We start from the raw sequence: 72,089 nt of genomic DNA on the forward strand, positions 1-72,089 counted from the left end.
CCACAAGGTGATTTCAGTTCTCGATGCCAGGAAACCTCTCTGCTGATCAAAACACAGCTGCACAGGCTCACTGCATCTATTCATGGGTGCCACACGACTGGGCTACGTCTGTCTATACCTGGGAAAATAGATGTAATTAATATAACAGATATAATACATGCATGCAAATCCAGATGCTAAAAATGACTTATGGTAAGAGAAGGTTTTCATTTGCCAAACCATATCAAAGTAATCATTTAAGCAATATATAGACTACTGCTGCTGCACTGACATTGGCACCCTCTTAGTCCATTTTTTTTCCAATTGAACTTGTTTTTAAGTGAAAGTTCCTAAGGAATGCAATTTTAATACATTCTTTAATTAGGTTTTTGCAGGCTGTCACCTCTCTGCAGCATTTAAAAAGCTCTTTCCATCATTTCCCACAAGTTGATTGGACCTAGGATGTCAGATCATAAGACTACACAAATTGCTATTCACTGGACACTGATCTCATGATTGGAACAATGAAGGAGCATTTCTCTATACATTTGATATAAAATTTCTTCAGTGTAAGCAAGAGAACAGAATAGTTTCTTATGGATAATCTTTTTTTCATTACAGAAATAGTAACAAATAACATGCAGTTTCTTCAGAATGCTTTATTAATAGATTTTGTATTACAATTTTACCTTCTTCATTTTGACATTTATTTCTCTTTTAATGAGTCAAAATGCCTAGCCAAGAGCTCTTGGCTTTAAGTATGTTCTTAACATCAGCATATTAACTGCCACATTCAGGCTAATAAGCTTAATTTACCTCTTTGAGATCTTTGTGGAAAAAGAAGCAAACACCCAAATTTTAAAAAATTGATCTAAATGGAAACTTCAAGTTTAGTGGCATTGGAAGACAATGATGCTTCTTCATCATCATCATCTGAAGATTCAGTATTATGGTTTTACTGCCAAATATCCCAAATATCTGTGATAAGTGCCTCTTCTTGTAATAAAAGATACTGAACAAAAAGCAGTTTAACTCAGATTTTGAAGTCTTGATTTGCAACAGTCCATTCTGAGCCCTTCATTTTATTTCCTTTTGTATTGTGCAGGCAAACAATAGTAGTAGCTTTCGTCATGAGCTCAAGCAGTACATTTCAGCAGACTGAGCTTAAGCACATGCAGATGGGTGTAACATCAGTTTTTTAAAGGATATTATAAATCCATCTGTAAGCAAATTAATGTAAGAACAAAAGAGCATTTTTTCATAATTGTGGGTAATTCTGAACAAAGTTTCAATGGTTCCTCCCAGAAATCTAGATGAAGCAATTGCAGATTTTGATTATTTTTTAATTCTGACTCTTAAATCACACCAGTATGAGTCCCATTATCAGTGCAAGACAAAAACAACTGCAATAGATTTTCTGTAAATACCCTGGTTTTATCTGCTAGCAGAAGGGTCCCTACACAGGTTATCTGTGGATTTTCTCTTTGCTCATTGGTGACTGAAGGGCCATTTCTGCCTTTCTCAGTGACACAGGGCCAAAGCTCACAGCTCACCTGAGTGTGCCTTGCTGGCTCACAGGTACCTGTGTCAGAGAAACTGAATGCACCCCTGAAGACTGGGTCCACCAAAGTAAAATGTTTCTTTATTCAAGATGTCTTTTAGTGGTTTTGGTATTTCTGACTTTTTTTTTTTTTCTTGTGAAACCAGTAGATAGCATTAACTTGCTTCCCTGTTTGCCTGTATGAGGAAGTAAGTGAAAAAATGATAAATTTGTTTAAGAGCAAATGAAATAATTCCATCTGCCTGCCTGATTTGACATTTCAACTCAATTTCTCAGTTTCTCTCATGAATGACCCAGCTCTTCCCAGGAACATGCACTGCTTAAATGGTGGACATATGCTACAATAATAACAATTACAAATAATTACTCTAGTGGGGTGAATGAGTAACGCCAATTAGTTGATGTGATGATGTTTCCATGACAAACTCCAGCTGTATAGAGTTGTTCATTTTAAAGTCTAACAGCTTTCTGATATCCTTTGTCAGGCAACAGTGTGATTTTACCACCTTAATTCATAAATCTGTCCTGATAGATGCACAAAGCCATGGACTGTGCTCCTACTTAAATCAAAATTTCAACCAACCCCTAATGCAGAACTAAGTTTAGGTTAAACTGTAAAGACATCGTCAAAGCAGATTTTCTGGTGAATACTTATTAAATAATTTCATTGCCTATTTCCTGAGGAAACCTTAAAATAGAAATGTTGGTGTGCACATGTACTTTGTTACACATTGTCAAATCAAACTCTGGTTCAGGACAACACTTCAGCCTGTTGTTAACCTCATTAACTTCAGACATCAAACACAATGGACTTGCAGACCTATCCGAATTTAAACTTCACTATCATTCAGAATAGAAATGTTTTACTGAATTGAGGGTTAAAATGGAGGCATGCTCTTAATCCACAGAGGACAGAGCTTCTTGCTGAAGTAATATGTACATGATATTGTGTGCATGAGACTAAAAGATTTGGTGTCATAATGCTACTCTTGGAATTAGATATCTGCAAACCTAATTATTAATGCTCTTAGACCAGACACTTTGTTTTTTAAATTTTGCATTTGATTTTCTTTCTTTCTGCAACATGACTGTAGAGAGAAAGGAATTCAAGAACCATGCAGCAGACCAGTAGTACACTTTTCAAGTCTGCTGACAAAAAAAATCAAAAGGCCCACTAAAATAGAAGGCACCAACAAGTTTGTGATGATTCACATACATCTGTACCATATTCTGTTAGGAGGCATGGATGATTTTTATCCACTGTGGTATAAAGACACAGAAATATTAAATCTGGTCTTTCCCCACAATTTGCTGCCACATTTTCCACTCTGCAGTTGACCTGTGATAACTCTTTGCTCACAGAGAGAGGAAGTCAGAAGCAGTAATGGTCCAGAAGTCTTCCAGACCTCCTGCAGGGGCAATGTTTCCACAGCCACAGATTTTCAGAGGAGAGAGGTCAGTGCATTGTTAAATTAGGGACTTAACACAGGAAAATGTGTGAGGAAGTTACAAACCAAAAACATGGCTAGTTTTTGTAAAACTCCCAACCAGACACAACCACCAAGTGACCAGAGTTCTGTGCTGGATGTTAACTTACCAAGTTGTTTCTCCATGCACATTTACTGCTTCTTGAGTCCATGAAGATTTTCGGGAGCCTCCCTAGCCACTGGTCTCTTGGCCAGCCTTGAAGGCCTGGCTGTATCAAGATGCTCTCTGCTGTACAGTTGTCCCTGCTGCCTGATGTTTCTGCAACAGGCACTTCAAGCTCACAACTGTCCCATTTGCTCAGAGAGATTCTTCACTCATGTTTGAGCAAGAGTGATGTCACTGCCAGAGCATGTCAGTCACTGACATCTTGGAAACAGAGGAGGAAAGGAGACAGGCTGGAAAAGCAAAGCCAAGATTAAATAAAACCAATATGGAAATTCTTATCACCTTTTGACAAAAGGCTACAGGAATTTGGAAACAAAAAGTGTTGTGCAGCTCCAGTGACTTGGTAGCTCAGTGAGTTATATCAGTATAAATGGTGTCCTGGAGTATTAAAAAAGGCATCAGACTGGTAACTTCTAGTTAAAAACTGATAGTTAGGTCAGAGAATAGAGTCTTGTAGGTATTTCAGTGAGTCAAAAAATTTACCCAGTTAATACATACTGTATAAAATTTTGGGCTTTTAAGTTGTTGGATTTTTTTGTTTTGTTTTCAGACTGAAATTTTCAAATATTTGCCAAGTTCCTAAACCTGCTTGTAAAAATCCCCAAGTCACAAGCCAGTCGGATAAAAATCTGTTCATTGCAAAAAGGGAAGGGGGAAGGGTAGGGAAGGAAAGGTTTGTTGATAAGTTTGCTGCACTATTAAAGCATCTAACCACAGCCGGGAGCTCAAATCAGCATTCATGTGAAGTTCCTATTTATTAGAGTATATGAAAAGTATTCATCAAAATCATGTCTTGTTTTTGAAAGAGATGCACCCCAGTAATTAGGGTGTAATTAGGGTGTATTCTTGGGAATATGGAAAAGAAGTGATAAACACTGTCAGGAACTGTGCTCTGGCCCATTTAAGGAACATATTTCTGTTCTAAATAAACATTAAAACAACAGTAGAGAATGGATGAGGAAGAAATCACAGAGACATTTATTTATTAACTGAATCTAGGCCCATGTTGACTTGCCTAAATCTATATAAAGAAAAAGGCCTGCAAGTGGCTCTGAAAGTGATGGGAACCCATGCTTCAAACACATGTCTTGAAAGAATGTCAGAAACATTGTTCCCCTTTTGGCTGCGGTTACAGATGCTTTCTCGGGACTGTGGGCTCACCAGTTTCACTTGTCTGGAGCACTCAAAAATACATTTTTCCCTGGAAGACAGTCTGCATATGCTTACAATAAGCATTAATCAAATCAAAGGACTTTCACTTCGGGATAAATACTTTCAAGTGAGTCTGTTAGTGACACTCATAGTAAATTGCTAATAATTAGTTTTTCCAATCTACTTGGGTTGTACTAAGGAACACAAACACTCCTAACATATTTATATGCAGCATAAATCCTGCCTCCCTCTACATGCCCATGGAAGGCCCAAGGTAAAATGGATTTATTCTGCTGCAGGAACACATGAGAGCCCCGCTAGGTCAGGTGAGTGATGCTGCTGGGTTTGTGTGTCTGAACTCTGCTGGCTGGGCAAGAGCCAGGAGAAGCTGCCTGCTCACCATGGACATCTGCCCTGCTGCTGGGGCTGGAGCAGGGCAAAGTCTGCAGCTTTCTGGCCACAAAATATGTAAGTTACAAAACATGGAAACTCTCAGCTCTGCAAAGCCAATGAAACCACATTTTCCTATAACTGTGGCTTCCCCTTTTTGCAGGCTACCCACTCGTAATGGCTTGAAAATTACACAGTGGTATCTCTACGGATGGGAAATTCTTTTTTTATGCTTGTGAATGTAAACCAACATGAAGTGGTCCTCTAATGGGACATTTCAAGGTCTTACTGGAAGGACAACAGTCATACCAATACTTCTCAGCACCCTTCTGCTAAGCCAAAATACAGAAGCATGAATTAGAATTATGTCTATATCATAATTAAAATAACACCAAAACTGTTACCTTCAGCAATTTGGTTACTGGAAAATCCCTAGATACAGCTGAGCAAAGCTCCCAGTGGTTTGCTCCACCAAGTCCCAAATATTACTGAAATGCAATCAAATCATTATTAGAAATGATCTGGTCTATTTTTGTGTAATTTTCTTAACTCTGAATACCTAAAGAAGTACTGCAGCAGACCATAAGACCCAGCTCCGGCTGAGAAATCTGCATGCATTGCATAAAATGTATGATTCTACAACTCATTAAGTCTAATTTATGGCATATGTAATTAAGCACCTTTGAATTGAACCTAGGTCTCTAGAGATAATAACACTTAGAACTTATATAGGGCTTTTCATCTTCAAAGTGCTTTACAAACATTAACTAATTAACAACATAATAAGACATGAAAGGCGAAAGTACTTACCCATAGTGCTGCATAGCCTCTGTATAATTCAGATTTTGATGTTTTTCAGTGCAAGACCCAGTCTGGGTGCACAGAGAGGATTTACCAGTGGTCCCCTTTACAATCAGAAGAGGACTTTGTGCACTTAGTATCTCTGAATTCCCAGAGTTCATCCCTTCTCTGCTATTTATTGCTGAGTCAGAAGAAACAGCTCCCAAATGAAGGAAGGCATGGAAAATGACAATTCACAGCGGTTTGAGGGTGCATGAGTTTTCAGGGCTTTGGAGGCAGAGTAATGGGGCAAAATGTAGAAAGGGGCTCCTGAAGAATTCACTGCACAAGATTTCTGGTATCACCTATGTCCATATCCTTCCCAAGGGAAATCTAATATTTACACAAAGTCACTAGAGATTGGCTAAAAGACTGGGGAGAAAGCCTTACTTCAGCTCAAATATATTTTCCTGTAAACCCTACATTTTTTTTCCTTTATTTCTGCTCCTCTGAAAACTGTCAACTATCTAGACTGCTTGTTTGCTAGTTTTTTGGGGTTTTTTATCACTTGGTCTAGTTTACACATGGTCTCTTGAGTGTATCTTGAGACAGCCTTATTATCTGAATGAATGTTTTCGTGGTGATAGCAATGTTGCAGATGTTAGATCAGGTTACTTGAATCCCCCTGAACATTCCTAATGCAGAAAGACGACAGATAAAATAAAAGGGGAGCAATGAATCCTGATAGTTTTAGTGACCAATCCTTCAGCCATCAGCCTGTGTCAGTGATCATTTTCCTGAGCTCAGAATGCTGCCCACTGTCCGTGCACATGCTGTGCTTGAGCATCACCTGCTCACCAGCAAGGACAATGGTGGTGGTGGCAGGGTCTCCTGTCCCTGCCCAGACAATGCCTGCCTCTGTCCCCATGGGCATTCTACAGTGCCCCAAAAACTGAGAGTCTGGGGACCAGTGGAGAAGCATGGCAAGCATACAAGGCAGAACAATGCACAGGTATCTGCCTAAATCTGCACACCAAAAATATCTCAGACACCAACACAGATGACTCAGCAGCAGCAGTGCAGGTGGAGCCCCATCAGAAATTAAAGAAAATGAGACATACCATGGACCAGAAAATAACATGCCTGTGGAAGCAGCAGGCTATTGTGCTGCCCCACAGACACACAGTCCAGAACAAATCCTGAAAGGTAACAATCTCACAGCAGCAATGCCTACAAGAGATCCTATGATAAACATAGGCTCTAATCAAATGCATTACGATTTTTAAATGCAAATGTAGAATAGAACTGTCAAAATGTTTTATCCCTAAATTGTGAATGCTAACCTTCCCATACTTATTATATAGCAGTACATTTTAATTTGCCTGGAGCAGAGTTGAATAAAGCAAGCATCACAAACACAATCAGATGGATATTCAAAAGAACTGCTCTTCACAATAGCTGTGTGTCTGAGCAGAGCTTCAAATGTTGATCAATTGATTACCAAAATCAAAGAATACATTTCCCAAATGAGCTTCTGTAAAGCACTCAATAGGACCAGAGAAAAACAGCATAAAGTTCCACAGCACAGCAGTTTTCTCTAAAATATTTACAGGTGCATCTTTCTACTGCTTTCCTGCTTTATAACTTAGATCTGCACAGATCTAGTATGAGGAATAAAACACTTCTGATAAATCAATGGTTTGATTCAGTTTCAGTGTGGCAAATTCAGTCAAATAAAGACAGAAAACAATTTGAAATTATCCAAAGGTATACTTTAAATCTTATAGCAAATCACAGTCTCACTGGTACAATTGCCCAAATGATTTTTTAAAATATTTAATGAACAAAATAATGGCAAAAATATAAAGTTAAGCATAACTACTACTGTTCTGTCCATCTGCCATCTCCAATGAGCTGGTTTCTGCTGTGCCATGCTGCTGTACTTGTATTTTTTGCCTTCTGTCAGTCATCTTTGCAAAACAGCCATCCACCAAATGCACATGGTCTCTGCTCACTGACTTTAACCTGAAAAAAGGGATGAAAAAAGGAAAACTAACTTACAATAGGAAACAAACCTATTATTTGTTTGAGCTTTCTTATAGTTTATCCTCTTTCTAAAGGCAAGTTTTCTTGTAACACCTCTTGCAGTAGCTTAATCTGTTATACTGTCCTCACCATGATAAAACCTGAGCTGGGGTGAAAATTCTTCAATATCCTCCCTCTGTAGAACAAAATTCAGAGTTGTTCATGAGCAATGAAGTTCTCAGTAAAGACCTTTGTCTTTACTCCCCCATCTTGGGAAGAGGTATTTGTCCTGAAGAACATAATGGGATTTTGACCCTGTCATGTGGCTGTTGTCCTAGTCTGGAAGTTTATAAGGGAAAAATCTGTAGGATCAAATCCATTCTTTTGACTTAAATGAAAATTTTGCTTAGCAATAACTTAAAATATCAGTTGAAAAGCCCCAACCTTCATAATTTCTGACATTTGATATTGAGGTTCTCACTCTTCTAGGATGCAGACTTTATAGCACTCTGTCTTTCCCATGAGCTGCTGCTTTACTAAGGAGAAAACCCCACCCACCCACACCCATCACACTCAGTAATTCCTAGAGTAACAGACTGATTAACACTGATCTGCAGGATTTTTCTCTTTTCTAAACAAATAGCTTTCTGGAGCAAGGCTCTATGCTGAAATCCTCTTGGGTAAACAGAGAGCACTCCAGGACTTACTGCATCTTAAGCAAGTGAACAAATATTTAGCATTATGACGCTTAGATGGCTGATTCTCTATCTGTACCTTTCTTTCATCTTCCACCTGGGAAAAAAAACATGGCTGAAGAAACCTGACAGGAAATGGTGGCAAATTTGTATCTGTACCTTTCTTTCATCTTCCACCTGGAAAAAAAAAAACCATGGCTGAAGAAACCTGACAGGAAATGGTGGCTGGCCAATGCAGATAGGCAAACCAGACATGTGGGAGATCAACAAGTTATAGGGAAGGGATATTTTGTCTCTCCTTATACTTTTGCAGATCATTTCAACAGAGCTTTGTTTCATTTTAACAAAACAGGGCTTAGCTCTTGTTGCCCTGTGCAGTGAGGTAAGGAGGACTTTCAAGGATGACAGAGACAACCCAGAAAACTTCCCATCATTCTGTATGTCCTCAGGGTGCCGAGGGAGAGGCCCCAGTTTCTGACTCTCACTGGTATTTGCTATTTTCCCAGACTCTTACCAGGAACACTCACTGTTACAGAGGCAGGGAGAATAACATTTTATTCTACTCTGTCCCTGTTTGCCAGTTAATGCAAGATTTTGTGAGGTAAAAAGCAGATTTTTTTTTTCCTTCCAGTGCTGTTATTCCCATAATGCACATGAACTTTTTGATCCTTCACCTCTGTATCATGTCTCCTTCAGTATCTCAGTCAGCTCCTAATCTCAGGAGGAAACAGCAGCAATTCTGCCTCTAGGTCTTATTCTCATGTAGGTCTGCTAATCACATGAATATCCTTAGCCTTACCAGTGATTTAATGGTGTCATTAATCCCATTTTAATTCTAAACTGAGGCAAACAGTAATTTCTTGGACAGGAGGCTGGGCACCAAACTCAGATTTCTTGTTAAACTCTTCCAGTGTTCATTAATTTTCTGATACTTCAGTTTTTTCTTTTTGCTCTAAAGTATTTGCAGAACAGGTATGAAAGGTATCAGAGCAAAAAGAAAACCAAGTTGATGAGAGCAATTACATGAAAGTATTTAAATAGCTAATGCTTTTTCTTCTTCCATATGTCTCTTTCTATACAAGAAGGCAAGATGAGGCTCTTCCTGTGCTAGCAGATAGCTGCAGCTCTGCAGGGTTACTGAAGTGCTACTATTGATCAGACAAGATGGAACATGTTACTGAGGCAATTGGTCAGGCTACAGCAGTGATGGCAGCACATGGCACGTTATGGATAGCTGGAGTAGCTGAGGATATCTATCTTTCTGTCCATCTACCTGTTTTCCAAGATGTCTATCATCATTGAACTTTGCTACCAAGGAACAAGGGCAGCACTTAATCATCAATAGATAAATTTAATTGGGGAGTGGGTCAGATTTTCCTTGTTTGTACCTTTGCTGCTCTTTTTTTTTTTTTTTTTTTAGCTCCCCAGTTGTGAGACAGTAGCATTTTCTCACAGCCTGTATGTGTTGTTTTGGGACTCGTGTCAGTAGCAACAGCACAGCTCTGTGTGTCTGCCAGGGCTTATTCAATGGAGCTCCTTTCCAGGAAAACAAAATAGCCAACAGATGAGGGTTACAAAATTTCAAACCCAGTGCCTTTTCATAATATCTGATCCATGGCTTGGGAGCAGCAGCAGCGTGAGCAGTCTCTGCACCTGCCCCACACAGCCACAAGTGTCTGAATGGCAGAGGGAGTTTCCCAAGTTATACCTGCTGTAAACCCAAACTTCCCTGGCTGCATTTTCTCATAGTTAGTATTCAGCAAAGACACTGCAGCAGTGCAGGGCTGTGTGTTTGCTGGCATTTTTCTTGTTCAAAGCTTTTGAGAACACTTTACTGAGGCATATAATGCTGCCTTGAAATTGGCTTCTAAACCACATTTTGAGAAGATGAAACACAGGCTCTTGGCTGGGTGGTTTTGCCCTGTGCCATGGCTTGCTTGAGGCAGAAAAGCACCCCACCTGCCCCTTCCAAATCTCTCAGCTCAAGTCTCATCAGTCTGGGTCTGATCATGAGATTCCTCTCTAATGTAAGAGCTTCTCTCTTCCCCCCCCCTTAGTTTTTACATTACTTATTACAAGCTCTGGTACATAGATTTCCCCCTCTTACATGGTTTTAAACTCCAAGGAGAATTCATTTATCATTACAGAGTTTTACATTAAAGACTATCTTCCTGGGGTAATGTTGGGAGCAATCATTGTGCCCTCTTGTTTTTATCTGAAGTATTCCAAAAGGAGAGTTAGTTAGTCTAAATTAGGCAAGGGAGTTTTTGCCTTGACATTTGGGAGGTCAAATTTTGCCTGTGACTGTCAACCTCTCAGAAGAGGAGATGGCATTTGGAGTAATCCAAAACTCCTGCAGAGTTACATTACTGTGGCAGCCAGATGAGTAAATCTAGGCTGAAGATCTATTGGTTCAATTACTGCTTGGGGTCAGGACATGCCATAAATTATTAGATATGCAAATGGAAAACTCTGACTGTTGATGAAAGAAAGATGGATGGATTTCTTAAATACTCATAATTAGTGCAAAGACTAACTATATAAACTGATGTATAGTTATTTGCTTGTAAAAGACTTCTGTTCTTAAATGTTACCTGAGTGCAGGTAAAAATAATTACTTTTTTTTTGTTTCATGTGCATGTCATATTTTAAAAATAAACCTAGGAAATCATTTGGAGGCGTTTTGAACTTACTCTGCAATTCCCCTTGATTTTTGGCAGCAGTTTCAGAACAGCTCAGAAGATGGTAATTCTCATTCTGTTCTCACTTGCTGTGGGGTAAATCTGCAACACTTCCCTGTGTTCTGTGCATACACACTGACAATGGGAGGGGAACCATTCCTTTGCCTGTGGAGGTAGAGTGTGGAAAGAATGCCTCAGACTAGCTCAGGTTTGTGTATCTGCTGGAGAGTGAATGAGCTGGCCCAGGATAATATGACCTTATCACAACTCTTTATGGACTCTGTGGTGTTTCAAGAGATTTTTGTGGATAGGAAATTAAAATGCAATTAAGATATTACTCTACCACACCTGTTTTTGCTGTTGCTTAAATACATTATTTATAGTTTCATTTCTCAGTGTGATTAAAGTTGGAAGAACATACCCCTACTTTAGTCATGTAGGAAATCTGCTACATCTATAAAAACTTGTTGAATTTCTCTTGCAGATTCTCTCTTTTGGGAGAGAAGCTTTTACTACATGTAAGACAAAATGATTATGAGAGTGAGAATAACGTGAGCTGTTCAACGCCACCTGCTGCTGCAAGGGGAAATATATTCCCAGAGGCACCTTGGCTGAGCAGGAGCAGATGCACAACCCCTGGAAACTTGTTCTGCTTGATAGTGAGTTTGCAGAAATACATCACAATGCATGAGGGAATGCACTTTCCCAGAACTGAGGCTGACTTTCCCAAGCAGTCTGTGGAAGCCCAGGGAGTTTCTAAACGATATACAGCATCACTCCCTGGCTGGTAACTTCCAAATAATTTTCACTTCTGTCCCTCTGGATAGAATGTTTTTCAAAACTGCTACAGGCTTTCTGAAAGCTTATATTCACTGCCTAAATATTAATCTCTTGGCCACAACTCTTGCTGCCATTATTATTATCTTAATAAGAGTTCACATGGTAGGGTTTGAAATCTAGACAGCAAATTAAAAGTTACTCAAGTATTCAAGTAGAGATCAGAAATTAGCTCCTGACACACAGTTTACATAACAGAAAAAAAGGTAGGAAATACATTTTAGCTATTTATAATATATACCAGTTTGAGACAGAAATATTCTTTGTTTATGCAGGTATAGAAGCACCAGAAGCAATGGAAGGTAAGAATCTGCAGCTCACCTCTTGTACCTTTGACAGTGGTGGAAGCCAGCGATGTTTTGCAGGTAAGAGTCCATGTTTGGGGTGGTTGAACTGAGTTGATCTCATTCCAGTGTGACACCAATGTAATTTGGGAACAACCCCTTGAAGCCAACAAAACTGTACTGGGAGAACCATAAAAACAAGAGCAAACAATCAGTTTTTAAATCTTTTCTTATAAAATTCTGACAATCATTTTAAGTTTGCAAGAAGGCTGCAAGAAACAACTCAGTATGTATAATTCATAAGTTTTGTGTAGAAACACTAGTAATAAGGAAAAATTATAACTTTTAAATTATTCAAAAGATGTTTCATTTAAAATGTTATTGCCAAAAAATTATTTTTTTCAATGTTCATTTTAATCTTATTAGTTCTGCTGTGAATCAATCAAGAAAGTATCAAAGTCCAACTAACATTCCGTTAACCAGACAAGGTGCTCAAAACTGGATGAAATTTAAGAGAAATACTTGAAATAAAGAAGAAAAATAAGAAAAGCACAAGCAATAACAAATATCATACCTTAGTTTACATTTAAAAAAAAAATCATGTATGTGGATGAAGTAATTTGTGAAAAAGGAATCAAGGAAAATCTACCTTGGGGAAGCAAAGAACTGAAAAAAAATTCCACTTTTTGTGGCTTTTAAACAAGTGTAAATTCTTCTTATTGTTATTCAAGTCTTCAGTGTTCTAATGAGCCTGGTCACTTGGTAGAGATTTGGGTCTTTTTCTGTAGTCTGAGAGGTTTTAGGAAAGACTAAAGTTAATTTTACGGAAATATTGCTTTAAACTTACAAGAAAGAAAGATGCTGTAGAAGTTTAGCAGCATGTTTGTATTCTTTAGTGTTCTTTATTTCTATACCCCCATTTTCCTGTTGTGAACTTAATTAAATAAATTTCTATTAGGTTTGCTATATATGACTGCAATTTTGCAACAAAAAAAGCATATTTTTCAGTAGCTATAATAATCAGTGGAAGAAAAAGACCTCTACTAAACATTCTGGACTTGCATAAAAATGTGGCTTATTGATTAGCTGGCAAATATTTTTAAATTTTATAATGATTTAATTTATATGAAATTAAATGGCACAATGGACCCATTCAACAACCTTTAGTCTCATTCACGTACAGAGATTTTTTTTTAGATGGTGCTCAGAACAGGAATTCTTTACAGCTAACTCAAAGTACATTTTACTGTCTGGTCCCCTCCCCTCAGTTTGCTTGTAGCCAATGACAAATTAATTATAATATATTGGATGTGCTGTCTCTTCTTTTATTGCTTTCTTCTTTACTGCCTTACCAGAAAGTTTGTAGTTAAAATAATTCTTACAAGTTTTAAAGAATGGAAGCAAATTCATATTTCTAGAACTTCAGCCAGAAGTAACCATATTTTCAGCAGTTGAATTTTCATTAAAATTTACAAAAGACCTCTGCCTTCACTGATTTATTGTTGCATTAGGTAAAACTACCCTGAGTGTATAAAATACTGTGTTACTCCACTTGTTGTCTGATCTAACATGTTATCAGTGATTGCAAGTACATTTTATAACCCCAGCTGCTGAATCGAAAAAAAGGTGATACAAGCATCAATCTCCAGGATAAAATCAGAGCTCTTTCTACCACGGTTTGACCTTACTGATGCCTTTGGATAGTCTTACTTGTCTAAGTCCTTGCAACAATTACCCGGGGACGGTGAGAAAATGCAGCTTTAATGGTGCAGATTGAAATTGTTAACAGCGTCAAAGCCTCGCACGCCAAGCCCAGAGATTTCCCAGCACAGGAAAATTTGAGGAAACTCTTGATGCCACTGGAGGAAAGAAATGGAACAGGGCTGCAGACATGAGGCACAGATTTTATTTGTACTCTTTATTATCTGCATCCCTGAGCTCCACAGTGTCATTAGCAAATACAAAAAGCTATAAATAAAGGACTCAGACCTCAATGTACAGTTAACTCCAGCTGTAGCTGCCAAATCTTATTTATAGCAAGAGGAGACACAGTTAATTACAGGTCACAAAAATCTTAATTTCTGTCATAATACAAGTAATAGTCTAAGAATGAAAAAGCTTCTTTTTGGACTAAAATGGTTTCCTCTAATAGAAGTCTTAATTTGAAAAACCATTTCTGTTTGTAGACTGCAGAACAGGCAAAGAAAGGGTAAATGTCCTTATTAATCTATTTGATGGTTCTAAATATAATAATATTCAAACTAAAATACTAAATCCCAACAATTTTTCCAAAGGCAAATTACTGTAGGTAAATATGAATTAGAGATGAACAGAAGAGACTATTTTGAGTAGTTTGACTATTTGAGTTGTAGCTGCTTATTATTAACATTAAATAAATTTTGAATCAGTGTTTTTAAAATGCTAAATCTTCATGACCTGAAAGTGAATCAAAAGGTCCACCTTATGAACAAACTTAACTGTTTTCCCCAAACAGAGAATCACCAATCATTTCAATGATTCTGAAGTACATGGGATAAGTATGAAGGATGGAGTTAATTATACTGCATATAATCAGACACTGGTCACTCCACAAGTTGTAATTTATTTTTCCCTTATTTGCATTTAACTTCCAAGGTATTTCAGGAAATGTAAAATAAGATGATTTGAGCAGTTACAAAGATGATACACATTTAACTTCAAAACTCTGTTTCAAACTCTTAAAAATAAATTACATACAATTTCAGGAAATAACACACCATTCTCATGCAATCTGTAATTGTTGCCTCAAAAATAGTAAACTCATTTTTGTAGGGGAAATATCACAATTTAGGGCAACAGTATTCATCTGGCAGGTCTTATAGAGATACAAGGAAACAGTTGGGTAATTTGCATCAATATGCTAATTTAAATTCATAGTAGAGTCTATTTGGTCAATATGGTCACATGACTGTAACTGCATATGGAAAATTAGCAGACTGTTGAATTAACATCCAGCCCCTTCTGTAGAGCAGACACTCTCTTCATTAAAATGGGGAGGACTGCTGCCTTCTACAGCTTGTATTTATCATCACAACTTTGCGGGGTTATTTTAAATATTTTAAAATTTATTTTATTTTATTTTGGAGTGGGAGCTTCTTTTGAGTTTGAATCCTTAGGACAGGTTTACAATCTCTGCGTATATGAACATATCAAAAATTCCAGCATCTAGGTCAGTACTGAGCTTTCTAAATACTTAACAAACATCTTTTTGTATCCCTTCATGTCAGATTTAATTGTCCATGGTGAAAGGAGATGCTAATCAGAATTCAAGAGAAGTACTCTGAGACATGTATCTTTCCAACCTGGGAAAGGAATGCTCCTGGGAAAAGCATATAAGAAAAAAGCAAATTTTCATCTTATTTAAAACACCAAAACAAAATAAATGATTTAAAATTATCATTATTAACTAATGTAGGGCTTTTATACACCAGCTCTATAAGACTGAGGTGCAGTGAGGGAAAAGCTCACTCCACAAATACCTTGTTCCTTTCAGAATCTGGCCTGGGAGGATGGTATTTGAGGAGTATTAAATCATACACTGCTTTCACAAAGTTATTCTGGTAGCTTTGAAAAAGATCTCTTTTCTATTCTCTGTTCCATGGTTTCCCCAAATATTCCTAATATCTGTAGTTGCCCACTACAGCAGCTCTTATGGGGCTGGGAGAAACCCAGATGTGCTGTGCACTGGTTTGCGCTGCTTCTTCCCAGCAGCAGCATGCCCAGATAACCCCAGTTTGCCCCACTGGTACCAGTGCTGAAAACCAGCAAAGACTCACACCCACAGCTGGGAAGGTGCCTGCAGGTACCAATGCCTTTGGGGTAACTTACACCAGCACACACCACATCAGAGTCACACCCTGAGCTCTTCTTAAGCTGGTGTCTTCCTTGGGGCTGCTTCCTTCTGGGAACCATTCCTGGCTGCATGCAAGTTAAATTTGTCCAAGTTGGTTGTAAGCACCTCTGAAAGCCATCCAGGAAAGCCTGGGCCCACTGAAGCCAACAGAATCTTTCCAGGTGTTTCAAAGGTGCTCTGATGTCCCCAGAGGGAACAGTTCTTTGCATGTTTCTCAGGTCCACATTTAATCTGCAAAACAGATCCTTTGCAACTGAGAAATCTCTTAATTTGTTTTTGTGTGGCCCTATCTAAACAATGATAATGCAATCCCAACTGAATATTACTTGCTAGAATTACCTGTATGAAAAGTATTAAAGTTTCTTTTCATAGCTGATGTAAGCTTTCATCTGAAAATAGAGACCTTTAAGAAGGTCTCTATTTTCCACACAAAATGCACAGGATCTTTGAAAAGCTTTGTAAAAGCGTACATGTAACGTACATAAATGATGGCAGATTTTGTTTAGAGCAGTGTTGCAAGCAGGAGCTCTGTGGCCCTGCATTTGCAGCAGTGGTGGCTGTGCAGCCATGCTGGGTTGCACAGCTGGGTGGGGACACAGGAAGGCAAGGTCCTCACCTGGCAGAGCTGACAGCTTCCATGGGGGGACAGTCTAACTCAAAGTGACAGCAGTTCAGAGGGGAGGAAGGGCAGCAGCAAAAAAGGATCAGGGAAAAAGTGATTTGCAAGGGCAAATCACAGGGCACTGTTTTGAAGGGACCCAGATGAGCACACTGTTGCAATACCTTAAGGTTGGTCTGTTTGCTTTTTCATTTCTGGAGTGTCAAATTCTAGTGTGACTGCCCAGTTTTCAGCAGGCTGATGCAAAGAACAAGAATTTTGGTTTGGAATGGAAAATGACAGAGCAGGAGGACAGGAAGAGCATCTGGTAGGAAAAGCATAGGGAGGAAGCACCTAGAACAGCAGCATTTTCTCCTAAGCTTGGTTACATCTGTAAAATATCAAAGCATCCTAAATAAAGTGTTTTTGGGCAAGTGCTTGGGAGTGACAGGGATGGGCAGGAATGGCAGCAGTACAAGTGCATACCTATCTTAATGAAGTCTCACACCATGTTTGCAACAGCCCTTTAGAGAAATCATAGCACACCATTCTTAGTGAGCCAGTTTGGCACAGCCTCTCCTTATGTAGGAAACCACTCCTATGATCTCCTGCAGGTATAGGAGTGAAATTATCTGCTGCAGTAAATTCACAAGTTTAGCATTCCTTGCTACTGTGACCAAAGGTTAATGTTTTGCTGCTTGACTGAATCAAAATCACCAGTTGCCTATTACATATTTTTGTGGCCTTGCTCACACATTTGACTTCAGCAGACTTTGAGTACTCTAATTCCCTGAGTGGTAAATGAAAGCCATGTATGTAAGAGATTAAGTTTTGTTACTGCAGAACAAAGCAATTCCACAAATGGTTTTCTCTTGCAGCTGATTGGGTCACTGAGGGTAGCTCCAGGCTGCTTCTGGCTGCAAACGTGCTGGGTGACCATCAGCCTGGTGAAAACACAGAGAAGGAGGGACTGCAGCAGTCTGGAACAAATACCTGACTTCAGGGCTACAGCCTCTTTTGGCACAGATGGCTGTGTGCAGCAGATACCACAACATGTGGTGCTGAGCAGTAGCCATTCCTGACACAGATAAACACACAATAAGAACGTTAAAGACTCAGGGAGAAGAGGAAGGGGTTGGAATACTATCTCATTTCAATCCACTTTCAAAAACTACAGAAAATTAATACTATTTTTGAAAAAAATATTCTAATCTAGATGCTCAATAACACAAAACTTTGCTTTATTTTAAATACTCCATAAGACTTGAATGGAGGCCTCTTTTCAAAAATGAGAGCAAAAACCTGAAATTCTTTAAATTGATAGTCTAGTGTATGGCCATGCTCCTACTCAGAGTAACTAATTGGATAATTTAGCCATAGCACTGACCTGAACAATGTTACTCTCTTGAAAGTTCACCTTTCTGTCAAGTTGGCAGTGAGTGAATTTGAATGCTTTGAAACTGTCCTTGCAAAGTTGTGCCTGAGCAGGGTCATGGAAAGCATCTGTGTGGAGCACGGGGTGGAAGTGTTAACCAGAGATGTTCCATTTGAGAGCACAGGGCTGCCAGCTTCCCATTGAACTATAATTTACTATGCAAATGCCAAAATAAAAAGGGCTAAGGTTCTTTACTGAAATTATGGTGACACCATGTTAGTTCTAGAAGACAAAAAATGGGAGTCACTGAGGATGAGGAGGTGCACTGCAAGTGCCAGAGAGCAAGCCTGAAAGGTAGAGGGAGCAGGCTATTTCTCTTTGTTATCGAGTGAAATGACTCCACAAATATGACAATAAATCACTGCAGGAATCAATCTGAGTGGAGGCAACTGCTCCATGCTGATAATGCATCAATCAATATTTAATGTTTACACTTTAATTAATCTGCACATAGGAAGCATTCTTTCAGTGACAAAAAAGTGATGAGAAATAAAACACCTTTTATATCAAACAGCGACGAATGGCTGCCTATCTGTGAGGCTTTGATTGGGCCCTCCATTGATCATTGCAGCCCCTTTCGATTGCTCCAGTGTGCAATGTCACATTTGGGTATAAAGCAAACATCGTCTCTTGGAGGGAAGGAGGGGGAGCTTCTGAATCTGCTTTTGAGTGATTACAACTTAATCAGAACAAAGAAAGACTGATAGCAAGGTGAGTTCTTTGGAAAGACTGGGCAGAAGCAATTACGCAAAAAGATTTTCAACATCTGCATCAATGGCACATATCTGAACAGATTTTACTGTGTATTACAATTATTGATACCTGCTAAGGCTTTGTACAGAAAAACGATTCAGATGTTGACTGGTAAAACTGCCTTCCCTTATCAGAGGTACCAGTGGAGACTGAGAATTGGCCATTTTGTCACTGTTCTGAATGTCAGGGAAGGGCCAGGTGCTGTGTGGACACAGGAGAAGTCACAATTCCTGCCTCAGAGTGTTTTTCCTCACTGCTCTGTTTAACCCTTGTAAACTCTAGTTCCTTCTTTTTAAAGGGCCTGATTCACTGTTCATTGATGTCAGCTGAATGTCTTCTATTGACTTCGGCAGGCATTGCATTAGTCCATAGATGAATGGTATTGAAAGGCACAGTGATGAAAGACAAATGAAAAGACAGTGATACCAGACCAGTAATGTTCAATTATTCCCTTAAAAAAAGGAATACTACAGCGCTACATTCTCCATACATAACTAAAGCTTTCCTATGCTTATGTCCAAAACAATTGTTTGAAATGTACAGACTTTTCACATAATAAATGCAATAGTAGCTATTAAAAATACAGAGAGATTAGCACTCTGGAACTTAACTCAATTAAAAATATTAGAGATCTGAATCCAGATAGAAAATTGTCATAACCTTACAGTGGGTACAACCCAGGGAAATTTTATGCTATTTTGGGTGTCAAATTTGAGTTATTTCAAAAAGCCTGTCATGAAGCTATGATTGGGCAAGGGACCTATGCAAATATCAAATCATTTTAAGCTTTTAGGTGGACCAGCCACTAATTAAAAACAATTACAATTTTGGTTTGTTTTCACTGAAGAGCTTTTGTTGTTTTAGTAGTAAACAAGTACAGTAGGATTGTACTTAGGATCCAGCCAAAGCACGTTGCCAAAATGCCTGCCCAGATTTGGGACTTCCCAGTTTAGGGTGCTCTGACTGTTGGCTTAGCCAACACTGGAACAAAACCTGATATGATATTATGGTGTAAAGTAATATACTAGAAGGAATTTGAAAATAATAGTCCTCAGTCCTGTAAGTTTTTATTTCACTGCTACTGGACAATCTTTTTCTGTGGTTCACTGAATTTTTCTATGTATTCAAAAGTCTAGGGCACTCAGAAACACACCCTGGCATTTTGGAACATCAGGAGCAGCAAAGTATTTCAAGCATGAATGACATCATAAGACTTCCCTTCATTGGCAAAAAAGTTTTGAAATGCAGTAGCCTACAAACATGGGAGGAAGTGTTCAATGAGCAAATAAAAGATGAATATGACATTTAGAATGCAATAGTAGAACTGAAGCTAACTTTTTACTTCTGATGTTTCCTCACCATTCTCACATTTTTTCCCACAGAACTTTGTATGTAGATAAACAAAACCCCAAAGATTTCATAATCTTTATAAAAATGGAGACAATGCCTTCTCATCAAAATCTACAAACAGCTTTTCAGCAGATTTACTAAATACACACATATCTACACACAGAGTTATGTCTACAGTTTATCTTTTCCATAAAAACTTCTTCCCCCTTCTGTGCAAATAAGTTGAACAAACTAAAAAAAATGAAAGGGCAAAGTCAAAAGAGAGGAATGCTCTATTTTAATGCATGGTCAACTACAAATATTTATAGAAAAGATGAAAACACTACTGTGTGCACATCAGGGTTGCCCTAGGACAGCTTTAACATGCATAGTTAATGTTTATAGAAGAAAAGCAACTTACTGAACATGAAAACTTCATTTTCCTCATGTGCACCCAAAGTAAAGGTAAACTCACAAAAAAAACCAAAAAACCAAACCAAAACAAAACACAAAGGAAAAGGTCTTGCTAAAATCCTGAAGCAACAATGCAAAAGCACTTATGTTGTCACTCAAAAGCAAGAAAACTGAACAGAAAAAGTGGCATTTTCTGATTTTCTGATGATGCCTCTTGCTGCACACAGCTGGACTAGCAGCCTAACCTGGAAAGCCCAATCCCAGCCCCCATGAACTACAGTTTCTGTGGAGCTCCAGAGCTGCATGGGCTGGTTTGCAGCAGCAGCCCTGATGTGCAGGGACACAGGTCACATGCTGTGGCTTTGAAACCCCCATCTCTGAAACTTCTGGGGACACCAGTGCCTAAGGTTCTTTGCCACACTGCTGGAACCTTTCCTTTAGCAAAGGAGATACTTGCCAGCCCTGGACCCTCCTGTCAGGGCCACACTACAGCAGTTCCCAGGTGTAATCACTGCCACTGTCAAGCCCCAGCACCAGGGCACTCTCCAGCATCACTTCTGCCTACAGCAGCTGGCATTAGTCCAAACACCTGAGATATAAATAAGGAGCACCCAGTGAGATCTAAGAGTACCAGTCCCTATTTAGCACCAGAGCTTAGGCTAGTTTTCCATCTCAGCTTGTCACAGCTGTCTGCTGCATAAAAAGAGTCTGAAATGTACTAAAAAACCCTGGAAGACTAATAATTCATTAAGATGACAAATGAAAAGTAAGTCCTATCGATCAAGAGTAGAACTTCTTGCTTATAAAGGAAGCATATATTATTCTGACAGTATTTTCACAAGATAAGCTGAAGTTACAAAGAAGACAACCAATTTGATTCAAAAAACTGTCTCTCCTCAGAAACATTCATGATTGCAGTCATCAGGCACAAGTTGGTAGGGTAGTATTACTACTCCCATTTTGAACAATTTGGATGACTGCATAATATCCAGGAAACAGGACTGTATCACTATCACAAGCTTTATGACAGCTGATCCTATGGAAGATGGTAAGCAAAGGTCAGACTCCTGCACCACTGAATCCCAGCACTACTGAATCCCAGCATGGAAGGATGTGCAATCACACACACACACACACAGACACAGACTATCTCTCTTCCATCACCAGCACTGAAAAGCTCAGGGCTTATTGCACAGCTAATGAGAACAAACACGTTTGCAGCTGGCCTTCCACCACCTGTAGAAGAAGAAAGTCAGCCAAAAGCCTACAAGACTCTCCAGTTGTGGTGAATGGATGGAAACCAAAGTGTGGCTCAGATTCAAGCCCTAGACTAGTTACATCACTGTAGTACTGTGCCAACAGACCCACTTAGGAGAGGAGGGCCCAGAGTGAGAGGCAGCCTCTAGTATTCTGTGATGGTAAAATATTTTAGGGCAGGCATCAATTTACCTTGGTTAGTTATGTTCTTAGTTATGCTGTATTTTTGTGCCCAGAGGCCTAATTTATAATTGTAATAATAAAATGTATTATGAAGTATAAGCCAAGCACATGCAGGTTCTAATTCTATTTCCTCTCAAAGGAAAGAGCTAAGCTGTTAAGCTCCAGGTTCTTTCAACATTTCCTATTTGCGACAAACACAAAAATCTGAAATCAGAGATGTACCACTGCAAAGCTTTTACAAAGTTCAGGTAAAGCAAGATAAATGTCTGCCTTTTTTTTAATGCTAAAATGATATTTCTTGTTCCTCAATGTCAGAGCTGTCACAATGCCTCACTGTGCAGGTAAACTGAATTTACAGTTACCAATCCAGTTCAGACATTTTCCCCACAAAAGAAAAGTTACCATCCCAAAGCTTTCAGGGTAGCACTTCTACCTACATTATTACAGAGATAACTTATGGGTCATCTGGGGGACCTCCCCAGTCCCTAAGGATGGGGGCAACCTGAATTCTCTTAGGAGAATAGCTCTTACTCTGGCTTGGTTGTAGAACTCAATGAACTGCCCAGCTGTTAATGTTATATTAATTTTGCCCTTGATTGTACATGAGAACTGGAGGAGAATGTTCCAGTATCTCCTTCCCTCTTGACTGGAGCACCCTGTGCCAGGCCCCAGCAGGTCCCCACCCTCCAGGTCCCTCTTGCTGGGACACATTTAGAACAGCAGGAAAACAATTTGTATGTCTGTGAGAACAATGTAAAGTTAACAGAAAACTATGTTTAATTATTCAGATTGTCAGTTATTTAAAAATATGATGTCAAAGAGCGAGACTAGCAACCGTACCAATAATCTACTGTTTTTACAGTATATAGTATTTATGTTATAAACGGAAGTTTTAATAATTAAAAAAGAAAAATATAATTACTGCAGTAATTTTCACTCTAGTTCCCACTGATAAATGTTGATATTGACAACACATTAATATTGCTCAGCTTATTTAAGCTGAATAAATAATGAGGAAGAGTTAATAAAATACAACTACCAAACTTAATAATGGTCCTTAATCTTATGAAATTGTTCTTTACTCACATGAGCAGTCAGTCTCACTAATGTCAGTGGCCCAAATTTTGCAGTCCTTAATCACATACTGTTACCTTCAGTACTGTTGTTCTCAATTTAGGATCAAAGCCCATAGTTTGCTGGGGCCATGCTTTCAAGGGAGGATTGGGCCCAGACTTTTAATAAGGGGTTTGGTGGCTTACAAAGAGGTGATTAAGATCTTCCTTTGAAAAAACAGAAAAAGTAGAGTTCTTCTTTTGGATTATAACAGCACAGATAGCCGTAGCTTGTGGATTTCAGAGTATTAACTACTAATCCACAAGTGAACTGAAAGGTTTTTGTTTGTTTGTTTTGCTATTACAGTATTTAAACTTGTCAACCTTCAGTTCTCAGTAAGTCATACTTAAGTTTCTTAGCAAAATATTTTATCACATCTCTGTGAGTGTGCCTAAAAGTTTGAGAGATCTTCTGGTTATGGGCAAAACCCAGGGTAGTTTTCTTTGTTTGGTTTGGTTTTACTTAACGAATATCTTGTACTTATTTCTGAGAACACAAACCATGAAGTTTTGGAAACTAAGCCACAATAGAAAAGTTTCTATTTTCCTTAAGTGACATTCAAGTATTGTTGTTTGTCAGCAACAAACAGAAAGTACTTAGTATAATTATTATAGCACCTCAGTAAAAATCAGACTCTAGCCGTAGGTGATTGCAGCTATAAAGTTTCCAGAATAGGAACAATGAGCCCTATGAAACTAATGAAAAAAATCGCCAACTTCCTCACTCCAAAGTCTGATTTTTACAAGGACTCCATTTCTTCCTGGTTGCTAAAAATGAACAGTTTATTTGAATTGAGCTTAGGTCTCCAGAAAAACAATTTTAATGTAAAATTGAATGATGTTGTACCAATGACAGGATAATAAAGCGGTTTCAAAACTGAGCAATATTTAGGTAGTGTGCCCCTCTAAGGAAAATACAGAAATCATATTCTAATGATAGCATAACTAAGATGATAAATATCCAGGTATACCCTTTGCTGTACCACTGTACTGTAATCAAATCAATTAGAAATCTAATGACTACTTTGACACAAACAGGTATTTAATATGCTGAAAATGTACCAGATTTCCCCCCTCAAGTATTAGTAAAATCCCCAAGAAAATTAAAATCCAGGTCATAGCTAAATTCCTTTGAAACTGGGATTTAAATTTAAAAAAAAAAGAAAAAAAAAGAAAAGTTTAGTCACTGTAAGAATTCTTTGTGCTGTTACATTTTTATAAGGTTAAAGCTAAAAATAAGATCAAAATCTCTTTAGAGACTACATTAAAAAATAGACCAGGTGTGTTCAGAAACCCATCACACATCTGCCTGTTAAACAGATGCCAACCAATAAATTAATTAAAACTACTCTCCTCTCAAAATAGAGAAGAGGAAGGAGCTGTTCGGGACATTTAAGGGGTGATGTTTGCATGACTGACAAGTTTTTCATGCTTGACCTCTATTGTACAAACCTCTGATACTTCTCAAACATTTTCTGAAAGGAAAATGAGAACCCTGTGAGAAAGAGAATTTAGAGAATTTAGTAACCTGTTTCTGGGCAATCAGATTGATGCTAGAGATATGGCATGGCTGTTTATCAGCTGGGAGAAGTGAATTAAGGAAATGAGTTTTCAACAGGGACCTGATGAAAATCCTTGTTAATAACCCCTGCCATCACACTCAGGAAATCAGAGTTTGCATGTGAAATATCTCACTATCCTTTGTATGCTGTACTTCATTGTCACAATTAGCACTTCAGCTGATCAAGTGAAAAACTTTCTTGTGCTGATCTTAAATCCTACTATACTTATAGAACCTGGAAAAATAAATAGAAAGGCCTTTGAGGAACAGTAAACAGTTCTGAAAGGGCAACACAATTCCTTGAAACATAAACTTTTCTTGGACTTTAAGGAAAAACAATGTTAATTTCTACATTTCTTCTTCCAATTATACAAATTTTATTTTTTCTGGAAACTACACAATTGCTGCAAAAGGAATTAGTGGATGTAAGGGGTTATTAAACATGGCATTCACCCACTGCTCTTACACAGAAAAGGCAGCTCTGAAAAAAACCAAAGCTGATTAATATGAAAGGCAGCTAACCTAAAAACTAAAACTTGAACTGAATGGTGTGTGCTAATCTTTCTCAAATACACTTATGAAAGCTAAATTTGCTGGTATTTGCCATTGCTATGCAGGCTAAGTGTTCATGTGAATGATATCTCCACAGCTCTGAGAAAACCAGTAAAAAATGGAGAGTTTTGTCCTCACTGGTAATTTTCTCAATCTCCTGTTCATCCACAGCTGCCTGAATAGTGAACACTTCACAATCCAGTGTCATTTGTGATAAACTTTGTTAAAAAGCTGCCATTCATTACTGGTAATTTCCTTAATCCTCAAGTCTCTTGTAAGGAAAAGATAGAAATTCTGTTATATATTTGCTCTACAGGGTCTACAAAAAAAACCTTCAACATTAGCCACATTAATAAAATACTCACCAGATCAAACTCTTAATAGCCAGCCTTAGACTCTCCATTGTTTAGTGATGTTTGTTTGCCAGCCTATCTGAAGACACAGGGAAAATCTTAATAGCTCTGGCCACTCATTAGCAAAGTACCGTGGAGTCCTAATCCCATAAAGATATTAAACTATTTTTCCTTACAATAGCAACAAATGGAGGGAACTCTCATTACTTATTAAGATGTGGTACATTCTTTGCATATTGAGTTTCTTCTTATACTTTGAACTCTTATCCCCCATCACTCTGTTGCTGAGGCTGAGATCAAAGTAGGTCGGCCTTACAGAGCTGCAGATGAGTGGCCGCCTTTCAGAGAATATTAATGCCCTCCTGAAGGGCCCAGCTGGGGAGGAGGTGGATTCCCCTGATGGGAGAGCCCTGCCAGCCCAGCCACACCAGGCCACTGCTGGGGACACAGCACAGCCCTGCCGAGGGAGCTGCTCACCCCAGCTTGGCTACATGGCCCAAATGTCAATACTGAGCCCAGGTCTCTTTTGGAACTAGAGAACTGTGTAAACCTGAATTCTGGCAGGCTGGCACTGAGCGTTTTGTTTTGTATCAGGAAAATATGTGATCAATTTTGTATTTTGCATTGAAAAAAAAATTTGGTCTTTCTGGTTTCCACTTTTGACTTCTCCAGTTTTAGTTTTTACTTCTCTCTACCTCAGCTACTCAAGGACTGGTGTTATCAGTGAACTCATAGGCAGCTGGCAAGACAGTGTCCCCTTCCAATCTTCCACTTCCAGCAGGGATCCTGCCATACAGGGTTTCTTTCTTGCCTTCAAATTTGCTTGCAAGACTTTTAAAGGGGAATTACTTTCGAGCTTGTTAAAGGTAAGAGTAAACATGCTAAGTACTGAAACATTCAGTGGGTATCGGAAAAGAAGAAATGTTATATTCATTACAGAGGAAAATCTAATAATAAAAAGTATTACCTGCATTTATAGCCCTTGTAACCTAATTTTTGTGACAAAGCAAAGAAGTAAAAACATTCCTTTCTGCCTTTCAGTGACCCCTATAAGAAACCCCCCATGGAGTCATTTAGGATAGTAATTTGAGTGAAAATATATGCAGCCTTTACTTTGCTTGCTCTTCTTAAATTAATAACCCTTACTGATAATTAATCTAAAAGTTTCTAAAGGTATTTGCAAAAATGCCCTCAAATTAGTAAGCACTTAAAAGAAATAAAAACTTAAAAGACATTATCCACAACATAAAAGAGTAACAGAACACGGAGCTGCGTTGTTCAAATGTTAAAACTGTACATAAAATACTCCTTCAATATACACTGCCAGTAAAAACCAAAGCAAAGCAGGTCATTAAAATGTCAGACTTGGGGCAGAGTGGAAAAAATGCTGTGTTTAAAAGAAACACGTAGACCTTTTATAATTATTTCCCCTTAAAGTTAACTGTTAAAAAAAAAAAACCCAAACCAACAACAACTGAACCAAAACAAACTAAAATTAACCTCCAAACAAACAACTGCAGCAGCATCAGAATGCAGTCAACTCTAGTCTTAGTCTTGCTCCTAAGCAAACCTAAGGACAATTTTTGAGTCTTCCTGCAGCTGATGTCAGCTTTGTTTGTGAAATGTCACTTTCCTTTATCTGTTTTTTCTCAAGCAAAAGCAGAGAGGTGAGTTCAAGCCATTGATGTCCATGTCATGAGTCTGCTACAGCTGAGCAGCAGAAACCTTGGGAGCCCCATGAGCATCTGGAGAATCCTTGGGAAGATGCTGAGGTTCCATGCACAGCCCTGTGCTGACTGATGGACTTTCACATTCACAGTTGTGCTGAGGTTGAGTCTCATGCAGGATTTTAGCACTCTGTAAAGAGCTCAGAGTAGAAAACCTCAGTCCCTTCTCACATGAACTAAAACTGCCCACTGAAACTGGCAACAGATTGTCAGGATAAAGGAGGTGCTGTGGTGGTTACAGGGAAGCTGGAAGGCATGTTCATGACACTTATTTGAATTAACCTTTTCTGCAGTCCAGTCCAGATGAACCAAGAGAATAAAAGACAAAGTCTGTCTCTTCAGACATGAACTATGTTGCAGTACTGAAAATAAAATGTTGTAGACTGGTGTCACTTTTTCTACTCCCAAAATTTTTGAGCCAGTAACAAAGACCGATGTCCTTCTGACTCTTCAGAATTGAAGGTTTCAATTTCCCTTCTACTGGAAAAAAGTGCATCATGGCCCCAAAGGAAAAAAAAATAATCCATGTCATTAATTTTGTATATTTTCAGCAAAGTGTCTGCATATGAAGTCAATATATAATCTTCACTGAGGTGAGTTCCTAAACTGTGTCTAAAAGGTGGCAATGCCCTAGGAACAGCTCTGTCCAGCAGGCACAATTCCATATTAACTGAGCTAGTGTATATCTGAACAACGCCACTGATGCACACAGCTATTCCAGATTAATTTTGGTTTCACTAAAGTAGTTGGCTCATAAAGCAGAGATAAATTTAATGATCAAAAAACAAAGAAGTTGTACCCTCAGGCAGTGTCTGGGACTCACACTGAAGTCCATGCAGGAATACAGGTAACTTACTTTGTCCTCTAACATCTCTGTAGCTCTGTTCCCTAAAGCTAACAAACACCACTGCTGAAAGTACAGGTTGTCACATTTACAATCAGCAATTAAAACCAACATTCTTCTGGTTTCCATCTGATAAGAGCAGTGCTCAAAGTGGAGAGACAATGGAGAAACACATAATAGCACCAACAAATTCAACTTGTGTTTAACTACTCCTTTTTCTTCAAATCACCTTCTGCAATGCAAATATTTGTAAGTTCAGAAAAATGCCTGTAATCATGTTTGGCACATGTTATAATCAAAATACAAAGATCATGAGAGAATTTTAACCTTCATACTTATGAAGTTTCTTTTTCTACTTTCTGACATTTTATGTATTATGATCTAGTATACCAGGAGGAGATAGAGTGGACAAAGTTTTAGACTGTAGTAATTGACTCAGCAGGAAAACAAGGACATCCTTAGGCAGCTGTGGTTCCATGACTGTTTACAAGAGGTTCTGCTATGCCCAATATTCCTCACTCGGTATGATCACTAATTCTTAGTCATAGGCTTATAGTAGCAATGAAAACAGCAAATACATACTGTATATGTATTTTTGACAGCTCTGTGATTTTCCTGCTATGATTAAAATGATGAGTAATACTTTAAAAGGATTAAAATTAGATGTTGGAAAGTTGGTTTCTAGCCACACATAAAGCCTTCAGGCAAAAAGTCAAAATTTCATAAATTTTGAATCAGCAGGGTGACTTTAGAGCACTTCAATACTTCCTATAATTTCATCAAACTATTTTGATCCTGTACCAGGAGCCTAAAGCCAGGCTGAAAGCACCATGGAACCCCTGGCTTGTGACCTATGGCTTTGATGAAGGCAGCACACCATGACCCTGGAGGGCTGGTACTTAGTTATAATGATAGGTTTGAACACTATTTCCTTTCCTATTGTCTACAAGTATTCAGGATGATAATCCCAGTTTAAACAGATTTTCTAGCCTCATGACAACTCTGGAAATTCTAATTTCCTTCAAGATAAGCAAAAATGTTAATTTTACCTGTAATCTTTATGCAAAATCAACTACTATCAACAGTGGGGATTCCAGAGCTTGGAAAGAAGGTTCATTTTGCATTCTTCAACCCAGATAAAAAAGAATTAAATAACTTTCTCTAAAAATATTAGCTTGCTTGCAGTTATTGTGAGGATGTCAGGAGTTTGTTCTTTACTGATTTATATATATATTTTATATTTATATAAAACTGATTTATATACTGATTTATATATATATTTATATATATATATTATATAACTACTGTTACTGCCTTCCTGGCCACAGGCTAAAACAGTGGCCAGTTCTCCACTACCAAACTGCCAAAAAAATGCGGTTTGAAAGTGCACATTAAATATTTCAAATGTTTTCCTCAAAAAGTCTTATCATAGATTTTCTGAAATCATGTGCCATATTCCAAGAAAATTCCTTAAAAAAGGTGATTTTTCATGAGCATTTGACATTGATTGCTCAGGATTTTAAAGAAACTGGTATTTACAGAGCACAGGCTCAATTGTCACCCAAATGCAGGCAATCTGCATTGAGCCATCATTTCTCCACACACCTCATTTCTAGCTATTGAGCAGGAAAGATAAACCCCCACAAATACCACCTACACACATATTCAGAGCACATCATACACATAACATGAAATAACACCCACCCTCCACAAACAGCCTTCTTTCGGGGTCCCAGTCTCCTGTAATTCAGCCTGAGTGTGAACTAGAACAAATCATGGCCATCAAGCTACTTTGATGTTCTTATAATATCAGAGGTTTTTTAGAGAGCTAATCAGCAAAGTCTCTAGGATTCTTCTCCTGAAACTTCAGCTTCCCCGAAGTCCTTACTGTCATTCCCTATTCTGGTCAACTCTGAAGATTGCAGACCTATTTTTATAAATTGATGGTTTGCCATTTACTCCAACTAGCATTTCTCCTCAAGCAAATAATCACAGCTACCTTGCCAGCAGGTATTGCTCCCCCAGTGCTGCTCAATGTGCTGAAGAAGGGCACACATTCCTATGGTAATGTGGTTAATTCAAACCACAGGCTATTTCAGTTTTAAAAAAATGAAACAAAAATCTAAAAACCAAAATGAAAGGGGGGAAAATGAAGGTGACTAAGTATCAGCTATTGGATCAGAGACTGGGCAGGGAAAGCTGCAGCATGAGAAAGCAATGCAAGGCCAAGGCACCTGTGCTCAGGTCTGTCTGAGCCTGTCTGCCCAGAGCCACCTGTAACCCGTCTGATTTCCCTCTGTTGCAGAAAGGGATAGATTAGGAATAGTTCAAATGAACTGGTCAGCCAGTAGAACTGGAGGAATTACAATCTTCTACCAAAGGATGGTGATAAAACATTTTCAATCAGAACAGCTGCTTTCAGATGTAATATTTGGTGTTAGGGAAAGATGACTTGAGCCAATGCAGGCTACCTGCTGTATTTTAGAAAACGTGCACGTGCTCATTTGTGCAGAGGACATAGTACATAATATCTCTACAATGAGTTGTTCATCTTTAACTGGCACAGTTATACCTGGAAAATTGGGTGGTTAACACCTTTACTTTCTCCTGTGATAACTCTGTCATTCTGTTACTCCGTGCTGGAGACAACCTATCTTAAAAAACAGCCCTGGACCCTGCAAGTTGCTCAACACATTTAAATGCTGTGCTGAGATACAGATCTATAGATGCCTTAGAGAGCCTTTTCTAAAAACCATAAGGATCTGATTTACCTTCATTAATGGTGTCATTATAGCACTGCAGTTTGAAATCAGTATTTCGAGGCAATGGTTAGAAATCTAGCAGCATTTCTGTATGAGCTGTCATCACCATCTGCACCACCACTGACTTTTTCTTAACTGATCCAGCTGAAGAAGAAAGAAAAAAAATGTTAGATCAGTTTGAGTCCAATTCCCTGTGCCTGTGCAAATGCTTCTCTTGGAACAGGGCGGGAGAAGCAGCAGGGGCCAAAGCTGCTGCAGAAACACAAGTGCAGCCACATTCCTCAATATTGGCGTAGGGGGCCAGATTGACTTAGAGTAAAAGATCTTTAGGTGCATTCTAGTCCTTTTTATGATCATCAATGTTTTTTTCACATTCCAGATAGAATCCATCCACAGACCTGGTGTTTTTCCGGTGGATTTGTTCACACAATACTTTATGTTGGCAGCTCATTTCTGTCTTTGTCATGTTTTCGTTTTTTCTTTTGCAGATGTTTACAATTACTCCTTAAAATGTTTCCATTTTCTCTGATCACTGAATGTGAATGAGGTGACATTTTTAAAAATAATTGTAGCTTTTTCTGGCCAGAAACCATGTTCTTAGATTCAAATAGTCTTTGTCTTTTAAACTGTGGTAAAGGTCTTATATCTTTGTAACAGCAGCATCTGCACTACTTTGCCTGTTCCATTTTTGACAATATCCAAGTGTTATTTGTCATTATCTGACTGTATCTTCTGTCTGGCAATCAGATGTTTATATGGCTTTTATTTAACCTTAAAGACATGAGGCCTATTCTCTTGGATTTCTGTTGGAAGGACTGCAGAATAAAAAGTACTGCAGCAGCCTGAGCTTCTGAAATGCAGAGGAAGGTTTCTCTGCTTTTCTTTCAATCAGTTTTTTTCCCAATTGTTTTTATTGACTAAAATTTAGATCAAAGTTCTTACAAACATATGCCTCATTTCCAACACCTGCAATTATATTGCAATGTTTGTAATGCTTCAGTTGCTCTTCAGAACCCCATGTCTGGGAGTCCTCCAAGCTTTTGAGAAAATTCAGCTGCTGCTTCTTTTTTCTTCTTTTGTTTTGAAAAATAAGATTTTAATTTGCAGAAAAAATATAAAAACGTGTCATCAGTTTACCACAAAGGCTTAGACAAGAGAACCACGTAGATATTTGAAAATCTTTTTCTTTTTTTTTTTTTTTTTGGATGCAGTCTCGTGACTTTTGGGGTGCTGAGTCATGGTTTTTGCATGCTTGACATCAGCAATACCACAACTGAGAGAAAATCTTTGTGAAAGATTCCTTTCTAGTCCTCTTGAGACAAAGAGATCCTCCAGGAAAAGACGCAGAGAAAGAACTGTTTCTTTTTCATTATAGTTCCCAGTTAAAAACAAGCTCAAAACCCAGCTTCAAAGCAAGTAATCTAAAATATCTGCCAAACCATCCCTGCTTCTTTCTTTCACCATAAGGACTCAAAAAAGGTATAAACACATTTTTTTCTTTGCTTTGCTAGGATTATAAAATCATACAATGTATGAAAATGAATTTTGCAGTATAATTTAATATTTTTCAATAAACAGCTTCTTTTAATATGCCAGATTTCCCCCTCTTTCTTGTCAAGCAAGAAGTCTGGTATTAGGGACAGAAAATGACTTTTTTCATTATTGATGATATGCAACTTTGCGCGTATTTTTTCATCTTCCATGAAAAAAAAATGTACCAATTTTATGATGACACTCATTCCACTTCATTAAAAATGTGTTCCCTTACTGGGAATCAAGTATTCTGAGAGACACATGGAAATGTCACTTGGAAAAAAAAAATAGAACCATTTTGCTCTTAAATGAGAATTTTGGCCCAAGAGTTAATGCACTTTCACTGCAAGTTGATGCATGACCTCAAGTTTCTACCCATGTAAAACAATTACAAATATTCCCTACTCCTAATAAAAGAGAAGGAAATTACTGATATCAGTAGTAGAGGAGTACGATAATATATTATACTAAGTGTAAAAAATTTGATTCTGGAGCTGGCTGGTTTGGCAGCCAAAACTAGACTCTTTATTGAGCAAAACTTCCTATTCATTCCAAATAGTTTTCCTACACTAAGACTTGAGGATAAATTGCTTGTGGGCTTGATAAAAATGGTTGGTATGTGTCTGTATTAAAGTATTTTTAGCATAAACTACATCAGAGGCAAATCAGGTCAAATTTATACAACTGTTGTTGTCATATGGCATTAATTTGATACCTCACTTCAACTGACAGTTGGACTTGCTGGTTCTTTTATATTCACCAGATTTTAAATTAATTGCGCCAAGCTGAAAGCAAGCAAAAAATTAGACTGAAAATAAAACTTTATGCCAGCAGAGGTACAATCATCCAGATAAATTTACAACCAAATCTAAACCTGTACTGTGCTATGAATTACCTAATTACACCATCAGAATCACCACTCATGGAGGGCTGCTCAGCAGAGAATATAAAACCCCCAGCACCACAGATCACTCCTTTTCTCCTACCTGTTTGTTCTACATGGACCTGGACAACAATATTGTCACTACTTCCAAGTATTTCTAATATTTCTAACACCATTACTACTAAAGAAGTACTTTTATTTCATCACCATTGCTTTTTCAGAACAATAATGAAGTCATAGACAATTTAAGTACCTGTTCACAAATTTGGATCTACCAAACACCAGAGTCTGAAATATGTGATCTGTGCTGCACGAGTCCTTCAGCTGATCACAAAGCTCATGCTGCATCTCAAACATCAGTAAGGACAAGACTAATTGAAGAATGCCAGAGCATCACTTCATAACTGCTCCTTAAGCATAGCATCCAATATTATAGTAACTCTTTGTAACCCATGACTTACCCAGAAACTCTTCTTATTATTCTGCTAAACTCATTTTAAAAATGACACCATATTTTCATTCTATCACAGGAGAAGTATAGTTCATAGAAAATATTTCCTTTTTTATGCTCATTTGGGCAGGTGAAATTAAGACACCACATGCTGCAAATGTATTAATACTAAGACCTCCTTCTTCCCTCACCCAAATGTGCACATACACATAATGATGATGTTTTACTTGATCAAGGTGAGGGAAAAAAAGATTATCTAGAGCATTTCAACACTACTGAAGTGGTTTAAGTTTACCTATTTGAGATCTCTTTTGGGACTACTCTTCCCCAGAATCAAAATCCTATTTTAAGTGCCCAAGCCATCAGCCTTTCCCTTCTTCCCAATTAAAAAAAAAATCCCTAGAACCCAAAAAAACTTTAAAGTCCTCAGCTCACCTTCTTCTTTGGCTTTATAATGCAGCAGTCAAATAATATACAAAATCTCAAAGGGAGACAAAATTATTTCTGTATATATATCACTTGGTTAAAAAATGCAAGTTTAATATAATTTCTGAAAAGAACTCTATGCCAGAAATCAGGACAAATCTGGTATTAAAAATAAATTGTAATATGAGTTCTTGGCTACACAGCTTGTTGTTGTAGATACAGGGTGGTGTGGACTGAAAGGACTGTTTGTTGACTGTTTCTCTCTGACACAGTACATGAATCCCATTCCAAGGTGGTCTCCTGGTTGCCTGCAGTGCAGGAGAAAATACAATTTCCCTTTTGAGGTATAATTTGCTTTCCTTAGAGCACTGATGGCTGAGCATGACTGGAGCTGATAGAGGATGTCAGACTGAAATGCTGCTGCTCTTACTCTACCAGAGTACCCAGCTGGGGTGCCTTCCTTATATTAAATCAAGCCTCACATGGGAGGTCAGTGAAGCATTTCCCCCACATCAGATTGGTATGAACCATTAATTTTTTGGCGGGTTTTTGTTTAGTTTTTAAATTTCTTTTAAAAAATTATCTAAAGTAATTAGAGAATTTTGAAACCATAACCACATAATTATAAATATAAGAGAAGCAACTCTGTCACTTGGTGACTGAACACAATTCTTTAGTTTTTTGTTTACAGCCAAGTCTGTTTGGCCAGTGCCTGTTTAGACAAAAGTCGCCACTCTTGCCAAAAGCTGTCCAAAACTTAGACTATATTTCATTGGAGAAAGCAATGTCAAATTGATAGAGTGACAGAGCTGTAACTTGTTTTGTCAGGTTGAAAAAGAACAAGAAAATAAAAAATGGATGTGTGTAAATAAACAGCTTCCCAACAAACTGGCATTTCACAGATTCTCTTATGTTCTTAAGAAATGGATGAAAGAGTCACGATGAAATGTCAATAGAAATATTGGCAGATCAGAGCTTGGTGAGTAGGCAAGGAATGATGTCCATATAAACCAACATTAATTCTTCAGAAATCCAGTTTTCCCTTTCATCTACCATCGGAGGGACTAAAATAAAGATTTTATTAATCAATAAAATTTTATCTGTGAGGCTAAGTAAAAAAAAATGTCATGTCTCTAAAACATATATACTGATTTAAAAGTTTGGACAAAGCAGCATCTGCATAGAAATTATGTAAATGGCCTCTATGCACAGATAATCCCTTAGACTAGAAAAGAAATGTTATATCAGGATAAGGAGTACATGAATTCTAAAAGCTCCTCTTTCAAAAACTGATGGCAACCTTGTGCATTATCTGATATAGATTTCCTGTCCCATTCAAATGTTAATATATACACACAAAAATTAGGATTACAGGGGCCACAGGAGGCCCTGTGGTTAATTATGACAGCAAGCAATGTCCTTTGGAAGCCAGGAAGCTCTTTGGGCAACAGGAAGAAGACAAGGTACTCTTGCTCAAAGAACTTGTAATGGGTTTTTTGCTGCTACATTATTGGGGAGGGTTCTAGAAAAAAGAACATGCACCTGGTCTGTACCATGGGAGCTCCCTTGTGGCCAGCTGGGCTAGGATGGAAATAGTCCCTCTTTCCTACCTGCTACCTTTTGGGCATTATGCTGGAAAGACAAATTAGTGCAGCTCCTGAGCTCACCAAGGCTGGCTTTTCATTCAGGGGCAAGAGAAAACTCATTATCAGTGCTTTTCCTCACAGGAGATCATGCAATGCTTCCCATCTAACTTACACTAGTCTAATTTACACTTATTTATATTTAAGATCATAAGCGAAGGAGGTTGCAACTGGTAGAGCCAAACACACTGATGTGAGTTTGGATTTTGTTTTGTTTCTGTTGATTTTCTCATCACTACATCACAAATGTAGTGATTAGCAATAACATTTTAGGAACCTGCTTTGGTGAGACCTGACAGCCAGACTTCCTGTTTGGGGGTTCTTCTGGAAGAGATGACTAAATGCTGCAACACACAACCTTAAAATCCTCTTAAAATTGCATGAGATTTTTATCAGTGAATCCTTGGTTTGGTCAGGGACTTTTGCTTTCCTGTCACAAGGCCACTGATTAATATGAAATAAACTCCACCTGTAACTACATCTGTTTTTCCTGTCTAGCTAAGGTGGCAAGTTGCTCTATGAAGAACAGTGTCTGCAGGGCTCTGGCTGACAGTACTTCATGTAACTTTCATGACTGCATTTACTTTTAATTGATCCTGCAGTACTGTGCCCCTTATGGAGTGTTTTAAATCAATGTCAACCATAAAGGGGTACTAAACTGTACAAGATCCTTTTTTGGTTGCAGTTAAAGATAACTTATTTACGAGGACATGAATAAAACTCTAAGTGTGTGAATGTAAATATATCCAAAACTTTCAGAACTCTTTTCCTCTATTTCACAGATTGAAAAATGTCAGGCATGGATTTTTTTTTCACTTTTCCATCATGAAAGATTCAACAGGGCCCTTTGAATGTTTTCTTTCCCCTTCTGTTTTTCTCCATCCCTGTATTAGCTGGATATGACATTGGAAGTTCTGTTATCCAATGAGAAAATCAAAGTGAGTAGAAGAGAGGCTCTTCCAAAATTGGCAGTGTTCTGGCATTCCCCCAGAACTTTCATGTTATGGAAACAAACCCTTGACAAGCTCAGACACGTGTGATTCTTACCAGAAATGAGCAAGTCTTCTCAGCCCCTGTGTGCCAGCATGGGCATTACTCCTGAAAGCAGTGGTTTCAGAAGAGTTATTCCTTAGTAACTTCATTTACAAATGTTTTTAAAATATTTACAATGTACAGTAAGAAAAACAGCTGAGGGAGTGACTGCATCACCCCATCAACCAGATCTCTTTATTTTGGGATTGCCCCCTCAAACATATTTCACAGCCTGAAGTACCTCCCCAGCATCACACTAAACAAGAGGTTTGTTCTTATTACGGGAGAGAAGCAGCAAATAGCCCAAAATCCTGGCCAAAGCTGCCATGGTCACTGTATGCAGGTAGTTACAGGACATTCATTTCTCAGTAAAGGGAAGAGAACCCAGGGGGGAATTAGTGAAGTTGCACTGCTTGGTTTCTCAGAATCTCATCCTGCCTGAGTATTGCTGACATAGAACTGATGAATGCACAGCAATGAAGTACAGAATGAGAATGTCACTTGATCTTTATATATTACACTTTTCCTTTCAGATCCTCATAGAAATTAGGAGTGAGTCAGTTTGGGAGACTGAAATTTCACCAAGATCAATACAAAAGAAATTAAAGATGGTGAATTAACTATAAAGACTATTAGTGCTCATGAGTTACATTCAAGGTAAAAGACTACACTTGAACAGAAATTAAAGGGATAAACAAAGACAGCTCATTAGCTTACTTAATTTTCCCTTTTATGCATATACTTACAGAAGTTTGGTGGTTTCTTTCCAGTAAAAGCATAAGTTCTATAGCTCACTCAGAACTAGAATCTTAATTCTCTAGAAAACTTTAAAGTTCCACACATTAGATACATGGCACATCATTCCACTGACATGAAACAGTTTTCCTCTGAGAATGTAGCAGGCAGTAAACAACTCAGAAATAACATATTCCTCAAACCTGAGTTCAACTTGAATCTTATGGAAGATGTTCAATTGCACCTGCTCAGAATCCAAAATCAATTGTGATGCCTTTAAAATCTCCATCCTGTATGGGACAGTGCAGAATCTCCATGTGCTTGGAGATTTTTCTACAACTGTCCTCTGAAGGGTAAATCCCACTGAAGAGGCAGCCTATGAAGGAAAGTTAATATCACCACAGTACTTGTCTGGCCGTGCAGGAATGGTGTACAGGGACCCTGCTGTGCTTACAGCAGCACCAGAGCCAAAAAATCCTACTGTGTTTGCAAAAATAACTGGCTTATTTTGGAGCCAGAGTTGGTTCTTTTATGTCCTGACTCAAAATATAACAAATCTTTATAACAGTTTGTTGCTGTTGTGGTAGGGGTTTTTTGTGTTTGTTTGGGTTTTTGGTTTTTTTGTGTTTTTTTTTTTTTTTTTTTAATAACAGAATTTATTGTAAACTATTCAGAAGAATGATACCAGGTTTGGCCCCAACCCAGCAAAGCACATGTTTAACCTTCTGCATGTCACTAGTTTCTGAAATCAATGGGACTGCTTGCAGCCTGAGAGTAAATCATGTGCTTCAGTGCTCCACCACAATAAGACCTTTACAATTGTTGTCTTCTGTACAGATAATTCTAGGAACCCTCACAGAGACTCAATGACTTTCACAGATGATGAAGAATCTCTGCTATAGGTGGGAGGAAACCTTGCTAAACACCTCTTTTTACAGCTTTACAGCCTTACCTTCAATTTCTTTGTCAACCTGGTACCAGAAATGAAGCCTTGTTGGAGACACAGATTAGCCAGGAGCAGAGGGAGCTGGATGCATTTCTAAAAGGAAGGCCTTACCTGGCAAACAAAGGAAGGAAGTTGGACATGTATAATAAAATAATTGTAGATATGTAAATTATAAGTGCAACAAATAAAGGGCTCCTGTAGCTTTGATGCTGAAAACAGTTTGTGCTGTTTTTTCCCAAAGAACAAAAGACTTGTACTGGTGCAAGACAGCCTTCAAAGAAAGTATTTGGGGTACAGAATTTCATTCATGAAAGTATCATTGAACACTTTTACTTGCTCTACAAAGCATGAGCAGCTCTTCAGAGATCAAGCGCTGTGGAAAGCTTGGAGCAAGGTGCAGCTTGACTGTTTGCATGGGGTGGGTGATGAACAGTTTCACTTAGAATACTGCAAGTACCCCAAATTACTGAAAACACCTTTGGAATACCAGGACCTATATCACTAAGGTTGATAGTTTTACAAAATAATCATCTCTGTTTTCTCTAGGAGAAAAATCACTGAAATTTGGATAGACTCAGTCTTAAAAGCACAAAACCTCAAGAAGATAGAAATTAAATTGGCAGGTTTTTTCCTAAATATTTTTATGACTTGCCCAGCCAATACCTAACAAATGGCTTCACTTTAGCAAGAAAAATTAGCCTTCCTCTTCTGAAAAACAAACCTTTTTTTTTTCTTTTTGTGCAACAAAACCCAGAGATTCAGACCTACTTGTTACTGGCTGAAGAGCCCTCTCCAACAAGAAATCAGTTTCTGATGAAACCTATGTGCATTTATGGTGAGAAACCACTCTCAGCTTCACCTCAGGATGCTGAAGTGTTTTATGAGCTAGTGTTTGTGGTGTGAGCCTGAAAAATACTATTTAGCATCTTCCCCCCCAAAAAACCACACAGACGGACACACACTCTCAGCCACAGAGCAAATCATCCCAGAGTTTGGCAGGGAAGAAGTGGAGCAGGGTTCTGCTGAGCATTGGCTGGATTAGTACCTATGATCTCATTTTCTTCCAGTCATACCTGCATGCACCCAGCAGCTCCTGCCAGGCTGTGGGTGAGACTCACACAGCTGAGAGCCCTCCCTGGCTCCTCCTTACCTGCAGTGCCTTTATTCGGGCTGCAAAATGGCAAATCTTTAACTGTGCCGAGCTTGACCAATTCACCTCCATGTGTGGGCAGGGCTGCTGCTCCTTGAGCATGGTGAAAGTGCCCTGTGCCCTTCCATTTGCAGCTGGGAAGAACCCTGCCCTGCTCCTAGAGTGAGGAGGAATTTGTGAATAGAATATTGCCTGGATGTGCTGGTGAAAATGAAGCAGTGCTCAGGGTACTTTGCCTCTCTGATGTTTGATTTGCCTGCTTCACTTTGCATCCTTTCTCAGGCAACAGCACTGGAGGTTTATCCATGGTAACTTCTCCATCCACGTTGCTTTTTTTGAAGGGGAGAGATGCCTTGAATTCACTATGAGAGGTAAAAAACTAATTCCTAGCACCCACACCTGCCTGAGTTCAGTGATGTATTTCAGCCCTGCACATCTGACATGCAGTAAAATATCAGCATCTTACAGTACCAGATACTAATTAGAAAAAGAAATGTGTTAGATGTCAGGCCTCAAGAAAGCAAACTTAACATTCTGACAGCAGCTGGAGAGTGATAGCCATAATCAAGCATTGTCCCTGCTTAGATCTGTGCCAAACAACCTCGCTTACTTCCAGCTAATTCTCCATCTGAGACGATCTTTCTTTACGATTCCAAAGAAACATGTTGTCAGTTCCCACCTGCTGGCACTGCTAGAAATAAAACCCCAGTTGATCGGATGCAATAGGTCAGCAGAGTAGTGCATTGAACTGTTGTTTGTGCTTCCAAGCTGTGTTAGAGGGGCTTCACTAACATTTATTAACCCTTTCTCAAATCGTGGCTTTTGTTGTGCTTTTATAAAGCAGGAAGGTTTCAAGGATGAAAACACATCTTTTTAGGAATTTCAAAGGAAGCAAAATTTGGGCTTGCTGCCAGGCTAAAAGTTCGATATCATTTGAAAACCAAAATATATTAGAGAAGAAAGAAAATGCAGATGTCAGCCTAGTGACACAGAGTAATCTATTTGCTCAGTGCTTGTATTTTCCTACCAATTTTGTATTTTTCAAAAAGGACAATAAAAGAATTGTGCTCACTGCTAATTAATGACAAGCTGGTAAAAGCATCTATCCATTGTTCCATTTATTTCTTCATTTCCAGCAGTTAACAGCCCTGTTCTGAAATGAATCAATGTCGTTTACACAATGTTGTCACCCCTATTGTTTCTTTATCATCCTTGCATTTTCATAAATTGGAGGTGTTAATGGCTTCTCTCAGAGCTCTAAAATGTATGCAAAATGGTAATCCATCCCCTAAACAATTCACATTTAGGCAGGCACCCTCTTAAATATGTTTACTATTAAAATGAATCCTTTGTTTGGATCTAACCCTATCTGTTTGTTTTCTAAACACTGAATCGTAGCAGGTATGCGGAGTCTCATTTTAAGTAGGGACTATCAAGTAACCCTGTCCTTTCAGGAACCTGGTGATTTGTCTATAGAGATGAAAGAGTTTTGGGTTTTTTTCTTAAGGAGTCATATTGTGTATCTATGAAATTGCCAGTCAGATTTTGAAGGAAAAACCAAGGGTTTGGTGCAAAGATTACTAATGCAAGGAAAATACATTTACTGCCCTTCGTGGTCTTTGGTCTGGGCCCGAGTAACAGCACTATGTGCCCTCTCAGAGACTGGAAAGGAAACCATGACATTTATCCAGCGTGCTTTAAAAGCAGCAGACTGTCCTTGCTGATAGCTTTAATATCTTTGTTATTTAGAACTGCAAGAGAATTAGTGCTCAAATCTTTGCATGATTGGGATTGTAAAGTTTGTGGGACAGGTTGCACCTTATTGTCTATGCAGAGATCTCCATAGGCACCTGGACAGCTGCTTCCAACATTCTGTAGTTTGTATCAAGTTAGATGTGCTTGCTCTTAATTATATTTTATAAGCTTTTACAAGTAAATTCTGCTCAGCCTAATGGCTTCACCCCTCTGAAATATTTTTTCCATTTCTTTTTGAAAAAGTCACTATCAATGCTAATACTTTATATGCACTTTCCTAAGCCTGATTCAAAATCATTTAAATCATTGAGTTTCATTTCATTGCTATTATATTCCTTTAGGTCAGCACCAAAATGAGCAGCATCAAAACAACTTTCTAGGAATTATATTCAGTTAAAGGATAATATCCAGAATCAAGGTGCAAACCTCTTAAAATGAGATTTCAAACATATTCTGATCTGAGTAAGGTACCGTTTGATGAGATATTATTCTGGCATAAGGACCAAGATGAAAAAGAAAAAACGCAAAACGTTAAAACTGAAATAGCTCACAAATAGATGGGGAAGCATTTCAATAACTTAAAGGAAAAGAGCATTGATGGCAACAGAAGCAGCAATCTGAATAAAAACCTAAAACCAAAACAATACTTAAAACATCGTTTGTGTATTTCTGTTTAATTCACTTTTGTTTCGTGGTGCAGAATCTGTATTGCTTAGAAGTGACACTGAAGTTCTCCAACAATGTCTGATTGTGTGCTCCGTGCTGCTTAAAGGATGGATCCTTGGAGTACTGACACAGAGAGAGAAGATCAAGGCTTGGCAGTGACCGTAACATGCTGCTACCCAGCAGGCAAACACTGGAGTCGAGCAGCTGCACCAAGGCGGCTTGTGCTGCCTTTTCCCTTTATGCTCTTGTTTTGGCTTGTGTTAATCACCCATTGTTCTAGGTGGGAGAGCTAAATTAAAGCACGGGGCGATCGAATAGAGCTCCCATTCAATTAGAGGAAGCAGGTCACCGCAAATTCTGCTGCACAACGAGGTGATAAGCAGGAATTAGAAGCATACCTGGAGAGAGGTGTACTATTTAAAAGTAGGCACATCGGCCTAATTTTAACTAAGGTTAAATGAAAATGCTTTGTAGTTTTCCGAAATGTTCAACATCCTTTAGCACTAAACAATGTAAATCTCTGAAGTCTTCCTTTTGCTATCAATTTTTAAGGGTAGAAGCGTAGCCTAATGGGAAGATAAAAAAGACAAATGGGCAGAAATAAAAAAAAAAAAATCACCTTGATTTTTGTGCACCGTTTTGGGATAATCTTCAGTGTGCTCATGCCAGCCAAATTAGATTGCCATTTCATGAATAAGCATGGAAAGAAGTTTGACTGTGTAGAACTTTCAGCCTGACACGTGGGATCCCCCAATGAGGGAAGTCACTGACAATCATGGCTGTATTTAGATAGACTTTCTGTCAAATAAAAAATGGCAGCTTTCAGACGTTTCATAAGAATAACCATTCTCATAAGATTTCAAACCAAATGCTCTTGGGCACGGAGGTTTTGAATAGACTTTGAATGTGAATCTGAAACTGTCACATCCTCAGAGCTCCTGAGAGTTTGCCAAGCATTCCTCATTAGCTTTGCCTAAACTCTGTGGGATCTGGGGATAGCAGCATACACTTTTAAGAAGGTGGGCTGGGATTATTTGGTCCACAATCACAGAACCCCTAGGTTGGAAGAGACCTTTAAGATCATTAAGTCCAACCAAAATCTACTCAATTATGTGAGCTCTTGAGCTAAATTAGTGGTTACACCTTTCAAGGAGTCTTATGGACACATCTGCACTATGGGGACACCTCTCAGGCTTTTTATTAGGTATATGTACCAGGAAATCCCTCTATGGCATGTGGAGTACACCTTTCCTGACTAGAACAACACAGATTGAAGGATAAAGGGTCAGTGTCATATCCATGTAGGAGTTAATTTCTCTTGATGTGATGATATTAAAGTGAATATCTGGGACCTTCACAAGATGTGATTTGGAAACAGATATCAGCATTTCTCCAAAGAGCAATAATGCATGCAGTCCAGGGATGCAAATAAATTGGAAATACTATTCTCCAACTATAGCTAGAAATGACAAAGTTATTTATGCACAAACCCATCCTCTTCCTGTGGCATAATGCAATATTGGAGGCTTCCAGGCTCCTGCACTGCCATGTCCTCTATTTGCCATACTCTGTCCTGAGACAGATCCCTGTGTTTTGTGGTGCATGAGGAGTGGACATTTTTGATTCAAGGCAAGTACCGACAAACTGTATGTGAATTAATGAAAGGAGGAAAGAGACAGATCTGCAGCTGGTTTCTATAGATTTCAACTTAAATATTTTAAACTTATAGAAATGGACAATATAGCTTTATCTGTGTTTAATCCAATGAGCATAACCATCAAACATAACCTAAAAAAATCAGGATTTCCTATTACCTCACTTAAATATGATGGAATTCTCTCCACAAGAAAGCAAGCAGCAGCATTTCTCTGTTCTGAGACTGTTCTAAGTCATAGACACAAGGCAAAATAATCAAACATACATTGTTGTTTGCCAGAAGAGTCCTCAAGTATTCTGCAACATATATTTTTCAGAGGTATCACCTGAAAAATTTATCCTTGAATAAGATTGAAATGTGAGGTCTAGCAAGGTATTCTGAGTCTGGATTTTTTAAACCTAATTCTGTTGCAAATGTAACTACTCTGATTGTTTTGATTTAATCAAAACTGGCTGTTAAATCTCTAATTCTAATGTCTTTTCAATCTTTGCTCAAAGTGACACATATGTACTCTGTGACTGTGCATTGTGAAGGTAACAACTTGTTATTTGGCCTATCAGTTATTGAATATTCAGCCCCTTGTTGGAATTGTTCAAAATGTAAAACTATTTCTGCCTTTATAATTCCTGTCTCTCAATTCATCCTTAGAGATCTTTTCCAGAAAACAATTAAGAAAAATACAGTGTATTTTTAACTTCTGAGGCTGAAGGTTTCCAGACTTGCTTTGTAGTTAAAGGAAAAAAAGAATAAGGAGGAGGAAGAATAAAGTATATATTTCATCCTCTAATGATAAGCCAATATTGAAATATACTTGTTTTTAAAGATTTAGTCAACAGCTTAATACAGATATAAAATAGTCCAGGTATTAAGATAACCACAGGAGTTACCAATCCCATTTTTATATTAGTACTTGTTATTCTCTGAAAAATGAAAAATTAGTTAAACCCCACAAATATTAGTTCTGGGTTTTTTTTTTTTTTCTTTTAGCAGACATCTAAGTTCATCATGTCTTTACGCCTCAGCATAATCAGAAGAAAGAATTTTAGTTGGTGAACTCTGTTCAATCCATTGAGGAAAAAAAATCCCTACTTACACAAGCCAGTTAAGGCTTATACTTAAAAGAATCACCAAGAAATTTACATTAAAATTTCATAATAAGCATTAAGATCTTCAAGTAAGGCTATCAAATACAAAATCAGACCATTGTAATTAAGGCTATCTTAGCAGTTTTGCAGAAATAATTGCCAACCCTCACATATGTCACATACAGCCATCTACATGCATGGCCAGAGTGAATTGGGACTGTGTCAGCTGATTATTTCTGTAATCAAACATCCCTTTGATTAAATGAAGCATTGCTTGAAAATCATTGAATGGAATTAAACAGAGAGTATTTTTAAAATTGTTTCTAGCTACCATCACTGTTGGGAACATTTAAAGTCTTGTTCATATTTGGTTTGGGTTTTTTTCATTTATCATTGAGAGCAGCTGTCATGACTGGACAAGTCAGCATTTTTATGTCATTTGTGTACAGAAAAATTGTTGTGCTCTCTGCCTAACAAATCCTTAACCTCTCACTGATAAATTATCTACAGAATTTAACCACAGTTTGTTCACAGTTTCATATTCCATCAAGCAAACTAGAAAAAAGCATTCTTAGCCAAAGGATGAAGAGTTCTGTGCGTCTGGTCTAAATCTCAGTGAAATCAGTAGAGACTCCTCCAGACTTTGGTAGGCTCTGAATGAAGCTCTAGGTGTACATTAGCTTTAGAGACACATTCTTTTGGTGTTATTTTTGTGGTCTTGTGCCACCTACCCAATAGACTTGTTTGCACTTGCTGGGCTGGGCTCTGACTCCAGTGAACGGATCATGTCTACTCTTATTTAGCTTTGATTAACATCATTAACCTATCATGCACTGGAGCGACTTGCAGAGCAAATTGGCCAATTTCAGCAAGCCACATAAAGCAAAGAACAGCTTGGATTGTCAGATAAACATACCCAGAGGTGCAGTTAGGATGCTGAAATTATTAGGTGAATGATAGGAAGCCAAAAAATCAGTGAGCCACTTGAGCAGAGAGTATAAACATAAATATCCAAAAGCATGCCACAGTGCCTGCGTATTTTATGTTGATGTGCCAATACATTATCTGCTAAGGGTTTATTTAAACCATTTTTGTATTCTCTGCAATTCATTTATCTGCATAAAGAAGAGCCACTAACAGGACAGTGCCTTATGAACAAGCAACCCTGTATGTTTTCCACTGCTGTTTATAATTCTTCATGCTCATATCTACAATTCATGAGCAAATTGGCTCGTGAATGTTTCCATAAAGGTTGAACAAAGTATGGTGCTGTTAACACTCGCACTGTCATGCACAGAATCAAAATGTGCCCACTCTCATTCTATTCATCACAGCTCAAAGACATTTTGGCAATGATATTATCCAAATATTATTAAAACTTTGAACCCTGTCCCCATAAATTATAGCAAAATGGCTTCAGAGCCATTAGGCAAGGAGGATGTATGGGCTCCAGTTGCTTTGGAGTAATTATGTGCTTAAAAGGAAGCGTGGCTAAGCATTCTACCAGTAAAACGAGAAAAGCTATGATCATTTGTTACTGTTTCAGTGCTGTACACAGTATTGCTCACACAGGTCAAGCCAACCTTACAGCAGGACAATTATCTGCCTAGAGAGACCAAACATCTGTTATTAAGTACGCAGAGGCACCACTGCAGCATGCTAGAAATCTTGTCCACTTCATTGGTTTGGCTTACGGTAATGCACTTCAAACACTTGGCTAACTCTGTACAACATCCCCCTTTCTTATTGTTACTGCAACAGTTCAGCTTTGAAATATGCAGTACCTTCACTCCCCCATTACTTCCTTTAATATGTGCACAGCTGTTAAAGATGATGGTGTAACTTAAGATGAGTTGCTCTTTCTCTTCTCTTTTCTCTCTCTCCCCCCCCTTCTCTTCTTTCTTCAAAATGTGTTCTGAACATTCCTGTACATTTTTAAGTTACCCACTGAGAGTGACTGTGGAGAATATGAGTGGTGCAAAAGTGCAGGGACACACAGTTTTTACAATATAAAACAAAAGCTGTTTGATTTCAAACATTCCCATAGCTGGCTGAAGAGGCAAAGGACTCATTTTTACACAATGGTTATAAAATAATGTGTTTAAAACAAACAACAGCACAAGGAACAGACACCACTTCCCTGCACTCACTGACAAATGGGTAGAACCATCCACTCGTGCCAGGCTGATTATTCACCTGAAGTGAGGAGATTCTGAACTCTACACAATTTACTCCACTTTTTAAAAGCTCTGATGTTAATATACAACTATTTCCCCCTCTGATAGAAATTGGAGATGTAAGTGACACATTTGCTTTCACAGGGCATAGCAAGAAATGTAAAAGAGTAATGAATGGGTGGCAGAGATGTCAGGGTTAGAAATTAGATCTATTTTATCTGTCTTGGGTTTTTCTGAGCAGCCTATCACAGTGTGATAATCAAAACTTTGAAGGAGATTTTAAGTGGGAGAACTACAGAAATCAAAGATCCTAGAAATTTTTTTTTTCATGCTTTGAGGAAAACTGTGCTGCTTCTGCATTTGCTTTATATGCACTGTACTGTAGAAAGAGGAGCTGATACAACTGACAGATTTATGCCATCCTGAGATTCTATCAGCACACACTTCTCTTTAAAGAAACCCAGATTTCCTTATGTTAAAAGCAAATGAGAATAATACTCTGGGGTGAAAAACACAGGTCTACACTGCTGCATTGAGAGGTAGAAAAGTGAACATGATCACAAAAGCTTAAAACAATCCTATGTCAAAGATGACATTATTTTGTAATCCAGATTTTTTTGCCCCATAGAGGAAAAAGGCTCTGGAGGAAAAGTCATACCTCATCACTATGATACATGGCTCACTTCAGCCATTCCCATCTACATTATGCTCCCTTTTCATTTTCTGGGCCTGCGAATAAAAGGCCAGTTAGGCAGAAAGTTTGAAACTGGATCAGCAAAGAGTGTGTCTTCTGTCTGAACTTTATATTTACTCATGCCTAGCCTCAAAGGAATTATAGAATCAATTCAAAATATACCTATAAAAATATTTTAATTAGCTTTTTTATAATATTTAGTATTTTGAAACTCAAATATACAAGGTAAATTTTAAAAGAAATTATTTAAGATTTAGACACATTTTCCATGAATATTTATCTGATTTAACTTTGAATCACTTGATTACATCCTTTTGAGTCCCTAAAGACAATAAATAAACATGATAGGACAGAAAAAATGACATTTTAAAATTTGGAACACCACAGAAATCAATGGGAGCTTTGTTTAAAAACCACAGGAGACTCTGGTTATGACAGAAATAGTTTTCTGTCTCAAATCACTACAGTTTATAAGTACTTATGATAATCCAGGTGTTTTTTTTCAAAATGGGGCCATGAATTTACTGATAAGACTTGTCCAAAAGAAGAGTTTATACATGTCCCATACATATTTACTTCTTTACAAAATGGGCATTTACACAGTGCAGATGTATAAATTAAAGATACATCAAACTCAGCTTTACGGAATATATCAAACCAAGCTCATGAACTCAGTTTTTTCTAATTCATTTAAATACCATTAGCAACCAAGCAGGATAATTGAAGCTCTACTGTAAAATAACACTGTTTCTCAATATGTTCACAAATAGAGGTGCATAACTTTTGTGTCAGTGTAAGAGAAGTGACAATAGCTGATTTAGAGTCACAGGATTGTTTAGTCTGGACAAGATCTCTCAGATTATCAAGTCCAATCAGCACTGCCAAGGCCACTACTGAACCATGTCCCTAAATGCCACATCCACATGTCTTTTAAACACCTCCAGGGATCCAGATGGTATTCCACCACTTAACTGGGAAAACTGTTCCAATGTTTGCAACCCTTTCAGTGAATTTGAGGTCTAGGACTGGGAAATGAAACAGGAGAGAAGAAACTAGAGTTGTTCTACAAACTCCTACATTTTTTGGAAGACATTCCTTCTGAAGAATGAGACAATCAATTGTTTGGAGTTTGAAACAATAAATTGTTTCTGGATCAGCAAAGTCACACTGGTGGTACTTGCATTGCTTTCTGTGGGCTGCTCAGTGGGAACCAGGCGATGCCTCACCTGCCAGCTGCAAGTGTACCACTTGTAAGAAACTAAAAAGCATGAGTTAAGGCTTCAAAAGAAGTTCCTTGAGATCACTAGATAAAAGAATTTCTGTAAATGCAAAGGTGGATTGAAAAAAAATCCCATGCAAAGAAAATTTCATAAATATTCAACCCTGAGTGATGGGTGCTGCACACAGTGCATATTAATTAATGCAGTCTTGCATCTCCCTGCACTCTTTCTACGTAACTACTGTCAATCACAGCACTTCATAAAGCAGATACCACGTTAGCCTCTTGCACTACAGCTCTCCATGCAGTGAGAAAGTCTGCCCATTCAATCTTTGTGCTCAATTATACCATTTTTCTTTATTGTCTCATGGAAGGCAAATTACACACACCCAGTCACTTTACATTTTTTGTGCTGTGATCAAAGGTTTTGCCAAGAAATATTGCATTCTATGTAACATAAAAAAAAAAAAAATACAAGCTGGAGTATGAGAGAAATCTGTGACAGCATTTCAGAGTAGAGCTCAGAGTTAACACAGCAATAGTTCATCAAAGAACATCCTTCTTCTGACTGCCTTGCCCAATGCCAGCCTCAACACTTTTTCCATGCTCCCAAATGTCTCTAACAGGCTAGCAGAACTTGATTTCATCCCTTAATATTTTTTCAAAATTCCATTTCCATATTTCATTTAAATACTGAGTGCCCTAGAGATGTAGAGCTACTGAAATATATTTCAAGCAAAGTTTTATCTCAACAAGTCTCTAGGAAAAGAGAAGAAACCCAATAAAAATAAAAAATCAGGTTAAAAAGGAGAAGCGTGGGAATGAGCTTGTCAAAGAGGGTTTTTGATCTGTCTCACAAAATATTTGACTATGTGAGGAGACAAGTACAAGTAGATGAAATTTTCCATATAAGAAAACTCCTCCACAGTCTAGTTTCAAAACAAAGAAGTACACACATTAATGTCAGCCGTTCTGTGCCAACTGATTAATTTTTGTAATCTTGTTTTAGGTTTCCTCTTCAATTGTCAGTTGTAGTTTCTTAAGAAATCTGCACGCAGCTGCATTTTTAAGCACTCTACTCAAATGAACTAATCTCTTATATTGTACTTGTCAAAAAAAAAAAACCCTTTCAATATTGTTTTCCCTTCAGAAGGAATAATTTATGGCAAAGAACATTTTCTCAAGACCTTTCCTTATCAGGAGGACATATGTGAAACTGTGGGTATAATTTTGTACTATCTTTTGCCTGCTCGATAACAAACAGTTTGTGTTACTAAATCACTTCTTTATGCAGGTGGATGATAAAGCCATCCTTCAACCTGAAGAAAAATATTTCCTCATGCAACTAGGACTACACTTCCAAATTGCTCAGAAGAACAGATATTTTTGCAAACTTATTTTGAAGCTTTCCTATGTTGATATGACAAAGTCACTGCTTCCTGAGAGCAGCTGCCTGGTACTGCCATAAGGTATAGCCACTTTCAGACATTGTTTGTAAACAAAGGTTCTCCTGGGACATAAAAAAATTACTCCAGGTATCAAGTAATTTCAAAGCCTCCATGAGAAATTTGAATATTCTTTTTGCTGTGGTAGCTGCTTTTTCTCACTTCTGGATGGTGGTGGAGTTGGAAAATAACCTAAACAGTTAACATGCAATGAAAATTCAGTAGCCTACAGGGAAAAATCTTTCAGCCCATTTTTGAGAAGACAAACATCCAACCAAAACATTAACAGTTTCAGTAAGCAATAATCACCCTGGTTAGCAATCTAAGCAGGGATTGTACAGACATGGTGATGAAGCTAAAATCGAATATTAGTATGGTCTTTCTAAGTTTAGTTGGTAGATTGAATCAGGAAAAGTGCCCTGTCTAGACAGCCTCAGCTTTGTAAATAGAGGAAAGACCCCATTCCCTGTTTATCCAGTCCTTTTATGTGTTCACCTGAAGACACAGACACACACACACATTCAAGTTCACTCCAAGGTTTAAGAAAAGCAATATATTCCTTTTACAAAATATATTAGAGCCTTGGATTCAAAATTATAGTGACTTTCTGTTGGGCATTTCAGCAATTCTTGCAGTGTTTATATAAGAGTGCCTCTGACACTAAATTATTTGCAAATGTTCCTCTTTTTGGGGGGGATTTGGAGCCAAATTATAATAAGCGAGAGCAGATCGACCCAGATTAAAAGATACAATTAGTCTGTCTGATTAGTAAACCTAAAAAGTACTACTTACACTAAGTTATTGTTTTTATGACAAAAGAAGACATCCTGGCAGAACAATAAAGTCAGTGCCATGGAGAAGAACCTTGCAATTTACTCCAAACAGTTTAAAAAATTCAGTTTAGAGATACAGCAATTCAGTAGAGCTGAAATATTATAATGCCAAAGGTAAGTAATGACACAAGTAAATGCATTGTAACTGTATATACCTGATTCTTTTTCATATCAGTCATTTTTTCTCCTGGCATGGGTGAAATTTTAATCATATGCAAGCAAAATCCCACAGAATAGGCTAGGCTCTTACAAAAAATGTTTTTTTTTCTCCAGTAAAAAAAAAAAGGCCCACTCAGGCCCAAACTGACTTGACTTTACAGCTCCTGTAGGACCTGTCTTGGTATTGAAATGAAAATTAGGTCTTCATGTGTGTAAATATATACACATGTATATTTTTATTTACACAGATGTAGAATTTTAAAATTATTCCTTTAGGGACCCAACCTTAAAATATTATATATTGGCTAAATTTAATGACAAACAATGCATCAGTCACTACTTGTGGAGTGGGGGAAGGAGGAACTGAATCCATTTGCTATCCTATAAACCACTATGATTAATTAAATAAATACAGTAAGAGTATTATACTCTGTATGATATTATTGTAATCTGAACTACTTCCATTCAAGCACCCCAAAGCAAAGCATCATTCCCATTTCTCCAGAGCCTGAAAGGTGTGGGTTTTGTGCAAACCTGTCACATGGCTCAGCTCTGGTTGCACACAACAGTCACTAAAGTGAATTGTGGTCACAAAGCATGGGCGTCAATGCTGGACAATGAGGCAGCTTCAGCAGGAATTCTTCCCAGCCTGGAAGAGCTGCTGATCACTGTGACCTGAGAAGGGTCTACCCTAATGGGTTACACTTCATCAACCAACTCAGAACTGGCAGTTCTACCATTTGGTGCTTCCAAGTCTGCTGAGCCACTTGCACACCAGTGTTACTGTTTTTACACACTGGCTTCCCAAATTGCTTATAAAATACAGATCACAGCTAGGAGCCATGTCCTGTTTCCCCTTACAACAGACCTCTTGAGTCCATCAAGAAAAAGGTGGTGGGTTTGTTGGGTTTTTTCCTAGCTACACTGCAGGAACCGTGAAGAGAGGCCATCATCTGATTTTGAAAGACTCAGAATAGCAGGATCTCCTGAACAGCTCTCTCAAGTGGGAAACAACAAATTTTGTTCCGATCTCTCTCCCATATATGCTGATTTTCCCTCATTCTGGGAGGCAGTTTCCTATCTGCTGCTGAGTGCTATGATGCTATAACTGTGCCCATACTCTAAGCAGTTTCAGGATGACTGAGAAATGTGCATTTTTAAGACTAAAGGGAGAAGGAAAAGCCTGATGTCGAGACAGGAAGCTGATGAGTCTTATAATAGCTGACTCTGCTATAGACTGTCTTTGTGAGAACAGGAGATGTGAAAAAAGTGACCTGCAAGAGATAGGAAGAAGCCCTGGGAAGTGGTTGCTGAATATTTTGAAAGTCAGAGTTAAGATTTATGCAAAAAAACCTCTTACTTTGGGCTACTATATTCATGCTTCCAGTTTAGGATTATTTGTGTAAAGGTACATATTATGGCATATGTGCATAGGTAGCTATGTGAGAAGTCAATCCTACCCTGTGTGTCCATCATCAATATTTCATGTGGGTTTTTTCTTATAGAGTACATTTAGATTTAGTAAGTGCACACCCAGATTTTATGGCAAATGACATCAGGGCATTAGAATGAATTGATGACTCAAAACCATGACTGCAAAGACAGCTTTGATGTGTTAAAAATAAGTAATATACTGAATTGAAGACTAGGAGCAGAAAAAGTTTTCCCTTCACTCAGTGAAGTTTCACAGGCTGGCTGAACTAATGTAATTGTCAGCTTCAGAAAAGAGGGTTTGCTCCATCCCACCTAACCAACTTCAGCTCAACATCCAGTTAGACACTTATTCAAACCTTGCAATGAGATATTTTAATTTTCTGCAAGCTGTTAATTACTATAAATTATCCACGAGGCAGAAACAATACCCTTAGACCAGAAGAGTACTTATCAGCTAAGTCCCAAAATCTAGATCTCTTGCTCAGAGAGTCCAGTGAGCCCAGGTAGTCATGATTCATCTTTCCAGATTGCATCTAGCATGAATAATCATCACACAGCCTTCTGAAAAACAAATATTGTTTAAAGTGGTATTGGCACATGTGCCATTTCTAGCAGTGTAAGCTGGGCTGATGCTCCTGAGCCTTCCCAGACAGCAGCTCTACCTCTATCAAATTCTCCTGAACCATAAGATTCCATCTCTAAACAGATCATCCTTTGAAATCTACCATCTACTTTCTATTTTTCTCCTCCTGTGTTTGTAGGACTTTTCTTGTCCTGGTTCAAATAGTTGTAGAGGAAACTTCAGAGCTGATAGAACTTTCTGAAATGATTCTTAATGGTGTGCCAAGAAGTTTCAACTTGGGCCATTCCTTCTCCTTCTACTTCCCCCTTTCAAATCCTCCATTAAGTGAAAACAATGTATTTTACAATAAACATACCACTAAACACATCCATATATAGACTGATTTGATTATTATTGCAGAGCAGCTCTGATTTTTCCAAAGCAACTTATCTTAGTCATCACCATACAACACAGAAAAAGTCATAAAATGAGAAAATAAAAAAGAAACTCAAAACCATCTCTTTAACCTTCCTCATGGACAATGACTTTTTAATGTATTTTACTTTGTCCTAAGCGTTTTTCTAATGCTTTAATAACTTGCTGTCCTCTGCCTACCACTGTGAGTGAGCCAAACAGGGCACATGCTTAGCAGGGCACATTTTTTATGCAATAAAGGAAGCAACCCTGTGAACTTAAACTGCAGGTTTTGGGAGATAAGAGAAAAGTCTGGGAAACTGAAATGAGAATATGCTTGAAACACAGAGTGAATATCTATACTGCAAAATGACTATAGAATATATAATTAAAAGTTCTTGGCTGCTCAGTGTTTTGTCTCATCCCCCTTAAAAGCTGCATTGTGACACAGGAGCCAGCAGCAACTCTAATTGTGTCACCAGTAACAATGACAGTTATTATTACTTTTTATTATATGCAAATTTTCCATTTGTTCCTGTAGCTAATATGGCCTTTGGTACAGCATAGGTGAATTCTGTTTTTGCTGGCAACAACATATTCCCTGCTGGGAAAATATGACCCATCATGCAAAAGGCATAATCTTGAAATTCAGCTATTTTTTGTTTCTTGGTGGCCTCTAATTGCAAGCTTGAGGCAGTGCACAATAATTATCAGTCTGCAAGCATGAAAAGGAGTAAATGCCAGTCAGGCTATATGGTTGCTTTGTGCACACAACATGTAAAGAACTCTGCCATGTCAGTGGTGGGCTGGCAGCTTTCTTCTTCAGTGTAATGGCAGTGATTCAGCTGGTAACTGGATGAAAAATTGCAGCAGGTTTCCCTGTTATGATTCTTTCATGCATCTCTGTCAATGACAGTTTACATTCTGAGATTGAGATAATTTGTTTCCTGTTTGCTCACAGCTTCAGGCCTTTCTTGTTTGCCACCATGGATTTACAGCCCTCCCCCCCAGCAAACCACATCTAAGAGGTTGAGGGATTACAAGGCTTAATACTTTACAGCTCAGCACATGTACAGAAAGTTGGAACTACTGTAAAAGGAATGATGGCTAGATATTCCTGTGAAATAGATACATATATGTGTGCAAATATGTATGTCTATGTAGAAAGAAGCCCATAGAGTAATGAGATGCTAGACTAAAAGGTTCATTAGCAGACTGTCTTCTCATCTTCCCATGAACTTACAGGCTAAACCTCAGAAAGAAAAAAAAATATACAAATAACCTTTTTAATGTTTCTTCCCCTAATGCTACTTGGAAAATTATAGCAAAATAAAATACGCACTTCAGAAGACTTCAAATAGACAAACCTTTCTATAGTTTGATAAAAAAGATTTTGCTGTATCCACACAGTCATTAAAAAAATGAGGGCATAAGCACAAGCATGAACAACCTGACACAGTGCTAATCATACCTGGCTAGTAGGAGAGATGTTTCCCCACCATGTGCCAGATCTGAAATATTTTACTACCGTGCGTCTCTACCATGGACCCTCCCAGTGCCTGGCTGAAGTAGGGAACTGCTACTACCTACATAAACCAACGTGTAAGTATGAGCACAGACAGGAATGCTAGGGCCTGCACCTAACTCCTGCTAAAATTAACTGGAGTTGATTTCAGCCTTGAAAAATGCAACTCTAAGATCTCAGAATAAAACATGAGGGTAAAGCAGTGAGACTAGAACAGAATGGTGAGTGTGTAATTAAATGGAGACCTGAATACAAGTTGCCCAGTATAGCATCTTTCATCTTTCCTTTTTCTTTATCTATGAAAGGAAGTATTGTTTGTCTTTATCAATCTTGACACGGTCAGCAAAACTGTGAAATGCAGAGTTTATTTGGTAAATGTCACCTGGTTTTAGTTTTTTTTATTTTATTCACTAGCTGCTCAGAAGCAGTTCAGCTTTTCCTTGAAAGAGTATTTGTATTCAGAGAATTATTTGTGGTTGCCAGCTTATTCTCAAGCAGCTCATTACAAGCATTCACTCTGTAAGTACTTGGTTAATTTTGATTAGATAAATGGCTATAAGGGTACGTTTCTGTCCCTGACTAAATCTCTAAGCGTTCAGTTTCTTGATTAAGTACTCTTTGTAAACTTAATGTTTACAAATTTACAACTCCGCTTCTAAGACTGTTCTTAAATATTTATTTAATATACACACTTTCAAACATTTCTGCCATAAGAAAATAAGCTTTGTCACAGCAGTTCAAGCAACAGTCTCTGGTGAGTGAAGTTTCTGAAGGGGCATTGCTGGTTTGAGAGAGTACAACTGATGTCATCCTACTTGAAAAGGCAAACATGAGGTATTATAGAGGCTAGCTGTAAGAAAACCAGTCTCATAGTCACAGTGTATTATATGAACCCCTCTGAACCCACTAGAATATTTTAAAATAAAATGGCATAGTCAGATTTTTATAAATGTTTCTGGATATAGACCACAGAATCAAATCCACTGACCTGTCCTTGTTCCTTTGCATGGTTCCAGAGCTGCAAAACAGTTGTGAAACTGTGTTTATCAGTGGTTTATTACTGCTTACATCATCAGAATTGTTCAAAGATGCTTTTTAGAAGTAGCCTTAGGGACCTAAACTGAGACAAACCACTGCTATATTAGCTCCTTTTTTTCCATCAGATTCACATTTACTGCCAGTTGTATATAGGAGTTTTAAGAATGAAAATGTCACCTTTGGGGGAAACACTATTAAAAGATCTAGGATCAAGTCCTGAATTAGGCTGGACTTTAAATATCAGTTCTTTATGTCAGATGAAATTGAGCAGAAGAACCAAAAGGAGGCAAAGGCCAAGCTATAGCCTAGCAGAGGTGGACCAGCAGATGCAGCCAGGGAACACAAGTAGCAAGAAAAGAAGTGAAACTCCTTCCCAGCAACTGTGTTAAAGTCACTGTTTGAAATGCCCACCCTGAGCAGATTCTCCTGAAAAGAAAGGCAGGAAAAGGATAACCCACTTTGCCAACTGAGTCAAGCCACAGTCTCCACGCAAAACTGACACTAAGTATTTTACTCTTTACAAATAGTCTTTATAATTGGGATTTTTAAATAATCCTTCTTAAAAGGGATTGCAGCTGTAATCAATTTGTGGAGGGCTGTTTTAATAAGAAGCTGCTCGAATAGGATTAACTATGAGACCCTAGACCTCTTTCCTCCAGTCCTTAAACTCCTATTTGAAACATTTAGATACCCCATAAATTATTTATTGGTCTTACAAGGTGTCATCAAGCTAAGAAAATGATGCTTGACAAGTTGAAAACCGTAACCATTTCCACCAATTTGTTAACAGCCTCTCCCACATGGCATGTAATGTCTCACTTCTGCCTTGTCTTACAGGAACAGTAGTTACATTCACCCATTGCACCAAAAGCACATGTGGGGAGCTGTCAGAACTCGTGCATTCTGTTTATTTCAGGAAATGTTCCAGAAAATAATTTATAGATAGCTTGAAAATAGAATGTCAAAGTGGATTTCCTTTTTCTTGTAAGGTTCTTAAACAACAAGGGAACAGAAAAAAACAGAGTTTTTCACTCCCTCTGTCTACCAAAAACTCCCTCTGTGATTTCTGAGCTGCAAGATCAACACACACATAGGCATGCTATGGAAAGGAATTCAGGGAAAATCTTTGAGGGCTGTGGCCAAGAAAAGAGGAATTACCCCCTCAAATCTCTCAACAGCTCTATCTGGCAACTAAGGTAGGAAAAAAGGCTACTGATATTTTTTAGGGCTTCTCCAGCAACACTGGTTAGTGATGACTGGTAAAAAGATGGGAACATATCTTCTCTGCAAAGGATCTGGCTTAAGGATCCCTTCAAGCATGAGGCAACCTGCATTTAGCAAATATCATCTTAAATCAGTCTTCATAATTCTGATTATCTGAGAAGGACAGAAACTCACTGTGCCTGAAAATAGGTTTCTGCTCATCACTGCTTCTTGTGGGAATGTAATACAAGGTTTCATGCTTGCTTTCCTCTGTAGGGTCTTAAAACACTAACTCACATGCTGGCAATGTTAAATCATTAGTTACAGCAGTTTTGTGGGGATCCTAGGCCATAAGCACTCTGTTTAAATAGTTTGTTAGTCTGTCTTAATTTTATTTAGATATTTACTTTTTACAGCCAGCATGAGATTATAGATTTGATCCACGGTGCAACCAATCTTTGTACCATGAAGCCATCTGTGCCAGTGCATCACATAAAGCAATTAAAAAACCGGTTAAACAAAGACTTCAAAGTGAGAAGCTCTAATTTATTACATGCTGTTTATTTACTGTATTATTCTACTAATACCTGATCAGTCAGCCTTCCACAGCAATCATAAAACTGTCCATGGGACCAAGGCTCATGGGGGAGTGACCTGTAGTTTTGCAAGTGTACAATTTCCACAGACAGAATATCTGAAACTAAATCCACTTAAAAGCACAGAACTGGGGAAACTACAGATGCACACAAATAAGGTTTTGTCTGATCTACTTCCTGATATAATTTCAAGTTCACTGAACTTCTTTGATGTTTGGTAATTTTAAGAGACAGTGACTGCTGAAAGCTTCTCTTCTGTTCATCCGTGGTGCATGGACACAAAGGACAGCAACAACTGCCACCATTACTTATGGACAATCATGTACATCTGACTGTATCAGCTATTTAAACATTGGGAATGGGTGTGGTCATTTAATGGAAAATCCCCCTGTGTCTTAAAAAGGCAGAAAACTGAATATGAAGTGAAAAAAAAAATAGGAAAAAAATTATTTTTACTTTCAAAAATATTTAAGCTGTTTGTTTCTGACTCCTTATAGACACCAGGAGATTGTGGTTGGATTCTTTGTACAACCCATCTGTTTAGTATGAAGCAGTGTTAGTGTATCATGTAAAGCAATTAGACAAACTGGCTAAACAACGACTTCAAAATGTGAAGTGTCTGGCAGTCCTGGCTAAAATATTTAAACTACAATACAGTGCCTTTTCCACAAACTTCTCTATGAAATAGATAACTCCCAGCAGACTGAAAACACTAGCAGAGATGTCACTGAAAAGACAAGCTTAGATTTAATGCAAGAAAATTGCTGTTGTCTTCCATCTGATTTTTAGATGCCTGTATATGATTTTTAAGCCTTCAGCACTTTAAAAACATGTACTTCCACTTCATATTTACAAACTTGGTCATATTACCTCAGATATTGGGTGAAAGCAAATAGTGTTTTCCCATTTTCCTTTGAAAATCTAGATTTTGATTGTTAAAGCACACCATCAGCCATAAAGCTACTGTAAATCACAAAAGGAAAGCACAACTTTTAAAAGCTGCACTTGACAGGTGTGAAACATTTAATAAGAAATGCCTGAATATGCAGATATATTTGAATATGAGTTTTTCCTTGTTCAAGACAATTTGTAGAGCTTTAATGATTGTACAGCCCTGCTCATTCATGAACAAATATATTTGTAGTTTTAGGCAGACACACAGAAGCAAATGAGTTTAAAAGACACAAAGTCACATAATTTAGGAAGGGAAAAATGAAGAAATTCTTGAACTGCTAATAGAAAAGAAGCACATTGGCCTAGAAACCCTTTTTGTTTATAATTTCATAAACGGAGTCAGTAGCCTGAGACAAGCCTGTCACATCTTTGGCACTGAACAAGGGTCACTGATGGATAACTGACCTCCTTTCTCACTTTTATCAACAAATGTCAAAAAAGGCAAACAACAGCAATGACATCCTGCCCAAACAGCCAAGAGTGTTTCATTTTCTTTGCACTTCTGTTTCCTCTGTGCCTTTAATCAGGGCTGGGGGATGTAATTGCTCTGTCTGGGCACAGCTTAAGGCATGCTGTGCAACTAACAATTAGTTTAGAGGCTGAGATCTATAAATTTTGAGAAAAGAGTAAGAGGATTTGGTGTGCTTGAGCTATCCTTTCTAATGAAGAAAAATATCACACCGGAAGGGACCCAGAGTGTTATCAAAGCAACTTAATATCATCTGGTAGTGATTTGTAGGCCCTCATAATCTATTGTGATCATGTTGAAGGGGGAGGAAAAAGTCCACGTGTTCCACTGTTTATGAGATTTCCCAAACGATGGCTGCCATCTGTGCAAACGCCACTAATCTCAGCCACCGTCCCCATGGCAAATGGCTCCATGGGATTGTCCAAGGCAAGGGAAACACTGCAGGAATGTTGGGCTATTTATTGTTTATAAAAATAAACCAAGGGGACTAAGACATATGCGAGGAATTTATATCAAACAGCTGCAAAAGCAAGTTGCCTCAATAGGCAGGGTGCATCGATGATGCAATCGGACCACACTGAAAGATTTTCCTATTAATCTTAGAGTATACATGGCATGCTTGAGGTACTGATTTGTCCCCATCTACACCCAAACTCACCTTACATGGATATTCTTAGAGTAATTTCTGAAAACAGTTTATGTAGACAGAAACTGTTTTATTATGTGAGTTTATTAACTAAATAAATATAAACAAAGTCTAAGGACAGTCTGTCCCCATAGAATCTTACCTCTCTCAAACATTCCCTCAGCTAAACAAGCACAATGCAGATACTAATACCCAGTGTTAGTGAACCATGCACACCAAGTTCCTAAGATTTGAAAATTCTTTGTTTTATGGTTAGCAGTCTAATCCCACAAAAGTCCTTTCCTAATTTCTTAATGAAGAAGACCAAAACCATCACAATGAGGAACAACATTCAGCGTGCACAGAGTCAAGGAGTAACTGGATAACACCAGAATGACAAACTGTGTCACAGCAACCCCACAAAGTACAATATTTTAGTGTTGAGCCTGCATGACAGTATCAGACAAAGGGGAAAAGAGAGCTGATCAGAGACAAGCTTCTTGCCTTTGTAAAGCTGGTTTAGCAGACATGCTTGACAGTGGAGAGACTGGTACTTTTTTAACTGTTAATGGTTTAGTATATGTACAGCAGCCTCTGGGAAATTCTAGGTTACATGCTTGAAAACAGCTATCTTCACTTTTCATTAAAACTGCATGCACTTTGAAACACCTGCCTTCAGGAAAACTCCCAAGCTGATTGACTCTAACATGAGAATTAATTCAGGCCGCTTCAGTGTGTGGACAAGGCTACACAGAACAGTGTGTCAGAATTAGGTTTTTCCATAATACAAACTGGCAAGGATTGCTCTTTTGGGAATCCTGCTCAGCTGGAATTCAAGCACTTTGTTTGACAACTGATTTTCAAGGTGTGTGTCCTTTTCTTTTAAACAAACAAAGATGCTTGGAAGCCAAGGTACAACAGTGCATATGTACATATATATGAATGAGAAAAGGACAGTTCCTAAGAAATCCTTTGCTATAACTTGTGAGTGTTACTTATATATGCTAATGCCAGAACTTTCCAGCTAGAAGGAAGGAAAAAGGTTTTGTTTCATCAATTTGTTTCAAAAGAGTGATCATAAATGGCACTAGTAGATCCCAATTGTGCTTTCTGACTTCTGGGAGACTCTAGAACTTGGGTCTTTCTTTTTCTGGGGGAGGGGAAACATCTCTACACAGTCAAAAGATGTTCTAGCTCAGACACTGTTAATGTATGAGGTACACCCTTGAACTGGATGCTTTTTATCAAAAAACACACCCCTAAACCCCCCCTTCACCCCAAAAGAAAAGGCTTTAACTACTTAAAGAGCAGTTTCTGTGCTACAGGCACACTGTGTCAATGAATGATTTCACTGAAGCCCAGGCCCCAACACCTGCATTGGTTAAGGTCCCAGTTTTTCTGCAGTTATAGCTGATCTATAAAACAGCATAAAGGCTGTTTAAAGTCATTAGCGAAACTGACAATAAACTTGCTCTTTTACAGGCAAGAGACAGTTGAGAAACAAATTCAAAGATACCTGTTGTCTTAATAATCACTGAAATGTAATCTTGGTGTTGCTCAAGTTGTAATTACCTGACATTTTTCTCTGACAGTAAGGCATAGAAATTCATGTATTTCCTTGAAACACTGACTGTTCATTTCTGTTCCTGTGCTGCAGTTAATCCTCTTCTGTGCTGAAATCTACAGAAGTGACCTCAAAAAAATCTGTAGAAGCACAGTAAAGTCAGGGAACCTTCACAGTTGCCTCCACCTCTAGAGAAAATAGATACTAGAACTGCAGCAGCAACTGGCTTCATTTCTGATCAGATTCTAAACTGATTTTAGTTAGAGTACATGTACAGTCCTAAAGCTTACTTTAGGAAAATCCTTTTTCAAAGAGTGCTAAGTCTATCTTGTCCAGTAATATAGCCTGAAAAATTAAGCTGGAAACATTTGAATATGCCTCTCTTAGAACTGGACTGAGACATTTCACATGAGCATGTGAAATGATCAGTATTAAAACAATGTGCCTGGTAGAATTTCCTTGTGTCAACGATTGTTTCACTCCCTCCTTGCCAGTATGTGATCACCTATTTGAGTACAGAGATACAATTTTAGGTTTATTATCAAACACTGCTCCTAACACAGGTAGGATTGGTATGCATGGACACTCATGGTTGTCTAGCAGATCAGCCAAAGACCAATGTGCAAAGAGAACCAATGTGCAGGTAGGTGCTCTTATGTACCAGCCCATGGTCCAACACTGCAGACACAGCTCCAGCATCCTTCCTCTGTTTCTGCTGGCAGTGGAGGGAACCAACAGGATGAATGGGAGCCCACCTCAGCCCAATCTCCCAAAAGGAGGTCTCCTGCACTGGGACACTGCTCCCATCTCCCACTGCAATTTATTTCATTCTGAGTTGTACCACTGGGACTGTTTACCAAGTCATACTATAAAGTTTGTTGTAAACTGATCTGTGTTCAAAAGCTTTTATGAAATGCTGGTGGCAGATGTGATGTTGGCAAGAGTCTCCTAAATCAGTTGTGTTACATGAGAGATGGAGAAACTTTATCTAAGGTTTTCTTTCCCCCACCAGCTTTTGTGTCTCTTATGTCACTAAATTCACAAACACGTCACAGAAGCTGACAGGAAAAGAGTTGCAGAGCTTGAACCTTACCAGTGAACAGTCTTTCCAGAAGGAAGCCTTACCCTGGCATTGGTTTGTAAAGATGTCCCAGGTAAGCCTAAGTCCCTAATTTTCAAAGATAGAAACAAAAATAAATGGTGTCCTTGTGTAAATGCATGCCAGGAAAGTACAGTCACAAGGATTGAAATGATGCCTGGTTTTTCTCCCACTCTCTCAAGCACAAAACAATCAGAAAATAAAATTCACTAACTGATTGCTTTTGAGGTTTCATTTAAAACATCTTTATAACTCCAGTGTACTTTCTACTCCTACTTACTCCTGCATCATCAGTCATGCACAGTACTGTAAAATACCATGTTTGTCACTCCTCTGAAATGTAAAGGTATATGTTACCTGAGAGATGTCTCAGGACTGCTGAGTGATTCATACTATGATGAAGTCTTACTATGATGGGAGGACAACAGGCCATTCAGTAACTAAGTTGTTTCACAAGTTATTTATCAATCTTTCAACACATTACCACATTTTTCCTATTAAAACACACAGAACTGTCACCCAGGAGCTAGCAAAAATGGTGGCATTTTGCTCCTGTTCACAAAATGTGTTCTAAAGCACCTGTGGCCTAGAAACATAAAGTGCTTTTTACTGCATATAGCAAGCATAGAGGCTTTCAGACTGCAAGATGCACAATTGCTTCAGCACAAAATGAGTAGAAACATTTCATTTCTGCAGAGCCTAGTCATTGTTTGTGAGCTGTGTAACATAAGGAGCCCTACACAGAATTTCCCTCTAATTAGCAACTATGTATGTGCAAGTCAATTAAGAAATAGGACTTAGAAAGCCTTAAAAACATTATTTGAAGTGCTATCATTCCCCCTGTTTAAAACAGGAAAAGATTATGCTAAGACACAGGTACACAATGGGGATCTTACCTTTTACTTCTCTGTCTGTGGATGCACAACATGAGAAATCATCTGTCCTATATGACAACAAGAAAATATCTTTGCTGTTTTTATGTCAACAATTAAGTTTTGCGATTCTAGAAATCCTCTTTTTTTTCATCAGGTATTAAATAAAGCATTTTCTGAGGAAGGTGAAGGTTCTAGTCAGGCTCTTAGAGCTTGAATAGGAATTGCAGTTTAAGCAGGGCAAAGGCAGAACTTGAACTTTACCTCCATTTCTATTACACCCTCTTATAAAGTAGGTGCAGTGTTCTATCTCTTTATGGAAACATTTATATATCTTTAAAAAATTAAGTAGATATTTTCTACTTGCTAAACACATATGAATCACTCATGAATAGTTTTCAAGCCCTGGAATCTGACTTGTTTCCTTTTTTTAAATCTGATATTTTACAGACTAAGCTGTTGTAAGGAAGCATGAAGGAGCTATATTTATTTGCACCAGCTAAATATCTCATTTGTCAGCATTCTGAAAAGGAGCAGTCTGCAGATCGGTGTCTTCCCCCTCTATATTTACAAAATGAAAATTAATTGTACCTCCAGGCCCCCTGTAGCATCACTAGACAATACTCCTCAAAGGCCATGTGAGTACCATCAGTGTAATATGATGCAATTTAAGCAGAACACCAATGGACAAGATCTACATTTTCACAGAAAATCTCATGAGAAAGGAATTTATAAAAATAAATTAAAGCACATCATTTAGCCTTCTTTATAAGCTACATGGTTTTCTTTTTTTTAGTTATATAATTTTGGGTTATATGACTAGCTAAAAAAAAGTCTATAATGAAGATCAGCCTGGAATAGACAAGATATCATTTTTGACTGTTTTGTATCAAAGCCAGTTGAATCCACCGGAAACTTGAGGAGTAAACAAAAAAAAAAACCTTAGTCTAAACATTAGAGAGACTGAAATTTAAACATTATGACATAAACTCATATTACCTTAAGAGTCTTGCAATGGATAACAAAGGTACTTTTATGCACCCATCATCCTCAGGCTTTGCTTTGATCCTTGATCTCCCCTTGTTCCCACAATCTGAAATGTAAAAAACAACAAAATCAGTGGTGGGGAGGGAAGGGGAATTGCTGCCATAAACCTAAAAACTTAATAAATGAAAAAGCATTTTAAGATTTAATATAATCTTCAGCAATATGACCACAATATACATCATCACATATAATGACAGAGTAGCGGTCAGGGGCTTGTGTCACCCCAAAAGGAGAGAGGAGGATCCTGCAGGGCTGAGCTTTGCCCCAGGAGCTGCTGTACTCCCAGAGGAGGTGCCTGTCCAGGAGCTGCTCAGGTGATGGGGCTTCCTCAGAGTCCAAAACTCGGTGACATTTATCCCAAGAATGGTGAAGTGTGGCTAGAAGCTGCTTTTCCCTTCTGAGGACATAATTTTCTGCTGGGTTTCACACTCACTATGGGAAAGGATTGCTTTACAAAATCACCTTTTCCTTACATTGATTTTCTGGTTGCTTTGCCTTCCTGAGGTTTTGTGAAGTAGAAAGGATCATGTAGTATTGAGTTTACAATAAACAAGACCTGGAAATGGACTCTGTATGACATTAGGAGGCAGAACTTAAGCTGATGTTTTAGAGCAGGCAGTAAAAAAAAAAATAAATATAGCAGATTAGCCTGATGAAGTGTCATTTTGTTCATAGTTTCCTATTCTTAAAAAATAAAACTCTTTTTTAGGTTTCAGAAAAGAAGGAAAAATATCAAAGTAAGGAATGTTCTCAGCATTCTTGAAACAAGTGATTCTTCATATTACTACTTTTTATGGGAGTGACTGTCAATCATCAATCTTCAAAACTGTCATAAACACCCACACATGCTATTTCAAAGATACCTAATGTAGGATATATAATACCATATTTCAAGCTGGATTCAAAGCTTTTCATCTATCTAATAGTTAGGAACAAGGAAAAACACAAACATCAAATGAAATGAAATGTATTTGTTGATGCTAACTGCAAATATTCATTTTATAAAAATTAAGTCTATTACACATCCATTTAAAAATAATTTTTCATGTCTGAATGATGATAGGGATCCTGAAATGACTGCATCCATAGAGAACCACTGATCCAAGCAGCTGATCTGCCAGACAGGACCAATATTAAAATGCATGCCATGGCTTACAAATTTCCTCATTTCTTAAAGAAATCAATAATCTTTCACAGATTTCATCCCATTGTGACCTGATCTCAGACACTCATCAAGAATTTATAATCCACAGAAGCAGGGAGGGGAAATTCCACAAACTCCTATTTGTGGAAGGCACTCCTCCAAAACAAGAGAAATATTCATCACAGTTTCTAGACCTTTCCAGATTCTGTTAGCTAGGTATATTGAAGACAGAAAAGATGCATATTTATTTTCCTAATACTTTTCAAATTATTAGGAAAAATAGTCAGCAATGATGTATTTGGAGGTGCACAAGGCAATAAGTTATAGCTTGTTCATGCTGTAATTGAACCAAGAAAGAAACACTGGGCAACCAAGGGATGGTTGTAAGCAGGTCTACACAATCCCAGTATTGCTTGGAAAGAACTGCAAAGGAAAATGGACTGAATGGAGTAAGGACAGAAAACATTTAAGCACTTTGCTCCTTGTTCATCTTTGATGCTTAGAGGACCGTATAGTGTTTCAGCCAATCCAGAAACTTTACACAGTACTGCAGTGACTGTTGGTTGACAATAAAAATGGACCACAGCTATGTATTCAAAGTTCATCAAACAGCCCAAAGACATGGCCACAGGGCACTGAAAGTGTTCAGAGCTTCCCTAGAGGGACTGGCGATCCCTCACCGTGCTTTGATCCAGCAGGCCAAGGACCTCACAGGATACAACTAAACCTGAGCCTGAGGACACTACACAAAAGGTGTTGCAGCAAGTGTCACAGCTTATGTCACAGCTGAGATGGCCACAATACACAAAGTATCACCATACAATTTCAGAAGGCTTTAAGCACTCTCCCAAACAGAGTAACACTTACCTCATCAGAAGGCTTCAAGCATCTGCCCTTCTTGTTCTTTAGTCCAGCCTTTTATACCCCTCCTGTTAATGCCCTGCACCTGAGTGCCCCTCATGGTTCATGCCCTGCACCTGTGTGCCCCTCATTGTTAAATGCCCTGCCCCTGAGTGCCCTCTGCTCCCTTTGGTGTTGGTCAGTGCCCCTGGGCACTCCATGGCTCATTGCTGTCACTGCTGCTCACCTGCTGCTCACAGCTGCAGCTCATTGGGGATGAGGCTGGGCCCAGCCCCATCCCAAGTACCACAAACTGGGTACCTACAAAAAGGAAACATAGATTCAAACAAATTTTAACATAATATTCTCTTTTTGTCACACCCCTTAGGTTGAAAAAGTTCAACAATGGCTGGAGAGCACAGGAATGGCCAGCAAAAATGTGGGAGGAGCAGCTGGGCTTGCCCATCTGTGGCTGGGGCAGGTGGCAGGGCCACGCTGGCACCAAGTGCATCTCCCTGCATGGCTCCTCCCTCTGAGCTGGCACATTAATGGAACTTCAGGCCCACTAAAAAATACTGGATATATATCTCAGTTTCAACTCCAGCTTTCAAATGAGTGCATTATTTATTCATTAGTACTACATTCAAAGTGCTGTTTCCCTTGTTACTTGGTGAAATAAATGAAAGAATAGCGATATCACTCTAAATCCCAATTTACAGCTCTTGCAAGCCCCAGATGACTGTATCATAAAATTCTCCTTACCCTCCCCCTCTCCACTCTTTTCTGCCTTGCATCTGACTGAGAGAAGAACTGCCCACGGCAAGGAGCTGAAGGCTGGCATGGTGGCCTGACCTAAGCAGAGGAAGATGTAACAATGATCAACAGATTCCAAATGGGAGTAAGACTCAACACTTGGATCAGAGGATTGGCTCTACATGTATGGTGCACCTGCAGATAGATTTTTTTCTCTGAAGAAAGACTGGACAGAGAAAGTAGAGCAGACTGCACTATACAGACACAGTGCACATATATGGAGAATATTTTAAATTCCTTGTTTGTTCACTTGTCTTATGAAAACCAAAATATTTATCTAAAAAAGTAGACTTGATTAATTTCCAAATCTTGATTTTGATTCTTTTCTTGGGGAGACACACCAAAATATCTGTGGTTCTCATGTGCTGAGCTCCTCATGACTGTAACACGCAGTTCAGCTCTCATAAGCTTCCTCTGGCCAAACTTGCAAACTTGATGTAAGAAAATGAGCAAAATACATAGAGATTAAATAGTGGGAGGTTTTCAAATCTGATAGGTTTAGAACAAGCTTCAAATTTTATGTTCAGGTACTGGCCTTTTATAATTATGAAAGAATTCTAGCTTTGACTATGCAAAAAATTCAGTTCACACTAGCTTTAGGATCCTAATCCTGCTCCTTTTGATATGTCATACTTGTAACGAGAATCTTAACCCCAAATGCTCGATATAGCAGACTAATAAGATTTCAAAAGTTTTCTAAAAATCTATGATTTTAAAAACTACGACTTTAAACCCCTTCTGGTGATTGTCAGTATCCTGTCTGCTTCACACGTGAGACACAGCAATGTGGAGGTATGGGGGTGTAATTTTTCAAAGGGCTGTAGCTGTTAAGCACCCACTTCTGACCAATTTCCGTAGTCACTTAAATTCCAAGGAGCCCTGAGTGTCCTGGGAAGGCAATACTTAAAGGCAATATTATCTATCACCTCTCACCTTTCAGTTCACTTGGAGCTGCTGTTGACTGTTAAGACATTTGAATTACTTTAGTACCAGGAAACTTAAATTTTTCTCTCCCCAAATATTCAGGCTCCCAGCAAACAGCAGATGCTTGTCCCATGCAGATGTGTATGTGTGTAAGGGCATGGGAAAGAGGGAGTGCAGATCTGTGTAAGGGTGTGACAGACTGGAGATGGCTCCTGCCGTTCACTGAGCTGTCTAAACACACCCAGATACCTTCAAAGAGGCAGCAAAATACCAGCACTGCCTGCTCAGAAGAGGCAGACACCACACTGTGACTTGAGAGGAGGATCTAGTGGGACAAAAGCAAATTTAGTCCTTTCTGCTTGAAGAGGTAACTCAAAAGAGGCTAAAGTAGGCAGAGTTAAATTAAACCAAGGTCAGAATGTAACCATTCCTAAAACAGATTTAGGCAGCAAACCCCAAACTGCTTGAGGACACAAAAACTGGTACTTTATCTTGAAATCTAACATGCACTATCAGGCACAGCATTGTTTCAATTACGAAACAATTCTCATCTCAGCTGACACATGTAATGAAGCTTGCTACTTGCCTAGTACATCATTTAAGGTAAAAGAAAAGAGGGTATGTTTTATCATGGTCTTTCATATCTTTGACTATTGTTCTGCAATCCATTTGCATACCTAAAGGGAAATGGCCTTTTTAATTTCTTTCCCCTCTCCTAATCATCTGAGGCCTATTTAGAAGTGTTCTGTATCCTGTAATCAGGCAATTTATACAGTGTGCACCCTTAGGCTACAGCCATTACAAACAAGCTGAAAAACTCCTTTACAATAAATGATTTAGCATGGGAAGACACCATTCACAATTAATTTTTTTCAGTTTGCATTGGCAGATGGTCTCAGACATTGAAACATGGCCTATTGCCCACATCTTTATTCCAAAGAGAAAAGGGCAGCCTTAGAAGAAAAAGAGAAATGCCTCTAAGACTGCTTCACTTTGGGAATAAACATGCTCCCCAGCTTTTCATGAATTTGTGCATGCTAAAGACTGGATTCAAAGATTGTGGAAGTCAAAGGAAAAATAATTCCCATTAGCTTCTGACCAGGACCTGAATTAAAACCACAAGGAAAATATTGACTTGAAGGACAATGTGCCTTTTTTCATTATTTTCCATAAGGGTTATTTCTGAGGCAGTTTAAACAGATATATTGTGAAGGTGGTCTTGAAAATGTTCAGCTTTGGATTTCTGAAAGCTGGGGGCTCACTGAGGCAGCAAATAAAAGAGAGTTCTGCTACTAGCTACGTTTTAAAACATGCATTTTCCTGCTTCCACAGAAGGACAGCTGATGACAACTTCACTCTCAATTTACTCATGTGTTTGCTCACTGTTTACACGTTGCTTTTCAGTACTTTGAAACAACTTCTGATGCACTTCTGAGTTGCTGGCATCACTGCAAACTCCCCCAGACTGAGATCCAGCCAAGCAGACTGTCATTTTAGTGGCCCATGCCAGCATTTTGTTGATGGTGATAGGACAGTCCAAACTACTACGCAGCAAATTCCTAATTTAATAGAAAAGAGACCTTTCTGTGTCATGACTCACAGTACTCTGACCCTCCCTTTTGCTCTATAAGAAAAGAGCAAGCTGCATTTCTATATGTGATCTCTAGAATGTGATCTAATCAAGTCTCACTCAAGTCTGCAATGTGTTGAGTGCTGGTACCGACAGCCAAAGCCACTGACTGCCCTTTCAGGATGGTCTGATTGGATTTACACACACACAAATGCAAAGTGCCTGCATGAGCTCCGAGGCATGGCACAGGGATGACAAGATGTTATCTGTAAATGCAGAACAGCTTTAGCTGCCATCTCATATTTGTATGTAGTCATGCCCGTGCTTGCCAGGAACACATTTACCACAACCTCCTAGGTTACTGTGGCCTCCTAGGGCCAGTATCAGGTAACCCAGGCGAGCTGACCTTTCCAAGAAGAGATGACACATTGTACTTCAGGCAGGGCAAGGAGTGATCATACACAGCCAGAGACCACTCACCAGGCCTCCACAGGCCTCATCAAGTTCTTGCTGTTGACCTCAGGTAATCTTCCTCTGAAAATGTAAGAAGCAGCTGGTGCTAACACCTACAGGCATTCCATGCTACCTTACACTTTCCAAAGGAAAAAGAAAATGGGAACACCCCATCTCCAAACATTTTCCTGCCCTCTGGATGTGATCCTCAGCACTGCCGACCTGGGAGGGCAGAGCCAGACCTGGGGATCGCCCTGGGGCCTGCAGCCACACACAGGCCCCTCCAGCAGCACGGGTGGGGGAATTAAACCAATACATACTTTCCACTGAGCTAAATCTTACTGACTTCTGCTTTAAGAGGGTTTTGGGGATCACCAGAGTTGCTCAATGTTGCTTTGGTCTTCTCTTTTTCCCACTGTGCCAAAGCCGACTTGCCTGACAGATGTGTTGAAATGCCAACAGGAAAGCTGTTTTCACTCTAATTTCAACCTGGCTCAAACCATCAGTTTTACCACCACACCACAAGGATTTGTGAAAGTCAAAAAGTTTCATCTGATTTAGAAACAATAAAGCCTTTGAGTTTTTAAGTTTTTCATTTATCACATGTCCTAACTATCTGTCCCGTGTCAGCCGAGAACCGAGGAAAAAGCTCTCTGAAAATCTCCAATTCTGAAGAAATAATCAAATGTTGTTAAAATGGCATTGTTCTCTCTGCAATGCAGAACCATCTGGATTCTAGCAGAGAACTAGGAGACACTGGATATGCCACTGGCCCAGGGAAAAGTACTTTCAAAAAACCAATCTGCTTCCTTCACATGAATACATTGCTCTCACTGTTTCTTACAGTTGATGCAATAATGTTTCTGCCTCTCTATGAAATTTCAGCAATACTTGTATTCATCATAATTGACTGCTACCGGTCTTAGAATGAAAGCATGTTTATTTTATTAATTGGACCAAGTCTTGAGGCCATTAAAAGGTTGTTTTCTTAGCCCTTCATTTTGTATTCAATAGAGATGGTAGCCAAGGTGCCTTTTTCCCTTTTCTTTCAGCCACAGAATAGGAGCTTTCTCTTTTCCCTCTTTCCCTTACTGACAGACACTTAAAATTCAAATTACAATTATACTAGACCATAAAAATATACAGGTAAGGCAGATGTTGTGAGCAAGCTACTTGACAGAACCTCTTTATTTGTTTGGATGACTTAATAAACTGCAGAAGCTGAGGTCATCAAAACCTCTCAATCATGTTGCAGTCTAGTGCCAACAGCTGTAACAAAAACTGATGATGTAAAACATGTTTAACATGCCAAATCCAAATTTCAGTCAAGCCAGTCTGTAATAAGACTATTTTCTACTTGAACATTACACGGCAGTGTGCTCAGGTTTATTTATGCTGTTCTTAATAGGAATAACCAGAAACCCTGTTTCACTTGCTCAAGGCTGAAGGCAAAGACTATTTTGTCATGAAACAGTTTGAGATCTACATTGTTTTCAGATCCAGTTAGGCAGAACACAGGTACTAAAACTGGATTTTAGAAATTGAGTTTCATAATTTGTAGGAAAAAAAAGAATCTTTTCTTATTAAAAAATACTAATTGTTATAATATTGGGGTGAGAAAGAAAAAATACATTTATTGCCTTCA

At 38.4% G+C, this 72,089-nt stretch overlaps 1 long non-coding RNA gene across 1 annotated transcript; it reads left to right on the plus strand.

Moving 5' to 3' along the window:
- Positions 1–11,352: 11,352 nt before the first annotated feature.
- Positions 11,353–38,712, plus strand: LOC139596268 (uncharacterized). Its single transcript, XR_011681284.1, has 3 exons — positions 11,353–11,575; positions 12,029–12,118; positions 38,451–38,712. It is a non-coding gene; the product is annotated as an uncharacterized lncRNA (long non-coding RNA).
- Positions 38,713–72,089: the final 33,377 nt, after the last annotated feature.

Source organism: Agelaius tricolor, unplaced genomic scaffold, assembly GCF_023055355.1.
Source record: "Agelaius tricolor isolate 1412-34295 unplaced genomic scaffold, bAgeTri1.0.p SCAF_15, whole genome shotgun sequence".
Lineage (NCBI taxonomy): Eukaryota > Metazoa > Chordata > Aves > Passeriformes > Icteridae > Agelaius > Agelaius tricolor.